Raw genomic sequence first — 50,924 nt, 5'->3', positions numbered from 1 at the left:
TCCTCTTTACTTTTGTTTATTCGGGGGCACTCTTGTTATTGTAAATTAAATTAAATATTTTGGCTTACTGTATTTAAGTATGTATAAATTTATTTAGCTTTTACGCTATAAAAATTATTCACGTATAACTCTATAAATATTGTTTTATAAGAAAATAGAATATTTTACTTAATATTTCTTTTATTTTCTTATTATATTCAAATAACCATAATTTCGTTTTAAATGAAGATTTTAGACTTTTAAACTCATTTTGAATATGAATTGTGTGTTTTGTACTTGTATATTACGTTTTAGCCAGTTTTAAAATTTTTGAGAAAAATGACCAAAATACCCCTGTGAGACGAAAAATTAATATTTTATTTGTTTAAAGTTGGAAACAGCTTAAAATCTTTTAGAACACTACATTTGACAATGGTTGCTCACAAGGGAACAGAGAAACTGATAGTAAAGCCTTGCGGGGTTTCGGGTTGACATTCCGGGCAATAAGTGTCTATCGGGACACCGCGGCGGTTGTCATGGGCTCGAGGGGAGTATCGGGTCGTGACACAAATCATACTCCAATAAGTCAAATGGGGTCAAAAAATCTTTTTTAAAATTTCCATTTTGTCCTCAGGTGACAAATGACCATCTTACCCCTAGATAGTGAAAATTCTGATTTGACTCCAAATTGATCCTCAAACTCCGAATTACCATTTTACGTCATCCATGGACTGTGAAACTCTTAATCTCACTTTAAAATTCCTATTTGATCTAGTTCGAGGATTAAATCAACTTTGTTGTACCTCTAGGTACAATACCGACTTTTGTAAATTTTTCAGGACTCTTCTAACATGAAATCATGCTATCATCACATGTATGTAATGACTAGTATTTTATAAGGTCGGGCTTTACAAGCAGACTTTGGAAATATTTTGGATATAGTTTACTTGCATTAATTTGAAAATATATTTGATAAATACTTTTCTGTTTAAGCTTGTTCCCCCTCCCTATATCTGCTAACGGAGTTATTTATAACTCACACATGTAAAATACGTTTGTTATTTCAAATTAATAGATTGTTTGGCTCACTATCTTTTGGGAGGCTCTACTTCAATCAGGTTTTAGTAAGTGTTTGATAAAGCATCCAATAGGTGTCAAACCCTTTTGCTTTGAGATGTACTCCACTAGTCTGGTCATGCTTTATTTGTTATGAATTTTGAACATGTTTTACATTTTGTAAATTAATGTTATACTTTGAGATTTTGCCACGAGGTGGCTTATACTTTGGATATTTGAAACTATTTTGCCTCCTCATTTTGAGCACAGGATGGTGCAAACTAACATATTTTGATATTTGATATATTTATATATTACATATGTTTCCATAGTGATGCGTCCCATAATGTATTTTGAGTAATTGGATTTGTTTGTTTTTTAAGCTTGCTTGAGTCGAATGGGTTTTTCCCGTTAGACCCTTGCGCGGGTCATGGACCTCGAGTTTGGGTTATGACATTTAGATGTTTAGATTTTAATGTGACTAAAATATTTTATATTTTGGGTAAAATAAACAAAGGGAGGAAGAATGAAGAAAGAAGAATAAAATATTGAAAACATATGACACTTTTTATCATTATATTTTTTTATCTTTTTTATTTATCCTATTTTTCCTTAAATACTTTCTTTGAAAATTTTATAATTTAATATAATTTGAAAAAAAGTAATCAAATATAAAAATTTCTTAATTTATATTTTTAAAAGGTTAAATTATGCAATTAATCCCTATACTTTTCAAAATGTATAGATTTAATCTATGTACAATAATTTGTGTAAATTTGATTTTTGAACTTTGTCAATTTGTTAATTAGTCCCTAACTTTAATATCGTTAAATTTAACCATTAAGTGGCACCCGAGCATTTGACTTATTGGTTGGTGCATTATCCCCCTACTTAAAGAGCAAGATCCGAATCCCCTATCCCCCAATTAAAAAAAAATTAACCATTAAGTGTGTTGATATGGTATTTTGACCAAATTAACATGACACTTCTTGTTGACATAATGTTGACTATATGAAATAGTGTTGGCTATGTGCTGACATGACAATTGTTGATGTTGATGCTGATGAGATACCTACTAACGTGGCAAAAATGCTCACATGAAAAATACTAATGTCATGACCTGGTACTCTCTTCGAACCCGTGACAACTGCCGCGGTGTCCCGGTAGACATACATTACTCGAAATGTCAACCGAAATCTCGCAAGGCTCTAGCATCAATTCTCCGCCTCCCCTGTGAGTAGCAGTTACTAAATATCATATTTTAAAGGAATATAGACTATTTTCAAGTCAAAGACAATTAAAAAGTAATTTCTACAGCATAGGGGTATTTTTGTCATTTTACTCGAAAATTTCGAAACCTGCTAAAAATATAATATATAAATGAAAAATATACATTTCATATCTAAAAATAAATTTCGGTATCTAAATCATCCATTTAAAGTGAAATTATAGCTAATCAAACTAAATAAACATATTGAATAAAATATTTCATTTTTATATAAAACAATATTTATAAAATTCTACGTAAACAGTTAATGAAAAGTAATAACAAAATAAATTCGTATATAAAATAGCACATTGCGCCAAGGTATACAAAAATATTCTACAATGACATGTGAACCCCAAAATAACAAAAATAAACACGACTGTAAACCCACGATTTCTAAGAGTGTAAATTCAAAAGTAAACCCTCGACAAAATCAACGGTCTACAGATTGCCTTGAGCCTGAAATGGGTGAAAGAAGGGTGGTGAGTTTTTATAAACCCAGTGAGTAAGTAAAGATCATCTATAACATCTAAAACCGAGTAAATGGAGACAATTAAAACATCTCATCATAATATAATTCATAACATTAAAACTCATTTCAACCCATATAAAACAGTTACATTTCATTAAAAAATCAACAAGGCTTATGACTCTCTTAAAAACTTGGCTTGTGCCAAAACTCGTACTCGGTGACATCTTGCGCAGGGCATCCAACCGAGTCCGCCAAGGTTGTTAAAATAACATATACACATAAAACATGTTTTTACGTTTAAAAACACAATCGTTCCTTGGCGTTGGCTGAGTTTCACCCTCTCATACTAAGGTAAAATATAACGGGGTTTACGGTGCCCCTCTAATAAGCCGGTCCACGAAAACTCGCCCACTGCAGTAAGCTAATCAATTACCCCACCAAATCAATAAAAATTTCGACAATATGACATGGCTAATATGTTATTACCCAGCCTATCGAGGTAAAACAAAACAGTTCATATATTCCACATAAACACAAATCCAGCCATTCATGTCATCACATTGTCATAAGCTATCAATTCAAACCATATATTAATTTCAAATCCCGTTATGCCGAAACATTCATTACAAAGCAGGGTCGGCATAACGAACAATAGCCAATATATATATATAATACAAGTATATAGTCTCCACTTACTCAATTTTCAAAACCAGCATTCAATTTCAAAACAATTTATGAGCCTTATTTCATTTAACCAACACTTCAGTTATAAAACATAATAGTTTACAACCTAAGTTCATTATTCTTTAAAATCATAAAAACGAGTATAAACTACTTTAGATAGTTAAGATGATAGTTTGATTACTCACAATAACGGGAGTATTCCTACTCTTGGTCCTCGGATACGATATCCTTACCCTTACCAGAGGGTTCACCACCTATACCTAATACACAATAAGTAATTCAATACATTTGTGCCAAACTGTTATAAAACTATTCCAAGCTATATATGAATGCATGAAATTGAATGAGAAATGTTCGAATAATCACTTAAAGATGGTGTTTTACATAGGTTCAATTGTTATTGGACTGAAGTGGTATTCGACCTAACTTGCACTATACACTGTTTAATTAGCCAAAACATTCGATTCAATTCCAAATAGATTCATTGCACTTTCGATATTCCAAATACACCCAAAGTACCTCAATGAACTTGATTATAACTTAAATGATCACATCCGAAACTCATTCAGATTCTGAACTAACGTGCTAATCAGTGTCAACACAGTCTAATAAGTCCATATATATCATTAGAAATCAAATTCAAGTCCATTTACCATGATTTTCTCGTTATCGTTTAAGTCGTTTACTAAAGGCACTATACTTTTCGATAACCATTGTCGATATCCGACACCATAAATCATCGAATACAAGCTAAATAATATGAAATATAACAAAATTCATCATCAATATATCCCCTATTAAATTCGGCCAAGGAGGGTTTAGTGAAGGACATGTGGTTTTCTTGCTTGTTTTTCATATTGAATATCACAAAACAACTAAAAACACCTAGATAGCATGAAATCTAACAAAAACCATCATCAAAACCTGCCCCCCTTGATTCGGCCAACATGACTTCCTTCATGAAAATTTGGGTTTCAACCATAGAAAATGAAAAAGAAAGCATGGGAAAGGTAAATCCTAAGCCAAAATCGTGAAATCTTACCTTAGATCGCGTCATTTTTCGGTAACCGATGAATTTCTCTTGAATTTTCTTCCTCAATGGTTGTTTCTATTATTTGCCCCCTTTTCTTTGACTTGCATGGCAATGAAAGAAGAATTGAGAAAGGTTTATGCTAGTTCATAAAGAAAATTATAAAAGAATTAAAACTTGACATGTGTCGACGTGTGATTGGTTCATGATTAAAACTTAACTATTAAGCATTATCTTACCACCACATATAATACATTAATTATCCAAAGTATAAAAATGATAATAGGTGAAATTCATGGGCTTGACAAGTGTCATGGTGGTGTAAAATTTCAAAAATTCTAATTATGTCTTCATGGACACGTGAAATGACCGTTTTGCCCATATGCTTGAAAAAATGTCGAAATTGAAATTTTTCACTCCAAATCAATTCTCAAATTCAAATTATACTCCAAATAGTCAAACTTGATCAACAATCTCGTCCAACATTCCAATTTTTGCCCTCGAGTGGTAAAATAACCATTTTGCCCCTACATTATAAAAATTTCCGATTGAATTCCAAATTAATTATCGAACTCCGAATCACCATTTTAAGACATTCTAAGGTTCAATAACTCTCAAATACATCCTAAAGTCTCTCTTTGGACTAGTTGGAGGTTTTAATCTACTTAATTGTACCACTAGGTACGATACCGACTTTTAACGATTTTTCGAGACATTCAAATATGCAGACATACTATCAAGTACATGAATGACATGGAAAGTATATAATAGAGCTGGGCTTGACAACTAACATGGCAAAAAATTAACAAAAACACCTTAACCCTAAATTGAATGAGATTGACATAAAAATTAAGAGGAAAAGAGCAAAAAAAAAAATCAATAAATAGTATAGTGAGCTTTCCAACGCCATCTGAGAAGTATGCTACTCAACATCTTTCTTCTGCTTAAAGGACCCAAATACAACAGAAAAATCTAGAAGCATCAAGCTGTAGTGATAAAGGCAGGGACCCTTCTGAAGGATTGCCAATCTTGGGCATTTATTTTGAGTAGGCTTCTTTACTTCCTCTACTTTATAATAAGCTTTGCTGCCAAACTTCTAATGTAGAATAGCCTTAGGTGTAAGAGTTGGCTTTTTTAGCGTGTGTGCCAATGATCCTCCAGTTTCCATGCAAACTCCAGGTGTTTGAATAAATTAACTAGGAAAAAGAAAACGTTCAACAAAATACTAATTTATCTCATATGTAAATAAAATGCCAAGAAGAAATCAATTAAAGTTGCAATTCACCAATGACACAATTTGTGCAAGCAAAGAGCTAAACATGAAATTGACACGCTACAAGAATAACAAACTAACTGCAAATTAATGTTTTTATATTTGATTCGAATCCAAAAAGATTCATATAGAAGCCTAAGAAAACTTGCACTTCAATTATTTTATTGAAACAATAAAAGTGAAATTTGAGGGAAATATTAAGCAAATGAGACACTCATAATATTATTGAAGTGATAATCAAAGGGAGTAAATATGGTACCTCCGGAGCTAAAGTGGCGTCTGTATACGTATTGGAGGGAATTTCTATTTCACTTTTGGGCTCCTTTTCCATCAATATGAGTTACTTCGGTAGAGAGTTTGAGCTTTTTGTTTGGGTAATTCAAGCAATGGGGAGAGACTGAAAAGATGGGTTATGTCACATCAGTATTTATGTCACATTAATATTAATGTGATTATATCGCATCAATACATAGTTAATAATACATGAATAAAAAATATCACATTAATTTAATCAAAACATTACATTAACATATTTAACAGTTAAATTTAATAATATTAAAATTATAATTAAAAATAAAAAATTAATAAAATAGAGGGACTCAATTTATATAAACTTTTATATAAAAACTAAATTTATATTTTTTTTAGAATACAAAGATTAATTTTTATATATATTTTTAAAATACACAGATCAATTGCATAATTTAATCTTTTTAAAATAACAAAAATAATTATGTAGTAATGCATCTAAAAAATATAATTATTTTAAAAAATAAATTATACTAATCATCGTATAAATTTATTCAACAGAATTTAATCTCAAGCGGATAATCAACTAATATTAAGAAAAAAAATCTCATGTATAGACCCTTCATGATCTAACAGTTGTTTTTAAAGAGATATTTTAGATTTTTCACATCTCTCTTCCTTTTGTTTTCTCTTCTTGGGTCTTATCGCCACTCGGTCACTTTTTTATTGTGCTTGACTAGGTATTTGTAAGGTTATCTCTTGTGATGTTTTATCTCCGCTTCTGGTTGAGATATTGTAGGAGAGATGTCAAATGTTTTATCTATTACAGTGAAAATTGATACTTTAATTGATTACATGTTAATTTCAAGATCAAGCCACATTTCACATCATTACTCTCAAATGAGGTATCGGGTACAAAAAATACAAAAATAGAAACTAAAAATACGAAAAATATAAAAAAAGTAATGACTGAAAAGAAAATGGAAAAAGGTAATCAACTCGAAAACAACCCGTTCTCCAAGCATCAAGCACACAAGAAGAGGAAAAGACAAAAAGAAAAATCAGTAAAAGAAAATATGGTTTTTTTTCCATTTTGAATCGTTGAAGGGTTCGATTTCTTTTCTAGATCTAGGGAAATCAAGTCATTTACCAAAAACTTTCTCTAATTAAAAGGACGAGTGGCTCGAAAGGAGTCACGAGATGTATTTTGGGCAAAACTCGGCAACGATGAATGGCAGTCGGTGATAGTCCGACGCCAGGATCTAGGCACGAAAAGGGGAGGGAAACCTAGAGAGAAGACGGGGAAAAAGAAAAAAAAAAAACTTAAAAAAAAATATTTTGGTTATTTCATAGACCAATGAACGACATCGTTTTGAGGGTTACTTTGGAGCATTAAAATGATGACATCTTATAAGGCGGGAAGAAGGGCGGTTCCAGTCAACCTGACCCGTGTCTCTGCACCACTCAAGCCCACGAGTATGGGGTCTTCTTTGATTTGTGTTTTCAAACTCATTAAAGTGCGTATTCTTTTACCCAATTTTTCCTTTTTTTTTTTTGAGTTCTTTAATTTAATTTTTTTCCATTTATGTATTTAATTTCTTTCTTTCATATAGATCCAAATTTGAAAAAAAAAATGTCTTTTAAAAATTCTATGAATAATAAGAATAAATGACAATAATTTTTTTTTATTTTCATTATTTATTTATTTGTTTGTTTTTGTACATAAAAATTTTTAGAAACAATAAAAATTATAAAATTGAATTATTATTATTATAAACCTTTTAAAAGATAATTATAAAAACAAAAACATGTTTAATCATTAACTACTGTTTATAGAGTGTTCTAGGCTTAAAAGAGTTTAATTTGGGTTGTAAAGAGTATTAATTGTTGCTGCTTGCTGTCCAGGTAGTTGGTTGTTCACTATTTGACATAGTTTTGATTTTATACTTTTTCCATCCAAGTAGCTCAATAGACGATTCGAGAGAGGATTTATCTCTCTAGATATTTACATGCCAACAGTGATGTAGTTGCTTTTGCTTAATTTTTTTTGTTAATTAATTTTTATATTTTCTCTCATTCAATTTTTGATATATTTTGTATTGAAAACTAATTTTGTACATTTGGATACCTTCCCTTGTTTCATTTTTTTATTTTTTCCTTATTATTAACAAACAAAGATGTATTCTTCAATCTACAAAAATCATGATATTAAACATAAAACAGATGTTATTGTGTTTAAATTATTACAAATAATTTTATTTTTGTTGGTTGAATAAAAATTTTTTTTTATAAAAAAATAATTTTATTTTAAAAAAAATTTGCGTACCCGATTACGTAGCACGCACGGATCCTTTTCTAATTGTTGTTAGAATGATTTTAGGGAGCAAGAAATCAACGAAGAAGCAACAAAAAATGAGAGGCAGAAATGAGGATCCATCTGGAATATTTTCCCATTTGCCAATACCCACAGCCCAGACAATGTTCGTTGTTCGAAGCTTTCCACGTTTCAATCCGTCGTGTTTACTCCCCTAAGTACAGATTCTGGCAGACGTCGTGAAACACAACAACATTTTTCAACATTTACGTCCGTCGCTATTGCCACCCTCCTTTTCTCCAAATATTTACAATTTAAGGACTCTTCCGTGGCACTCGCTTTCTCAAGTTTTTCTACAGAGGATCCCCCAAATGCCATTACTTTAATGGGAATTTAGACTTTTTTATTTATTTGGGTTATTTCGAACCAAGAAAAATGGCAAAGGTGTAAATAATGAACAAGAGGAGGGCATTCAAAAAGTAGGTGTCAGTTTAACAGGCATCCCGTCGCCCTCGCTTCATTCAACAAAAACTCTTCATTTTGGTGTGTTTCTGTCTCTCTCTCTCTTTCTTTCGACTCTCTCGAACAGAAACTCTCAACAAAGCTTTTCCCTTTCTCTCTCTGCCTTTTTTTTAGTCTTTTTTGGATATTTGGGAGAATACAATTTGCCAAACCAATCTCCAATAACCAAATCAAAGAAAGCTCGTTTCCTTTTTCTTTTGTTTGTTAAGAGAACAACGAGATAAAAGAAATGGCTCTCAAGTTGAATCCAATGATCTTGCCTTCAGCTCGCAAGCTACCTGGTCATTCCAATACTTTTAGATCTCTCAGGGTCTCCATGGCATCTACTCTCCATTCCACTCCTAAGTCAGTATATATTTTTCCCTTTTTAAATCATGGGGAATTCTGCTTTTTATTTTACCAAACATGGATTTTTTTTTTTTAACATTTGGATTGTTTCTATTCAATGCTGAAATGAACTTAAAATTTCTGGATTTTTTTTTCTGATCTCGTGCATTTTTTGTCTTCCGATTGTGGTCTTGTGCATTGGGATTTTTGTCTCTTTTTGGGAATCCATGGAGGTTTTTTTTTTTTTTTTGGGTATTGATTCGGGGTTGGCAGGATACCCTTTTTCTTGAATTTTATTGAATTTCAGTTCAGTTTTCTGTTTCGGATGTTATGTTTGCATGTTACTAAAAACAAGCTTCTTGGGACATAATTCATGTGATTTCATTTTCTTAAACTTTCTCAGCTTTTTTATTTAATGTGTCTGTTTTTGCTCTTGATGCATGCATGTCTTTTTTTTTTTTCTTATTTTTTATTTTTATTATATAATCTTTTCTATTTTCTTGCATCATTTAGCTCCATCCAATATTTTTGTTGGGGTCACTTGGCTTCTATGATATTTTATTTCTTACTTCTTATGATAATGATCAAATTATTATTATTATCTTAATAATTTTGTTGATTTTGCAAATTGGATGTGGTCCTTCCTGATTGTCCTTTTCAGTTACCAGGACATGTATGCATTATTTAATTGTTTTGTTTCCCATTTGTTGAGAGTTAGGTCATATTATTATTTATATGTTAACTTATTCCCTTGGAACTAGGTGCTGTTGGGTGACTGGTTTCAATTCCTATTGGTATCATTCAATTCATTGTTTAGGGTGTGCTTGTTTCTTTCCTATTTGGTTGGAATTGGGAAGCCGTTTGATTCTTTTTCTTAAACAACAACCTTGTATTTGAGGTTAAAAAAAAAAAAAAAACCTTGTATCTGAGGTTTTCCCTTATAAACTCTCTTTTGATAAGTATATCATTAAATTATTATGTGAGCGATCCCTTGGCCAAACAACTGGGAAACAAGAAAAGGATAGATTAATGAATGAATTGTGCACTTAAAGAGTTAAGAAGTCTCCTCTTATTTTATCCTTTACGAGCTGCCATTCTCTTAATTGAAGAGTGGTCCATTATAGCACTGCCTATCATCCTGTATTTCACCAACTCATGATTTTTCCATTACGCGACTTATTTGATCTTTTTAGTTTTCATTAATGAGACAGATATGGTCATTTGCAATTCCTCACAACTTCCTTTCTTCTCTTTGCTTATAGCATCATGGTTTTTCCTGCTTGTATTCACAGTGAGTGGTTGCCATAATTTTTTCATATTTATGGCAAATGTTTCCTTTCTTTTTGGCTTTATAAGATTTGAATATGGTTCCAATAGTTGAAGCAGCAATTCTACTTATTCTTTTTAGGTTTCATGTTTTTCCTGTCTCAATATTTGTAGTGAAATCTTTGATTTTCTCCTCTTCGCATAACACAACTATAAACAATTTTCCTTCAAACTTATTACTATGATAAATTAAAATTAAAAGAAGCTGTCCGAGTTTCCTTATATACCTTTCTGATGTTACACTGAGTTAGAAACCTGTTACTTCCAAGGCTATGATGTTAATTCATAAGGTATTGCATTCATATTCTCTGATTCTCTCACATTATCTCTAGTACACATACATTATTTCTTTATAAGCTCTCAGCCGAACCTAAAATTGCCATGTTATCAGTGCTCCGTAACTTCATAAATGAATACTGACATTAAAATGCCATCATAGCACAGTGTGCATAGAAAGGACCAGAATACTGCAAAATAAGCAGTTTGGACTATTACAAGAGAAGTATATTTTAAGAGATTTGAGATTTGCGTCAACTTAGACTATACGCAGCCAAATGCTACATGATCCAGATCAACCAATTTGTTGCAGAGTTGAATGTGTCGGAATATTTTCCGACCTCCAATCTTGTTAAACCAAAAGTTTTAAAAATAAGTCATTGCTAGAATACCTTCTTTTAATTTTTCATTCTCTTTGAGTTTCCTATTGCTTTGTTATTTTAAGAACAAAGAAAGAGGAAACAGAGAAGAAGGAAGCTCTATTGAATTTTTCTGCATTTTGTCATTTATATGTGCAATTACTGCTATGAATTTGAAGACATTAAGTCCTACCAGTGCCCATAAAAATTGTTACTGTAACAGCACATAAAAGTTTATGTTGCTAAGTCCATTCCTCCCTTTATCTCTTGGTTACAGAGAGGTCAACAATCTAAAGAAGCCATACTGCCCTCCACGAGAGGTACATGTTCAAGTTACGCATTCCATGCCACCAGAAAAGATAGAGTTGTTCAAGACCTTGAATGATTGGGCTGAGAAGAACATTTTAGTGCTCCTGAAGCCAGTTGAGAGTAGTTGGCAACCAAGTGACTTTTTGCCACTACCTGAATCAGAAGGATTCTATGATCAAGTCAAGGAATTGAGGGAAAGGTGCAAAGAGCTTCCTGATGATTATTTTGTTGTGTTGGTTGGAGATATGATCACAGAAGAAGCTCTTCCAACTTACCAGACAATGCTAAATACTCTGGATGGCGTTAGAGATGAAACTGGTGCTAGCCTTACTCCTTGGGCTATCTGGACCAGGGCCTGGACTGCTGAGGAAAATAGGCATGGTGATCTTCTCAACAGGTATCTGTACCTCTCTGGACGAGTGGACATGAAGCAGATTGAGAAGACAATTCAGTATCTGATAGGATCAGGAATGGTAAGATCATCATTCTCCTTTATTTTCTTGCATTGTTTTGGCAAAATTTTGATTATTTCTTGCCCGTCTTAGAGTTTGGTTACTCCATATACACAGGAAAAATAGAAAATATTATGCATGCAAAAGGAAAGCCCTTTTCTCCATCTGGAGCTATCCCAGTAACTTCCTTTAAGAGAACTTTGATAAAAAATGGACACTAATATCCTGATGACATTGGACATTACCAAGCAATATCTTGTTTTGGCCATAAATTTTCTGCAAAAGAAGCTTCTGCCTAGATTTCATTCGTAATAAGTTTCTCAATTTCTTATTACTGATAATATTTATTTATGTCAGCTGGACTCATTTTATTATTGGAATATCATGAAAATATGTTGGTGTTTTATGGTCCATACTCTTGGAATACTAGTGTGGAATGACCTATTTTATTGTCTGTATATTTTTGTAATAGTCTAAACTATGAGCAAGTATAATGGTTTCATGATTGGTGTAAGCTAAGGAAACTTTAATTGAGCTCTTTTTGCATGGGCAATTTGATCTTTTAGATGAACCTATGCATCAGGTCAGCAACCATAATGGACTCTGTGTGAAGTTGATGCCTTAATGCTACTTTCATTAACTTTGTCAATGTTAATTTATTGATGGTTTTGAAATTGTTTGTTCTAACAGTCAACCTTCTTCTTACATTAATTTCTTTCCTTTCTGGTTTATTGCTAGGATCCTAAAACAGAAAACAACCCCTACCTGGGTTTTATCTATACGTCATTTCAAGAGAGAGCAACATTCATTTCCCATGGAAACACAGCAAGGTTAGCTAAGGAACATGGGGACTTGAAACTGGCTCAGATATGTGGTATAATTGCTTCAGATGAGAAACGCCATGAAACTGCCTACACTAAAATTGTGGAGAAGCTCTTTGAGATTGATCCTGATGGGACTGTATTGGCCTTAGCTGACATGATGAAGAAAAAAATCTCAATGCCAGCCCACCTAATGTTTGATGGCCGGGATGATAACCTATTCGAGCACTACTCAGCTGTTGCTCAGCGGATTGGAGTATATACTGCTAAGGATTATGCTGATATATTGGAATTTCTTGTGGGAAGATGGAATGTAGAGAAGCTGACAGGTCTTTCTGCTGAGGGATGTAGTGCGCAAGAGTTTGTGTGTGGACTACCTGCAAGGATTCGAAGGTTGGAGGAGAGAGCTCAGGCAAGGGCTAAGCAAACATCCACTGTTCCTTTCAGTTGGATTTTTGAGAGGAAATTGATTGTTTAATTGTATTGCCTCTAGACTGCTACATACTACTGTTGGCAAGACTGTTCTGTGCTATCATCGTTTCAGTGGAACCTTGTGCGTGAGGAGATGGTTGCAGTAGGTCAACAGAAAGAGGACAAGTGTAGTTTGAGTGTGTTATGTCACTTTGCCCCATCTACTAGGTAACTAGACAGGGTTGTTATTTTGCTCTAAAACGTGCTCGGTAAGCGTTTCCTGTCTCGTCAAAATAGAATGTTGATGTAAGCTAAACATACATTCTACCCATGAATGTCAGTGAGTTGGGTTTTTTTTTTTTTTTCTTAAAAAAAAATCAAATAATGAATGTTGTTAACTTCAGGGTTGTAAAAAAAGTGCAATGGTTTTAAGATTGAGGCAAATTGAAACTATCTTGGCATTCCACCCTTTTACCATTTTCATTTAAGCATGTGAATTCATTTATTCGATTTATATCTTCTTAATTCAATCATTGAAGATTAGGTTTTGTTCACAATTTTCTTTCGTTATTTTGCTTAATAGATTAGGTTCTGTTCACAAATTGAACGATGTGCAATGTCGTTTTCCATTTATTCACAAGCTGACTAATTAATTGAGAATAAAGAACCTAATTTTGTTGAAAAACAAATTTACTAGGGAAAACTGTCATTTAAATTTCTTAAAAAGAAGTAGCTATGTATGAATTCTGCTAAAAATAAAAATAAATAGATAGCAGCTTTGGAAAATAAAGATATAAGTAGCATAAGATGATTTCAATAGCTAATCAATATCATTAGCATTTTCATTCCATGTCCTCCATTGATTAGGACCATTAATACAAAAATATTAAGAATCGAAAGACAAATATATATATATATATATATATATATATATATATATATAGAGAGAGAGAGAGAGAGCGAGAGAGAGAGAGAGATAAGCACATGAATTGAAACAACGAAGAAACCCCAAAACAAGACCTCCCATAAAATGAATAGATAAGCAAAAACAAATTTCAGCAGCACAGCAGGCACTAATTACCATGCCATCATCAATATAGAATTTAAACTTGGAAAGGCCATGGCCAGTCCTTCAAATCCTCATCCTGTTGCACTTTTGCACTCATCTTCATAGCTGTAGAATTTCCATTAACATCACCTTCCACATATGCATAGTACTTCAAGAAGAAAGCAAGTGTTAAAACCACCCACTCCAAGCAAAAGATGAGCGCACAAAGCCCACCAGCCAGCTTCAAGATCACTGCCCCATCATCTTCCCTCACGTAAGACTTCAAATTACCAAGAAAATCACTTGTCCTGGTGAAGATCAAAACTGACACTGATCCTTGAAATATTGCTGTCAACACGGTCGCCACCATGTGGGCTGCATACCATCTGTTAGTCCCCGAAGAGGCGGCGGTGCAGCCGGACACTGCCCCTGCTATGGTTAAGACGTGAAGGAGAATCAAGAAGAAGCCAAAGAGAGAAGGGAATAAGCGAAGAGAAAGTGTGAGGAAAATGCAGCTAGAGGCTGCACCAAGGAGGATGTAGTTGCAGAAGAGGAAGAACTTGTGTGTGTGGTAGTGGGATCGAGTGATTGTGGTTTGAGGAATGGTGTTTAAGTGGATACCCATTCGCACTTGGGGGGGAGTTTGCTGAAATTTTGATGGATTTGCTAATAATTTTCCGACTTTGAGAGATGGAATGATTGATTTTGTGAGGGGATAATTTGTCTGCAGATATAAAGAGTGGAAAATGTGGAGAGTAAAGGTCTATAACGGATGATTTGACAACAAGAACAATTCTGTGACCGTTGGGAGGACCCATTATAAACAAAAAAAAACGGCTAGTTTGCTTTGGGTTCTATCTAAATTAAAGCCAACGCTTTTTTTAATTTTGGCTTTTCTATATATATATAATATCCCTGAAACACCAATACAACAAACTCATTCGATAAATATGGTAAATCAATAAATAAATTCAGATGATTCTGATGATCAGCAGATTAACAAAATGATTTGAAAAAAACCTAAAAAATTTTATTACCCAAAAGTCACAGCACTTGATTTAAATATAGAAGAAAAACCAATGTTTCAAAAAAAAAATATAATGCTAATACAATTTATGAATGGAACATTGATGGAATGTCTTAATACAACATCTTCAATACGCTCCAACAAATGACAATGGTGTCCAATATATATAAAACTCAAAACCAAACAGGTCAAATTACAAATCATTCTATAGCAAACTTTTTAGTTTGTTGGATTTACTGGACAACTGAAAAGTTAGTAGGATAATTATCTTACCACAAATCAACAACAAGAAATATTAAAAGCCATAAAAAAAAGACAATGAAGGCAATAACATCCTGGATGAACAAGGAAGAGAAATTCAAGACGCTGTTGCAACTCTCATCTGTTTAATATCAAAATATTTTAAAAGAGATCTTTCTCGTCGCAAAGACAAAAATTCAAAATTATTATCAAATTTGAAATATATATATAAAAAAACAGACTTTAAGTAGTACAAAGATATTTTTATGACAAGAGTAATGCAAAGATTTGATAACCAACAACCTTTTTGGAAAGAAAAATTGCTAACAGGACTTCCCACAGTATTAGGAAAAAAAGTTAAAAATCAAATAAGAGAAATTTATAAGGAAATAATTCTTTATGAAAATCTTACATATGGTGAACTCATAAGTTTCACTCAGAAAGAATGCTTAAAAATATGTCAAGATTTAAAACTTCAAAGATAATTGAAAAGAGAAAGAAATTTTTATGCAAAAGAACTAGGATCATTCTGCCAACAATTTGACATTAGGCATGAACCCTTTTCTTCAAAAGCTTGTTACTCTACAAAACCAAAACAAAGAAAACGGAAGAAAAATCTACCAGAATATTATCATAAACCAAAATACAAGAAGCATAGAAAAACAAAACAAAACCAAAAGAAACCTGCAAAAATAGACAAGACAATAAAATGCTTTAGATGTGGAAAAACTGGCCACATTTCAAAATACTGTAAAATTAAAAGAAGAATTAGTCAACTCTAATTAGATAAAGAAACCAAACAAAAAATTAACGAAATACTCATAGGATCTACATCTGATAGTGAAACATCTATAAATAGTGAATCTTCAAAAGAATTACACATAGATGAAATACAAACTACATCTCAATCTCCAATAGAAGATGAGACTTTGATTAATGTCTTAACCAAAGACCAAGAATTCATGATTGAAATTATTGATAAAAATCAAGACTCAACATTAAAAAAAGAATATCTTGAAAAACTAAAAAATTCAATAAAGGAAAAAACTGACAGACCTATAATGACAAATCAAGAAAATATGTACAACATTAAAAATATCATTTTCAATAAATATGAAAACTTTAAACCAAAACAAATAACAAAAGAAGAACTACACATAGAAATAAAAAACATAAGAAAAGAAATATCTGCACTCAAAAAAGAACAACTAAAAATAAAACACCAAGTTGAATGCTTAACAAATTCAGAAAATCAAATAGAATAGTCCTCCTCATACACAAATTCAGAACAATAAAAATCACAAGAATACATGATGATTCTGTCAAGTCTGACCTTATAAAGTACTTGCCATGTCCTTCATGTGATTGACAATATGCTTGCATACTTAGAAAGCCCTAAAAAATCGTCAAAAGTCGATATTGTAACAAATGGTACTATTAAGTTGAATTAAGCCTCGAACTAGTCTAAATAGAGATCTTAAGATGAAATTTAGAATTTTAAAACCCCAGAATGACTTAAAATGATGATTTGGAGTTCGAGGGTTGAATTGGAGTCAATTTGGAATTTTCATGTTCTAGGGGTAAAATGGTAATTTTGTCACTCAAGGACAAAATGGGAATTTTTAGAAACGATTTTGATCACATTTGACTCATTGGAGTATGATTTGAGTTTGAGAGGTGAAAAATTTAAATTCTGACATTTTTGGAGTCCTAGGGGTAAAACGGTAATTTTACGAGTTTACGGGGGCAAAGTTAGAATTTTGGAATTTTACACCACCTAACACTTGTCATGCCCATAGATTTCAGCCATTAACATTTTACATTGTGGATAATTGAAACATTTTATGTGGTGGAGAGAGATTGCTTAATGGATAAGTATTGTATATGGACCAATGGAAACATGTCATGTGTCAAGCTTGGATTATTCTAGAATTTTCTTGTAAAATCTATTTAAAACTCTCTTAGTCTCACCCATATGGCCGACCAAAGCATGAAGTGAAGAGGAAAGGAAAGAATACAAACCCTAGGTTGGAGAATTGAAGAAAAAGTGTGGGATTTCAAGGGATTAAGCTAATAAAGGTAAAATTTTATGATTTTATCTTGTGATTTACACTACCCATGCTTTTTTTTTTCATTTTTCATGCTTAGAACTCATGTTTGCATGATGAACCCATGCTGGCCGAATTTGAGAGGAGAGGTTTTGAGCATTGACTTTGTTAGATTTTAAGCTAATTAAGTGTTTTTGGTTGTTTGGTAATGGAAAGTATGAAAATCTAGCAAGGAATCACTTTGTTCTTCACAAACCCACAGGAGGCCGAATTTTTTAGGGAGGATATTGAGGCTGAAATTGATGATATTTCATGATATATTGGTGGTATTTAATGATTGGTGAGGCTAGAAATTTAATGGGAAATTTTGGCATGAAAATTCGAATTTTTACCTAATGTATAGACATGTGCGATTTATGGTTCGGACTAATAAATTGAATCATATTCACAGTCATTGAGGTATTTTAAGTATAATTGGAGTGTAGAAAGTGAAAGAAATCGATTTGAAGTTAAATTAGAGGTTTTAGCCAATTACACCGAGAATAGTGCGAATTAGGTCGAATACCGTATTTAAACGGCTATTCAGACATTTTGCATCACATTTAGTGCATTCATATAGATTTATAGAGCCTGAAATAGTTTATGATAAATTGACACAATTTATTGAAATTCATGTCACGTATGATATATAGGTGGTGAGCCCTCTAACAAGGGTAAAGAGATTGTGCTGGAAGATCGAGAATAAGAGTATATCGAACTCCTAGTACTGTGAGTAACCTTACTATCGTCTTAATTATCTAAAGTATGTTTTATCCGATTTTGTGAATTTTATGGAAAATGAATTAAATGATTAATTTTTCGATTTTATAAACAAAATGTGATTTAATGAAATGATTTCATAAAATTGTTTTAAGATTGAATGATGGTTTGAAAATAAAGTAATTGGAGACTGTTTTCATGTGTTGTAAATTCATGGTTTGAATCGAATGGCTTATGACAATATTTGCATGAATGGCTGAATTGGTATTTGTGTTGAACTATATATGAACTGTGTATTTAGACTTGAAAGGCTGTGAATTACAATAATTGCCATATCATGTTATTGAATTTTATTAATTGGTGGGATAATTATTAGCTTACTGCAGTGGGTGGGTTTCGTGGACCAGTCTATTAGAGGGGCATGGTAACCTCGTTATATTCTTACCTCAGTATGAGAGGCGCAGGTGGATAACTCTTGAGGTTAACACTTTTAGAGTTCACTTCATGTCAAACCACCACGTGAGGGGGAACTCAGCCAACGCCAATGAACAACTATGTTTTCAAAATAAAAACATAATTTATGCGTACATGACTTTTTAACAGCCTTGGCGGACTTAATTGGGATAGCCCTCGATCAAGGTATCCTTGATAACTGGGTATGAGAATGATTTTGGCACGAGCCAAAGTTTTAAGAAATTCATAAGCCATGTTAATTACTCGATTTATATGAATTGATTTTATTTGGTTGAAACAAGTTGAAAGATGATGAATTTCAGTATGTTAAACTGTTTTATCTATCTCTATTTACTCGACTTTAGATGGTTTAGATGGTATCTATTTACTCACCGAGATTTTATAATCTCACCACCCTCATTTTCAACCATTTCAGGCCCAAGGTAGTCTGTGGATAGCAGATATCGTCAAGGATTATAGTTGGCTTTACTACTCTAAAAACTGTAGGTTTACTACCTTTGCGCACTTTTGTTCCTTGTGGGCCCACGAGTCACTGTAAAGTAAATTTCATATCCCGGTTATTTGTATTATAGTACGTATGAATTTATTTAGCTTTTACATTACAAAAATTATTGACCGATGACTCTATAAATATTGTTTTACAAGAAATTAGAATATTTTACTGAATATTTTTATTTTATTTAAATAGTTGCAATATCATTTTTAATAAATGTTTTAGACACCCAAATTTATTTTAAATCATGAAATATGTGTTTTCCACTCATCTACTACATCTTTAGTTGGGTTCGAAAAATTTTAAGAAAAAATGACGAAAATGCCCTTGTGAGATGAAAATTATTTTCCACCGTTTTGAAAGGGAAAGAACTTAAAATTCTTTAAAAATGAGGTTTGGCGATGATTACTCATAGAGGAGATGAAAAAAAATGGTACTAAAGCCTTGCGGGGTTCCGGTTGGCACTTCGGGTAACGATTGTCTACCGGGACGTCGCGGCAGTTATCACGGGCTCAAGGGGAGTACCGGGTCGTGAAGATTCTTACAGAGCTATCAATACAAAGATATCTAATAAAAATACATCTTTTAATCAATGATGAATTTCGAAAACCCCCTAAAACAAATTACTATTTCAGCACTTGAAAAATCAAAGGGAAAAGAGATTGTCTTACACAAACCAAAATCTCTCCAAATTACTTTTCCTACATCCCAGACAGAGTTTTCCTCCCATAAGAGTTCAACCCAATACTATCCCAAAAAATCCTTCTAGAAAGTTTTACTTGTAGAAAACGGATTTCATGAGAAATTTCCAAATATCACAATTAGAAAAGCCTTTCAGGGGTGGCATTACAAACTATGGGATTTCCAAAAACCCTAACAATATTATGAAAGTATTCTGATTCAAACTAGATCCGTTTGTTTCAAACACTATATCGAAAAAAATGATCCCAATCTTATTACCCATTCTACAGCCCTAATCCTAAAAGTCCTTAGACCCATTGACTGGGGAGAAAACCTAAACCAACTTCAAAAATTTTCAGCCAAATTCACAACAACCATAGACCATTGTCCTGTTTTTAATTATTGGGATTATTAACAAGCCTGGTTCAATACCTTTCTCTTCAACAATAAACACACCAGATATTCCTGATTAGTATTTATCAAATTTGGAAACCAATACAAATTTCCATTATGGTTCACACTTTGGTGGAATAGGTTTGGTCCATTAAGGGAAATACTCCTTCCAAAATTTGACGATTTATATAAAAAATTCTCCCAAAATTTTCAACCTGAGCTTGATTAGGACAAATTACATTTTCAATTCATTTTTTCTCAAAATTAATTATCTCTTAGATTACATCATGGGATTATGCATATGATGTTGATCCCCAAAATGGAGCACCTGTGGTTATTCGTACATTCAAAACCAAGTGGTGGGACAAGTTTGATGACAGGAAATATGATCATCAGTTCCTTAATAACTGGTTCAACAAAAATCCAAAATTCTGCAAGATGGGTAAATTATCTCAAGAAACGGTAAGATTTCTTCAAGCTAAATCAAATGCAAGTGCACTGCTTGCCCAAGCAAAAAATAAGACAGAATACAAGAGGATCATGGTGGAAATGCTCAACTCTCTTGATTCTGATGAAGAACAGGAACAAGAAGAAGACTCAACAACTTCAAAAGAAACCACTAATTTATCTTGAGATGAAGAATACATTCCCTCAAAAAAAAAAATTAAAAAAAGACAAGACAGCCTTTGCATGCTTTCGACAAAGGGAATTAAAGCAGAAGAAAAAAGACGAATCAGTCTTTCAAAAATAAAGAAGACAAGACAGCCTTTGCATGCTTTCGACAAAAGGAATTAAAACAGAAGAAAAGAGACGAATCAGTCTTTCAATCACTAATAATTCAGAAGCAAATGAAATGCAAATGAAATCAAATAAAATGAAATGTAAGTGAAATGTAAATACAAATGTAAGATGTTGCCTATAAAAGGCCTAGAAGGTTAAGGAAAAGGCAGGCCTCTCAAATTATAAAATTTTTTTTCCTGTAAAATCTTCTTCAAGATCAATAACATTTCTGGAAATTTTTCTGCTTTACTTTTCTCTTCTTTTGAATATTTTCTTCTAGTAATACCGGTGATCCTCAAGTAATATTGGTATCAGAGCTAGTCGAAAAAAGGGTACTTCTTTAAAATCGATTGTTTTGTAACACTGATATTTATTTTTTGAGTTCTGGTTTTAATTGCTTTGCTTGTACTATGTCAATTTCTGCTGAGTCCTAAGGATGAAAGTCTGGACCATGGGTTAGGCAATTAAGACACCTCTCTTTCCTGTAGGCAGAAAAAGATATTGTTTCAAAGCAGTAGAGACCCTTCTTTGTAAGATAATAAAGTGATGGTTACAAAATGCTTCCTTTTTTAAGATCTACCTCTTGCTTTAGTTCGGCTTCTAACCAAGCCCAATCAATCAATGAAGAAAATATTCAATATGAAAATATAACACAAGAAATAGACAATTGAGAAATTTCTAGAGTCCCTCAAAATCAGATATATAAATCCTCAACATTTCATAGCTTGCACCTAAATTCTGTTTATGGATATTTAATAAAAATTAAAGAAAAAGGGATACCCATCCAAAACCAATATGAAAACATCCACCTTTTCGATCAAGAAATAATTGAGAAACTTAAAAATAAAAAATATGATTATATTCATTTTGGATTAGTACAAGTAGGATCTAAACCTCTTACCAAAGAAGGACTGGATACTTCTATCCTCATAGCCCTAAGGGACAAAATACATCTTCATTTTAATGATTCTTTATTAGGGACAATAGAAACAAGTCTATGTAGAGGACCAATACATTTCAATTGTTTCTCAAATTTCATGGTACCATTAAAAGATAGAAACATCTTAAATTTTCTAACACTCCAAATTCAAACACATAATTATAAAATGATGCCAGGGTTAGAACCATTAACCTTGGTATATAGATTATATTACAAGGCTATGTACTCTATCATCGATACTAAGGCTTGTTGGCTTATTAGTTTTTGATGATAATAAAACATTCTCATTCATTTGTATCTAATAATTCTACTTGAGTGTGCAGGACAAGAATTGCATACTAATGATAAATAAATAATTCCATGGGACATATCAAAGAGGTATATGAATAGGAAGCCACAACTAATCAACAATTTAGAAGCTCCTTAGTTGAATAATGAAGGGTTAGTCAGTTAAAATTCGAATTAGAAGTTGGCGGGCACAAGAGTATTGAGAAACAGAAAAGACTTAGTCGACCAAGAAATAGGTTAGTCGACTAAGAGTCTACTGCTAGAAATATGGACTTCAAGACAAAACTAACTTAATTGACAAAGAAGGAAGTTAGTAGACTAAATGCTCACTGCCAGAAGTAGAGAATAGAAGATAGAAACAACTTAGTCGACTAAGAGCATTCTGCTAGAAAATTTGAATTGTGCACTAGAAGACAGATTAACGGCCAGAACTGTAACAAAAACTGTTTCCAACAGTCAAAAATTGCCTAACACCTATCAGAGCTGATTTTCCAAGTATTTAAGAGGCTTCCAATGGCTAGAAATGTAATTAAAGCTTCCAAGAATAAAAAGAGCTCAAAAAACCAGCAAAAACTCTCTGCATTCTTCTGCACTTCACGCCTATCCTTGTAAAAGATTCAAGCACTTTACTTTGTACCACTTAAATCAAGCAAGTGATCATAGGTACACCTTTATTTCTCTTTTCTTTGTATACTTAGAGTGTGCAAGACACTATAAGGGGGTTGATTCAAGCTAGGATTGCTTGATTGAGCATAGGTTCTAACTTAGCCTTGAAAGGTTAGGTGTTGGGTTTTAATTGATCCTGGTAAAAACTATTGTGAAAAGTTTTGGCTAAGCCTAGTAAAAGCCATTGTAAAGCTTGGTGAAAGCTTGTGAATTTCACCTTTTATAGTGGATTGATTTGGAAAATCCTTGGTGGAATAATCAAGGTAGTGGATGTAGGTCTTGGATCGAACCACTATAAATTCTGGTGTATTATTTACTCTGTCTTTGTTTTTATTTTTACTCCTTAAATTATTCCCTCATCTTGCATAGAACAAGTCTTTATTGATCTTAAACTTGTCTTCAACTTAGAGCCAATTTGAGTATGAGCCAAAAAGTGCTATTCACCCCCCCTCTAGCACATTCATTAGGGACCAACAAGGCTTTAATTCATAGCCCAATAGGAGAAATTCTCTTAATCTAGACAAACATGTCTAGATCCCATACAACCATACCCAGGACCATTCAATGGCATGAAGTATAACTTCCAAATAGATAGAAACTCGAAAAAGTCACAACTGTATCAAAGAAGGAATAATTCCAACAAAATATTATGATAAAACATTAGAAGGACTAAAACTACCAACGGTGGTAAACTCAAAATTACATATAAAGTTCCTAATGCAGAAGTATGCAATCAAGGAATCAAATTTAAAACTCTTTTTCTAATGGTTAAAAACATAACCCAAGATGTCATTCTAGGTACCCTATTCATATCATTACTAAAACCATATAAAGTTACAAATCAGGCAATTACTACAAAAATACTAAAAACTAAAATAATCTTTCCCTTCATAGAAAAACCAAAGATCAAATATATTAACTTACTAAAATCTTTGTCAATACACATAAACCAACTCAATTCCTTAATCAATCATAAACAAAGACAAATTGCTTATTTAAAAGAAGAAGTTTCTTTTAAAAGGATAAATGAACAATTAACTAATAAAGAAATCCAACAACGAATTGGACAAATTAAGAATGAAATAGAAAAAATAATTTGTTTTGATATCCCCAATGCTTTTTGAGATAGGAAAAGACATGAGGTAGAATAACCTTATCAAAAAGATTTTAATGAAAATCAAATACCTACAAAAGCGCGACCAATCCAAATGAATAAAGAAATGGAAGAATTTTATAAAAAAGAATCCAAGATTTATTAAAGAAAAACCTTATAAGAAAAAGTAGTTCACCTCGGAGCTGTTATGCTTTTTATGTCATAAAGAATGCAGAATTAGAAAGAGGGACACCAAGATTTGTAATTAATTACAAACCATTAAATAAAGCATTACAATGGATTAGATACCCGATCCCAAATAAAAAAGATGTTTTGCAAAAACTATGCAATGCAAATACTTTTTCAAAATTTGACATGAAATCTGGATTTTGGCAAATCCAATTAAAAGAAAGTGAGAGATGTAAAACAACATTCACTATACCATTTGGACAGTATGAATGGAGTGTTATGCCTTTTGGTCTGAAAAATGCACCATTAGAATTCCAAAAGATAATGAATGAAATATTCAACCCATATTCCCAATTTACTATTGTTTACATTGATGATGTTTTAGTATTCTCAGAAAGTCTAGAAAAACACTTCAAACATCTACAAATCTTTATTAATATTATCAAAAGAAATGGACTAGTAGTCTTTAGATCCAAAATCAGTTTATTCTAGACAAAACTGTATCAATTCATTTTTATATATATAAAAGTCATTAAGCTATATTAAGCTAAAGAATGGTGTAGAAAACATTTCTATTCCAACAAAAAAAAAGAGAAAATTATTTCAAGACCTATAAAGATAAGAAAAACCAAATCTTACAAGAATATTACAATTTCATGAAAAAACATTAAATCTTAATAAAATTCTTCGAATGGTTTGAGGAATGCTATTTAAAACCAATAAACGCTACAGAAAATATAACCAAATGGCAAACTACCAAAGGGGAAGTTGAATCTCAACATCTTCCTTTGGTAGAAGTTCAATATTCACATAAAAATGCGGGAATAAAGGGTAACTCCATTACGAATGAGATCTTCTAATCTAGGAGAAATTGTTTCATCAGGAGACATAAAATGATAGTTGAGCAAAACAATTATACAAATCTAAATCTCCATACTATTTCAAAACAATTAAAAAATCTAGAAACCTTAATAGAAAATCAACCTAAATCTATACAAAATTTACCAATAAACATAAAAAATGCCAAAGCTAAAGAACCAATTTTCAAACCTTTTGAAGTTTCCAAAAAATTCCATCAAGAACAACAAAATCAATTCCTAAGGGAAATTTAAAATCGAATTGATGCTTTAGAAAGCAAAAATTCAAGAATAGTAATCCCTGATACACCAATACAACAAACTCATTCGATAAATATGGTAAATCAACAAACAAATTCAGATGATTCTGATGATCAGTAGATTAACAAAATGATTTGGAAAGAACCTAAAAAATTTTTTTACCCAAAAGTCACAGCACCTGATTTAAATATAGAAGAAAAACCAATGTTTAAAAAAAAATACAATGCTAATACAATTTATGAATGGAACATTGATGGAATGTCTGAATACAACATCCTCAGTACACTCCAACAAATGACAATGGTGTCCAAAGTATATAAAACTCAAAACCAAACAGGTCAAATTACAGATCATTCTATAGCAAACCTTTTAGTTGCTGGATTTACTGGACAACTGAAAGGTTGGTAGGATAATTATCTTACGACAAATCAACAGCAAGAAATATGAAAGGCCATAAAAAAAAAAAGACAATGAAGGCAATAGCATCCTGGATGAACAAGGAAGAGAAATTCAAGACGCTATTGCAACTCTCATCTTTTCAATATCAAAACATTTCATAGGAGATCCTTCTCATCTCAAAGATAGAAATTCAGAATTATTATCAAATTTGAAATGTAAAAAACTAGCAGACTTTAAGTGGTACAAAGATATCTTTATGACAAGAGGAATGCAGAGATTTGATAACTAACAACCTTTTTGGAAAGAAATATTTCTAGTAGGGTTTCCCACATTGTTAGGAGAGAAAGTTAGAAATCCAATAAGATAAATTTACAAAGGAATAATTCTTTATGAAAATCTTACATATGGTGAACTCATAAGTTTCACTCAGAAAGAAGGCTTAAAAATATGTCAAGATTTAAAACTTCAAAGACAATTGAAAAGAAAAAGAAATCTTTATGCAAAAGAACTAAGATCATTTTGCCAACAATTTGACATTAGTCATGAACCCTTTTCTTCAAAAACTTGTTGCTCTGCAAAACCAAAACAAAGAAAACATAAGAAAAATCTACTTGAATATTATCATAAACCAAAATACAAGAAGCATAGAAAAACAAAACAAAACCAAAAGGAACCTGCAAAAATAGACAAGACAATAAAATGCTTTAGATGTGGAAAAACTAACCACATTTCAAGATACTGTAAAATTAAAAGAAAAATTATTCAACTCCAATTAGGTGAAGAAACTGAACAAAAAATTAACGAAATACTCATAAGATCTACATCTAATAGTGAAACATCTACAGATAGTGAATCCTCAAAAGAATTACACATAGATGAAATACAAACTACATTTCAATCTTCAACAAAAGATGAGAATTTGATCAATGTCTTAACCAAAGACCAAGAATTCATGATTGAAATCATTGATAAAATTCAAGACTCAACATGAAAAAAAGAATATCTTGGAAAACTAAAAAATTCAATAAAGGAAAAAACTGACAAACCTATAATGACAAATCAAGAAAATATGTACAACATTAAAATATCATTTTCGATACATATGAAAACTTTAAACCAAAACAAATAACAAAAAAAGAACTACACAGAAATAAAAAAACATAAGAAAAGAAATATCTGAACTTAAAAAAGAATAACTAAAAATAAAACACCCAGTTGAACACTTAACAAATTCAGAAAATCAAATAGAACAGTCCTCCTCAAACATAGATTCAGAACAACAAAAATCACAAGAATACATGATGATTCTCACAGAGGTATCAGTACAAAGATATCTAATCAAAATACATCTTTTAACCAATGATGAATTTCAAACAAAAATGATTGCACTTTTTGACACAAGTGCATATCAAAACTGTATCAAAGAAGGAATAATTCGAACAAAATATTATGATAAAACATCAAAAGGACTGAAAACTGCTAATGGTGGTAAACTCAAAATTAAATATAAAGTTCCTGATGCAGAAGTATGCAATCATGGAATCAAATTTAAAACTCCTTTTCTAATGGTTAAAAACATAACCCAAGATGTCATTCTAGGTACCCCATGTTAGGATGAGCCCTGCAGTCAATTGGGATTGGTTAAAGCTTGATTCCAATAATGTAACAGTGTCATTCATGTTGAATGATTAGAGGTTTTCCTTCATCAATAAGACATCAATTATTATGAGTTATAAGTTTAATTGGATGAAGTCCATGAGATTAATATGCCTTGCAAGGAAACTGTAATGGGTTGGAGTTATGAGATTCCTATGCATCAAAGCACAATCTCAAAATGTTCTTGGTCAATGTATGATTGAGACTAGACATCAATGATGCTTAGAGATTAGTATATTCTATATTCCTTACTTTGAAAGTAAGCAATCGATCACATAGATTGAAGTATAGAGATACTTGGAACTAGAATATAGGTGCTTGCCTAGGAGAGCAAGTTCACTGAACATGACCCGCCATGAGAAGTGCATTTGGTAATACACTCTAGTGTCTATGTAGCACTTCTCATGTGTCAGTTGTGTAAATACTCCCTAGACTTGAGACACCAAGTTGTCTTATGTATGGAGTGCTATGCTTTGATTTCATCCCTACAAGTGCCTAACCAAGGATGCCAAAACAGGATGCTTTTGGGGATAGTATGAAGCATGTGAAGGCAAAAGAGTGGTGAAGATAGGAATCACCACTTTAAGTGTTTTAGAGGACATATCCTATCAGTTCTTGGTTAACATTAGCTTATTGAAGTCCTTGGCCAAGGTGACATGGAGATTATGAAAAAGGTTTCATACCTTTCTATAAAGCTAATGCTATAATTGCAGGAACAAATATGGAGGTTAATAAGAGTAGACACTGTACCAAGCTCTTATCATCTCCGGGATATATGATGAAAGAATGAATTACATTGATAGATTGCACACTGAAAGGTTATCAAAGAACCCTTTGACTCTCCTAACAATTGGGTGGCCATGATGCATTGCTAGATGCCAATCTTGGTCTATGGAATTGATTATAAATTAATTGATTGAAATTTATATTAATCAATTAAGTCATTAATCAATTCTATTGCCAACATGTTGGGAACCTAATGGGTCACACACAATGATTGCATTTGAATTAAATTGGGAGAGTGATGATTTAAGTTAGACTTAAATCATATGCTAGGTAATTAACTTCTATAAACTTAATTAAAAGATTTTAATTAAGTTTTAGACATAATTATAAATAGTTATAATTATAAGGCCTTGATTACAAAATATAAAGGAAATTAATTTTGATTTTAATTTTCAAGAACTTAATTAAAAGAGTTTAATTAAGTAATAGGCCCAATATTATAATGTGTTATAATATTGAGGGCTTAATTGCAAAATTGAAATTATTTTAACCTAACTATATAAGTCACCTTTTAACTATTTTCCATATGAGAGTTTTTCACAATTGAAGAAACCTAGTTTTTGTCAGAAAAAGAAAAAAATGTTTTCTTTTTTTGCCACCATTCCTTTTGTGTGAAAGAGAAAATTGCTTATGAAGCAATTTTCGAGAGAGGTTCGGCTAAGATTGTGAAAAAGAAGAAAAGGACAATTGTTGTCCTCTTTTCCAGCACAAAGTATAATTAAAACTCCCTTCTTTGTTGAAGGTTCAAGTGTAATCGTGTGTACTACCATTGGAGGCCAAGCGCTTGATTGGCTAGGGTTTTTGCTCCTTGTGGTGTTCACAGGATTACTTTGGGAAGTGCCATTGTGATTACGAAATTACTTGGTAAGGTAACTTTTTGAATAATAATTTATTTTGTGCTTTTATGTGTTAAATATCACCAAGGTGATCCATGGGTGGAGGCATGTTTTTGTTGTTTAGTTATAAAGTTTTAATTTTCTTTCCACTGCATACTTTGAGCATGCCGTCCATAGCTAAACCCATCACCCCATTCATATCATTACTAAAACCATATAAAGTTACAAATCAGGCAATTACTACCAAAATACTAAAAACTAAAATAATCTTTCCCTTCATAGAAAAACCAAAGATAAAAAATATTAACTTACTAAAATATTTGTCAATACACACAAACCAACTCAATTCCTTAATCAATCATAAACAAAGACAAATTGCTTATTTAAAAGAAGAAGTTTCTTTTGAAAGGATAAATGAACAATTAACTAATAAAGAAATCCAACAACAAATTGGACAAATTAAGAATGAAATAAAAAAAACAATTTGTTCTGATATCCCCAATGTTTTTTGGGATAGGAAAAGACATGAGGTAGAATTACCTTATCAAAAAGATTTTAATAAAAATCAAATACCTACAAAAGCACGACCAATCCAAATGAATAAAGAAATGGAAGAATTTTGTAAAAAAGAAATCCAAGATTTATTAAAGAAGAACCTTATAAGAAAAATAGTTCACCTTGGAGCTGTTCTACTTTTTATATCATAAAGAATGCAAACTTAGGAAAAAGGACACCAAGATTAGTAATTAATTACAAACCATTAAATAAAGCACTGCAATGGATCAGATACCCGATCCCAAATAAAAAAGATCTTTTGCAAAAACTACGCAATGCAAATATTTTTTCAAAATTTGACATCAAATCTGGATTTTGGCAAATCCAAATCAAAGAAAGTGAGAGATGTAAAACAGCATTCACTGTTCCATTTGGACAGTATGAATGGAATGTTATGCCTTTTGGTCTGAAAATTGCACCATCATAATTCCAAAAGATAATAAATGAAATATTCAACCCATATATCCAATTTACTATTGTTTACATTGATGATTTCTTAGTATTCTCAGAAAGTCTAGAAAAACACTTCAAACATCTTAAAATCTTTATTAATATTATCAAAAGAAATGGACTAGTAGTCTCTAGATCCAAAATCAATTTATTCCAGACAAAAATCAGGTTTCTAGGTCATTATATAACTCAAGGGACCATAACACCAATAGAAAGATCCATAAAATTTACAGAAAATTTTCTTGACAAAATTTTAGACAAAACCCAACTCCAAAGGTTTTTAAGAAGCCTCAATTATGTCATTGATTTTTATCCAGGTCTTAGCAAAATATGCAAACCTTTGCATGAAAGAGTTAAAAAGAACCTTATTCCTTGGACCACCATCCATACTGATTTGGTCAGACAAATTAAAATGCATATCAAAGAACTCCCTTGTTTGCATTTAGCAAACCCAAATGCTTTTAAAATAGTAGAAACAGATGCCTTTGAAATAGGATATGGTGGCATCCTTAAACAAGTAAAAAATAATAAGGAACAAATAGTACAGTTTGCCTCTAGACATTGGACCCTGCTCAGCAAAATTATAGTACTATCAAAAAAGAAATTTTATCAATAGTTCGATGCATTTCAAAATTCCAAAGTAATTTACTTAATCAAAAATTTCTTTTGCGAATTAATTGCAAGTCTTCTAAAGAAGTTTTACAAAAAGATGTTCAAACTATTGCATCAAAACAAATTTTTTCTAAATGGCAAGCTATATTAGGCATATTTGACTTTGATATAGAATATATCAAAGGAGAATCAAATTCTTTACCAATTTTTCGTACTAGAGAATTTTTACAGGGTAAAACATGCCTCGAAAATTAAGAGATTAGAAAAAGAAAGGAAAAGAAAAACAAGAGAAAGGAGACAATTCCCCTAAAAATACTACCAAAAAAGAAATCAAATCATTGTACGGAATTTGTACCCAAGAAGAACAAGAAAGTCCTTCTAGGACACAAGATATTTATCAAGATGCTCAAGATCCGAATGAATTAGATTCACAAATAAAAAGATGTATAGAATCTCTTTCCCAATCCCCAGAAGTAGCATTAGCATTAGCTTCTCAAACAGGGATGGAAAACAACCTCAAACAAATTACTATTTTAGCACTTGAAAAATCAAAGGGAAAATAGATTGTCTTACACAAACCAAACCTCTCCAAATTACTTTTCCTACATCCCAGACAGAGTCTTCCTCCCATAAGAGTTCAACCCAATGCTATCCCAAAAAATCTTTCCATAAAGTTTTACTTGTAGAAGAAGGATTTCATGAGAGATTTCCAAATATCACAATTAGAAAAGCCTTTCAGGGGTGGCACTACAAACCATGGGATTTCCAAAAACCCCAATAATATTATGAAAATGTCCTGATTCAAACAAGATTCATTTGTTTGAAACACTATATCGAAAAAAATGATCCCAATCTTATTACCCATTCTACAGCCCAAATCCTAAAAGTCCTTAGACCCATTGACTGGGGAGAAAACATAAACCAACTTAAAAAATTTTCATCCAAATTCACAACCATAGACCATTGTCCTGTTTTTAATTATTGGGATTATCAACAAGCCTGGTTCAATACCTTTCTCTTAAATAACAAACACACCAAACATTCCTGGTTAGTATTTAATTATGTATATCTAAATTTAGGCTATTAGCTTATAAATAGGTTCTTTACTTCTTAGTAAATACACACTCTCGAATAAGATCTTCTTATTTTATTAATACTTTTCTTTCATACTTGTTCTTTTAAGTTATATTTTACAACATGTTATTAGCACGATTCTCTAATTTTTAAGTTTTGGTATGTTAGTACAATAAGCTCACTGTGAAGATTTTCAAGAGGGTGAATTGGAATATTTTGAAATTTCTTCCCAAATTTAAAAATTTTCTTAAACTAAGTCTTTTTTGTGGAGTGAAGAAGTTAAGAACACAAATAAATTTGAGAAGAATAAAAAGGAAAACAACATAAGAATTTTTATAGAGGTTCAGCCTCTTTGTCTACATCCTCTCCTTAGATTTACTAAGGAGTTCAAAATTTACTACTGAAATAAAGTTCAATACAATGTCTTTTATGGATCAAGCACAACCTTACAATACAATGCTTTTTATGGATCAAGTACAACCACCTTACCTTTTACTTTAGTTAAGGTATAACCACTCAAACTACCTTTTAACTTGGTTAAGGTATAACCACTCAAAATATTACAATAAATGAAGAGAGAAGAGCTAATGTACCTCTTAAAGGCTGAATAGCTAGATAGGTACAATGTTTGGTGAGAAGGAAGATAGAGAATTAAAGCACAATAAATGTTACAATTGAAGACTTGTACAAATGTGAGAAGTAAATGAGACTAATGAATGTTAAGAGTAGTAATCTTCTCTTTAAATTGTGTTTTGAAGTCTTCCAACATTTATAAATGTGGTGAGAGCTTGTATTTATAGTTATTGAAGCTTCTAAGGTGGTTGAAGGTGCATTTAATGCGAAATTGGCCGTTTAGCACTCTGCTCCAAGATTCAATTGTCACAGCCCAAAACCCAAGCCATGACCGACGCATGGGCCCATAGGCACAGCCCGCTAAGCCCAAGCAAGCCTCTTTATGAAATCTTGTTCATCATTTCATTACGTCACCATCCCTAAACCACAAATCTTGATTCTCAACTATCCAAATTTCAGTAACGTACATGGCAGCTAAATATTTATATTTGTATTAACCCAAAATATTGTCATTCATTCATTGCCATCTCATAATGGCGTCATCAATCCAAATATACATCTATTGTTTGCAACCTAAATCTTAACGATTTACATCGAGTATATATATATATATATGTATATATACATATATATATACATACAAAAGACTTCTGATGACCAGCGGAGTGACCTTGGGTAAGGGTATGGCTACTGAATGCTAAAATACCTACCAAAGGGTGAATACACTTGAATGCCTCAATTTAGGTCCCAACTGCCTCTGAGTCTAAAAATATGAAGTTTAAAAGAGTGAGTATAAACCCAGTGAGTGAACAGTAGAAGGGAACAAGCAAACGATAAGAAAAATTTTGGAAAACATGATGCACCTGTAGTAAAAACAATGCAATTTAGTTTAAATTCTTGTTAAAACCCCTTATTTCAAACTTTGAGTATTTAATCCTTTAGTGTTGAAGGATCCATGATCAACCATGAAGTTGGAAAGGGTGAGAACTATAGCAGAATCCAAGAAAGACGAGCATAACAGCATAACAGAGGGTTTCTCGTTGCAGCGAAATTCGGAAAAAGAAATTTTTTGAACCTCCCGAGAGTTTCTTGCTTCATTCTCGCTGCAGCGAAATTTTGAACACAGATTAAGTGAACCGCCTCGAGACTTTTTTGCTGCAGCAAGATTCATTTTCGCTGTAGCAAGAATCAGGGCTGATGAAATTAAGGGGGGGTTTTGCTGCATTGAAAATCCGTTTTGTTGCAACGAAAATCAATTTAAAATTAGTTAACAATTTCCAACACTTGACAATCAATACAATCACATCTGATATCCTTATCCTTTCTATAGCACATATAAACAGTTTTATAGCATGTATGATCATCTCTATAGCATATATGCATAAGCATACATACACCCACCGGTCACCAGCTCATGTGCACTCCCACATCGCACATAGCTGTAATCATCCTGTGCACTCCCACACCGCACAACAAACATATATACAACCACCGGTCATCAACTCATGTGCACTCCCACACCACACATAGCTGAAATCACATTAGGTCATCACTGGCATGTGCCCTCCCACACCTCACACACTCGGTTATAATTACAACACAATATTACTTATCAATACATATCATATATCTATATATATGTATCAACATAACATAGATGCACACGGATTCATCACAGTCATATTCCACAACACAAAAATGTTTCCTCAAGGGCTTGTTCCCATGCATATTTTAGAGAAAAGATCAATCAAATATTTCAAGTGAATCAATTATGCTTGTATGCACTTATCCCCAAAACATTTTAATACAAGTTCACTCACCATTTTTTTTGATGCTCTGATCGACTCTAACTGCCTTTAATGCTTTGGATGGAGATGTGGGGCTTCGTTGGAACCTATCATACACAATAGCATCACACCAACCCAAATTAGCGTTAATAAAATTCTAAAAGCCATTTCCTAAATCAGGTTCTACTAGTTATTCTTAACTAGCTTCCAATTACCATTAAATGGCTATTTATTTACTCTACTCTAATCACACTAAAAAAATATATAAACAACCTCAACAATAAAACACTCAAAATCTAATTATAACCATTACCAACAACTTTAAAATCAACCCTAATTCATTACTCACCTTGGTGGATTTTTGTGAGACCTCAACCTCTATAGACTTGTAACTAAGTATAGATGTAATAATACGAGCCAGGGGTAGTTTCGTCATTTTCTCTAATAAGCATCCAGAAGAAAGTTTTATGATATTTTACGATCTAAATGGGTATAAGACTGCATAAATGATGTGTGCTGATGAAAACACAAAGAAAATTAGAAGTTTCAATAATTTTCATAACAGGGGCAAAATGGTCATTTTTCACCTCGAGTTAAAATTTTAAGTTTTTATGAACTCGAATATGTCTAGACCACTATGGATCTTGTCCCAGTGTTAAAAGAGTAAAAAGATTGCATAAAAGATTGGAGGAGAATAAGTTAATTGGTGGAAGGGCATTTTCATAATTTTATGAGAATGGATAAATTTGGCCTATAAATATCTTGAAATTTCCAGCACCTTCTTGAATTTCTACCAGTTGGTCTTCTTTTTCCCTTCTCCTCTCTCACGTTTCTTCAATTCCTCCATGGGAGTTTTCTTCAAGCTTCCATAACTTTTTCTCTTTAGCTCTAATTTTCATGCTTTTGGTGTACTCTTCCATAAACCCTTATGCTCTTTCATCCTCTCACTTTAAAACCCTTAAAAAATCTGGTTTTCATACTTTCTCTCACTCGCTGGGCGTTCTAGAAAGAGAAATAGAGAATTACCCCATTGATTAGGAAGCAATTAGAAGAGAACTTGACTACAAAGGAGCCCTAAGGTAAGTGATGAACTAAGCTTGATTTTAGCTGCAAAAATGGCTAGTAATTGGGNGAGCTGTTTTATTGTTGAGTATGTTCATTACTTTTAGTGATTAAGATAGTGAACATAGATGGCCATTTAATGTGGCAATTGAAAACTAGCTAAGAGATAGCTTTTAGGGTTCATAGTGTGTAATTGACCTATTGCTTATGCTAATGTGATCCTAGGTTCTAAGGAAGCCCCATCATCTCATTTAGACAATTAGAGGAGTTGGAGTCATCTAAAGGCTCTATAATCAATTGGTGAGTGGACTGCCTATCAAAATTATTTTGGGAATATGACTGTTTTGAACAAAGTGTTTGAATGATTTTATACAACTTTTCTCAAAAATGAATGCCTTGAGAACAAGCTCTTGAGAAATGGTTTATGTTATGATATGTGGTTCTTATGAATTTCTATGTGGCTGCATTATGTTGATATACATTTATGCTTGAATATAATGTTGTGTAATTATATTGACTTGGCTATGTGCGAGTAAGGAGTGCACATAAGCCGAGGATGATCTGGTTATGTGAGAGTAGGGAGTGCGCATAACCCGGTGATGACCCAATCATGTGAGAGTAGGGAGTGCGCATGAGCTGGTGATGCTAATGATGGGATGGTGTGCATGATGGTGATGGGTATATGTATATGTATACATACGTAAACATGTGTGTTATAATAAATTTATGAGTCATGTATATGGATGTAATATATGTGAAATTCAGTATGTTAAACTTTGGGAAGTTGTTATGTATTTTTTATTGGTTTTGAACATTTCAAGCAGGGTGGTTTTCTTTAGGAGAAAGGGAAATTTTCGTTTAGTGCCCTGTATTTCGCTGCAGTGAGAAACTCTCGGGTTTGAGAACCTTCACCAGAACTGGTTCTCACTACAGCGAGAATGTATTTCGCTGCAGTGAGATAGTCACTGTAGCTTCTCGCTGCGGCGAAAAGGAATCTCGCTGCAGCGAGAAATTCTCTGTTTGATCAGTTGAATTTCGCTGTAGTGAGAAAGAATCCCGCTGCAGCGAGAAACCTTCTGTTTCTGGGTTACAATTTCGCTGCAGCGAGAAAGAATCTCGCTGCAGCGAAAAACCTTCTATTTTGGTCTCCTATCTTGTCCAATTGTTACTCTATCTTTCACTTATTTGCTACCATATCAGAGCATAGACTTCCAACATTAAGGATTAAATGAGTTAAGTTTAAAATGGGGAGGTTTAATGAGAAACCCTCGGCCAGTTGAGAAACCCTCGTTCGACTAATAACTAAATCCCAATGTCGCTACAACGAAAATTCATTCTCGCTGCAGCGAAGATTCGTTGTCGTATTTGACTTACTTGTGTAATATTGAAGCTTTCATTCTTCAAATGGTTCGTTATGTATGGGTTAATGGTTTTCAAATGATTAATCATTTAAGGCTTGATGAGGGGTTTTTAATAAGAATAGAAACAAATTGCATTGTTTTGAAAAAGAATGCATCATGATTTCATTAAAGATTCCTTATGGTATGCTTGTTCCCTTTCTTGTTCACTCACTGGGTTTGTACTCACCGTTTTTAACTTCATGTTTTCAGATCACGAGGCAGCCGATAACTAAGACGAGGTGTCCTTGTAGACTTATATCCATCTTTGGTAGGTGTCTTGGCATTCGGTAGCTGTACATTCTTCTAAGTCCCTCCGCTAGAAATCGAGTCTTCTTTTTAAGATGTATAGACAAACTTGATGTAAATTAGTAAGATACATGCTATAGACAATGTATGTATATTTTAAATGAGTAATGCCAATACGAGTTGTAAATGTATATTACTATTTTGGTTTAAAGTTATAATTTGTGACTTAGCAATATTTGATGGAATGATGAGTAAGATAAATCGATAGGCTTGCTTGGGCTTAATAGACTACGTTTATTGGGCCTTTGCGCCGGTCATGGCCAGAAATTTGGGTTATGACAATTTTGTAATTTGAATTCCTTTCTAAGAGTTTTCAAGCTATTATGGAATATCTCTCTCTCTTTAAAATGTCCAGCTAGTGAGAGAGTGTATTGAGGAAAGACTTGTGAGACCCCAACCTCTATCGGCTTGTAACTAAGCATAGATGTAATAACACGAGCTAGGGGTAGTTTCGTCATTTTTTCTAATAGCTCCCAGAAGAAAGTTTTATGATATTTTAAGGTCTAAATAGGCATAAGACCACATAAATGATGTGTAATGATGAAAACACGAAAAAAACTAGAAATGACAATAATTTTCACAATAGGGGCAAAATGGTCATTTTTCACCTCGGGTCAAAATTTTTTAAGTTTCGCAAACCCGAGCATGTTTAGACCATTATGGACCTTGTCCTAGTGTCAAAAGAGTAAAAAGATTTCATATAGGGGTGGAGAAGGACAAGCTAACTTACTAAGGGCATTTTCGTAATTTCTAAGGGAGTGGATAAGCTTGGGCTATAAATATCTTCTCCTTCCAGCAGCTTCTTGAATTTCCTGCAGCTTCTTCTTTTTCTTCTCTTCCCATCTCACGTTGCTTCCATCCTCCATGGAAGCTTAATATAGAGCTTGCATAATTTTCTCTCTCTAGTTCTAGTTTTCATACCTTTGTGCCTTTTTGACTAGAACCCTTGTATTCTTTCACTCTCACTTTAAAACCCTTGAAAAATCCTACTTCCATACTTTCTCTCACTAGCTAAGTGTTTAGAGAGAGAAAGAGAAAGAAAGCCCTATAATAAGCTTGGAAGTTGTTGGAAAGAATTTCAAAGTTACAAAGCTATCAAGGTGAGTAGTAAATTAGAATTGAGTTTTAAGTGTTGATAATGTTTAGTGATTGATTTGTGAGTTTATTGTTGAGATTGTGTATTGACTCTAATGTAATTAGGTAGTGAACATAGATAGCCATTAAAATGGCAATTGAAAGCTAGTTAAGAGATAACTTTTAGGGTTTATAATGTGTGAATTAACATAATATTGATGCTAATATGATTCTAGGTTCTAACGAAGCCCCATTACCCCAATTGGATCATTAAGGGAATTAGAGTCAGCTAAAGGCTCAATAATATACCGGTGAGTGAATTGCATTTTTAATTCGTTTTGGGGAATGTGATTGTTTGTACAAAGCGTTTGAATGATTTTATACAACTTTCTTAAAATTGAGTGCCTTGGGAACAAGCTTTTGAGAAATGGGTTATGTTGTGATATGTGTCTATTATGGATTCCAATACTGCTACATTATGTTGATATATGTATATACGTACGAATATATTGTTGTGTAATTATATGGACATAGCTATGTGCGAGTAAGGAGTGCGCATAAGCTGATGATGACCTAGTTATGTGCGAGTAGGGAGTACGCATAAACTGGTGATGACCCAACCATGTGCGAGTAGGGAGTGCACATGAGCTGGTGATGATGGGATGGTGTGCATGATGATGATGGGTATATGTATATATATACATACGTAAACATGTGTGTTATAAGAAATTTATGAGTAATGGTATATGGTTGTAATGTATGTGAAATTCGGTATGTTAAACTTTGGGAAGTTGTTATGTGTTTCTTATTGGTTTTGGACATTTTAGCAGGGTGGTTTTCTTTAGGAGGAAAGGAAATTTTTCATTGGTGCCCTGTATCTCGTGCAGCGAGAATCATTCTCGCTGTAGTGAGAAACTCTCGAATTTTTGGAGGGTGGCTGGCCGAAAACTCGCTGCAATGAGAAAGTTTCTATCTTGGGGCAAAAATTTGATTCATTTTCACTGCAGCGAAAAACTTTCTGTTTTGTCTCACATCTTGATCAATTGTTGCCCTATTTTCCACTTCTTTGATACCATAGTTGAGCATGGACTTCCAACATTAAGGAAAAAATGAATTAAGTTTAAAAATGAGGAAGTTTGGTGATAAACCCTCGGCTAGTTAAGAAACCCTCGGCTAGATGATAATTTAAGTCAAGTGTCGCTGTAGCAAAAATTCATAGCTGCAACAAGAATGCCTTTCCACTGCAGTGAGGACCCGTCGTTTATTTGACTTGATTCGCATGAATGCTATTAAAGTTTTCACTCTCCAAAACCTTTGTTGAGCATGGACTCTTTTCAACAAGTGATTTTTCTCATGTGGGGTTTACATGAGGCGTTTAATAAGAACTCAAACAAATTGCATTGTTTTGAAAAATGAATGCATGATGATTTCGTTAAACATTCCTTATGGTATGCTTGTTCCCTTCTTGTTCACTCACTGGGTTTATACCCACCGTTTTCAACTTCATGTTTTCAGATCACGAGGCAGTTGGTAACTAGGTCGAGGTGCCCTTGTAGGCTCGGCTATTGGTAGGTGTCTCGTCATTCAGAAGTTGTACATTCGTTGAGTTTCTCCGCTGGACATCGAGTCTCCTTTTGATATGTAATAGACAAACTTAGTGTAAATTATTAGAATACATGTTGTAGACAATGTATGTATATTTTAAATGAGTAATGCCAATACGAGTTGGCAATGTCTATCACTATTTTGATTCAAAGTTATGAAATGTGACTTAGCAATATTTGATGGAATGATGAGTACGATAGATAGATAGGCTTGCTTAGGCTTAGTGAACTACGTCCATTGGGCCCTTGCGCCGGTCATGGCTCGAAATTTGGGTTGTGACAAGACTTTTGAGGATTCTTGAGGTGTAGAAGTAAAAGAGTATGAAAAACCCTATGACAAGGTGTATAAAAGCATGAGAAATGGAGTTAATTCTGGGAAAGTTATATAGGTTTTAAGAGAGGCTTCCATGGAAGTTGAAAAACGTGAAATGGAGAGAAGGGATGGGAAGAAGAAGAAAAAGAAGCTACTGGAAATTAGATATTTATGCTTAAAGTTGATTAAAATTCCATTTATTTACAAAAATGCCATTTAATAGTTGACTTTGCCTTCTTTCTTTCCCTTGGTTCAACTTTTTGCTCCTTTGATATTGAGACAAAGTCCATAATAGTCTAGAAGTACTAGAGTTCATGAAAACTTAGAAATTTAGACCCAATATGCAAAATGAACATTTTGCCCCTACTGTGAAAATTGTCATTATTTCTATTTTCTTCATTTATTTCATTATTATATACATCATTCATTTATTTCTTAGGCCTATTTAGACCTTAATAATGTTAGAAAAACCCACTTCTAGAAGCTCACCCAAAAAATGATGAAACTACCCTTAATCCACGTCATCGTGTCTACCTCCGCTACACGTCTATGAAAGTCGAGGTTTCACATCAATGGTCACTATCTATTACTAAATTTTATGATTTATTGGTAGATGATCCTTTATATTTTTGAATATCACTCTCATCTATTGATATATAGCCTTTATCTATCGATAGATGCAAGTTAGGGGGTCTTACAGGAGCTCTCAGGTTGCTAGTATCTATCGATAAATTTTGTGATCTATTAATAGATGGCATTGGTCATTGAAACCCAGATGCCAAGATGAGCAACTATTGATAGATGTAGAACATCTATCAATAGATAGAAGGCATAATCCTTTTTTCAAAGGGATTTTGAGTTGGTTTTTGATTTAAAACACTTTGCCTTTCCATTTTAAAACATTTCAAAGACTTTTTGAACTTTTTGATCATGTGAAAAACAATTTTGATAACTTTTTTTGTCATTTCAAAATTTAGAATCAAATTGAAAAGATAAATCTAACAATCTCCTTATCTTTGATATGACAAAACAATGAGCAAAATTTGTTTCTGTTTCTTTAAAATGCTCCCCCTGATTTTATGCATTAAATGTTGAGAAGGGATGTGTTTTGAAAAAGAAATATAAGTGCTCCCCCTTAATTTTTGCATTTAAAATTTAAAATTCCACTTTGAAAATTGCAACTCTTGTTAAATAAAATGAGGAACAAATTTTGACGCCTCTATTCTCCCCTTTTTTGTTATATTAAAAAGATTGTGAGCAATGAAATGGAATCAATTGAAGCATATTTGTCAAGTTTTTAAATTGTGAATTAAGCTATGAAAAATGCACAATGTGATGAGTAAGATCAAAAAACAAATATAGATTATATCAATGAGAAAAAGAAACGAAACAGTCAACATGAAGTTTACTCATAGAAACCAAGCAAGCTAATTACACCAAATATAAACCAAATGTCTAAAACATGAAAATAAACAGCTAAATACAACTGAAATAGCTAGATACAACTAAAACAATCAAAATTACATGATGCATGATGAAGAGATGCTCATGTAGCCATCCAACCAAGGCATCAAAAAATCAAGGCAAAGAGATGTCTCCCCTGAACACTCAAGACGATGGTGGAAACCGAGAGCGAAACTCATCCTCCAAGTTTTATTGGTGTTGCAAGATCTCATAGTTTTACACCTCTAAAACATTCATACGAGTGGTCAATCTAAAGTCCATGGTTTCCATATACGAGAGAAGTTTGGTGAAGGCCCACTCAATATTGAGTGTGGTGGACATAAGATAGTTAGAACTAGGAGAACTAGGTTGAGCACTAGATGGACAACTAAAATATGCACTTGGTTCACCCTCATTCCTTTCATCACCCTCGTCATTTAAGACTAAATCATCAACTAACTCCTTCCTCACACAAATGTTGTTTTTGAACTTAAAACCTAGCTTGTTTGTTGGTTCCATTAGTTTTTAATGATAATAAAACATTCTCATTTATTTGTGTCTAATACCTTTACTTGAGTGTGCAGAAAATTAATATATAAAATTAATTTATTGACTCTTCAAAGAGTATTTTTGAAAGAAAAAAAAGGGATAAAATCAGCAAGATGTAACTGAATAACAAGGAGAAGCTTATTGGTGAAACAAGGAAGAACATTAGTTGACCAAGTTTCAAATTGGAGAGATGGCGGGTTGAAGAGTTTGAGAAACAGAATCAACTTAGTTGATTAAGACAGTCGACTAACTGCTTTCTGCCAAGATCTGCAAACCAAAAACAGAATCAACTTAGTCGACCAAGTCAGTCGACTAAGAGCTCTCTATTTGCAATTTGAACCAGAGCACTATAAGACAAATTAACGGCTAGAACTCATCCTCAACTGTTTCCAACGGCCATAAATTGTCAAACTGCCATCAGAGTTGCATGTCCAAGTATAAAATGGTCTTCCAACAATGAGAAATGAGTTTTTGAGAAGCCTTGAATGAGATTTGAGCTATAGAAAGTAAAAAAAACCAGAAAAGCTTCATTGCACTTGTTTGCACTTAAACGCCTACTCTTTGCAATTGTATTTAGCACTCAATCTTGTACCACTCAGATCAACCAGTGATCATAGGTACCTTCTTTTTCTACTTCTCTTGTATTCTTAGAGTGAGGGAGTCACTCTAAGGGGTTGTTCAAGCTTGGGATAGCTTGATTGTTGAAGGTTGTGGTTGAGCCTTGGAAAACCACTTTGGGTTTTAGTTTAGCCTGTGCAAAACTAGTGTAAAAGGTTGTGGCTGAGCCTAGTAAAAGCCATTGTAAAGCTTGGTGAAAGCTTGTGAATTTCACCGGTCTATAGTGGATTTGTGGGAAAATCCTTGGTTGGATAATCAAGGTAGTGGATGTAGGTCTTGGATCGAACCACTCTAAATTGTTGTGCATCTTATACTCTGTTTTTATTTTTTTAAGTTCTGGAAATTAGTTTCCAATATTGTTGAGACCCAAATTGTGCTATTCACCCCCCTTTAGCACATATTATAGGGACTAACAATTGGTATCAAAGCTAGTTCCCTATTTTTAAGGCTTAACATCCTTTGGGATGATCCAAATGGCTCAACAAAAAACCATAGTTGCTGAGGGACAATCAACAAACAGACCACCTCTGTTTGATGGCTCTAATTACCCTTATTGGAGCACTAGAATGTCAATTTATATTAAGGTTATAGATTATGAAATGTGGGACGTCATAACTAATGGACCCTTTATGCCCTCAACCGTGAATGTAGTGACAAATGAGTTGATGCCCAAGCCAAGGTCTGAATGGTCTGAGGCTGAAAATAAGAAAGTTCAAATAAACTTTAAGGCCATCAACACAATACATTGTGCCGTGACCCCCACTGAATTTAACAAAGGCTCAAGCTGTACAACAGCTAAACAAGTATGGGAGAAACTTAGGTTAATCCATGAAGGGACTTCCCAAGTCAAGGAGTCCAAAATTGTCTCTTAACACATAGTTATGAAATGTTCAAAATGGAGCATGGTGAAGACATCACCAACATGTTTGATAGGTTTACAAACATCACAAATAAATTGAGTCAGCTAGGCAAGCCTATCCCTAAACATGAATTAGTTAAGAGACTGCTTAGAAGCCTACCAAAATCATGGAAACTAAAAGTGACTGCCATTAGAAAGCTTAAAGATCTGAACATCATCACTCTCGATGAGATTTGTGGTTCTCTTCTTACTCATGAGTTGGAGCTTAAGGAAGAAGAAGAAGAAGAAGAAGACCGAAGGGAAGCAAAGGAAAAGAAAAATAGCATTGCGCTTAAAGCCAGCATCTTTGAAAAAGAGCTGGAAGAGCTTTCCTGTGATGATGATGAAGAATTAGCTCTAGTTGCAAGAAAATTTAGAAAGCTAATGAGCAGAAGAAATTGAAGGCTAACTAGAAGAGGTTTCAGGAAAGACCAAGATGCTTCATGGAAAATAAGGAACAAAAATGACTCCAACAAAAAGGAGGAGATGATCTGTTATGAATGCAAGAAACCTAGTCACTTGAAGTTGGAGTGTCCATTGAGGAAAGATGAAACTCCCAAGAAAAATAAGAAATCCAAGAAAGCAACGGTGGCTGTTGCATGGTCGGACAGTGACACATCAAGCTCTGAAACTGATGATGAAAAATCTTATGAAAGAGCAAATATCTATTTAATGGCACAAGAGGATGAAACAGAGGTACCCTCATCCCCCTGCATTAATTCTTATGATGGTTTACAAGATGAGTATGAGTTCCTTTATGATGAATTTGAAAAGCTTTTTTCAAAATACAAATCATTAAAGAAAAAGGCTGCATTTGTTGAAAATGATTTGGAACAAATTAAACAAGAATTTACTTCTATTTTTGAGCAAATAAATATTTTGCAAATTGAGTTAGAACACTCAAAAACTGACTTTGAGGTTTTAAAAGAAGAGCTGAAAAACAAGTTTGAAGCTTTGCAAATAACTCTTGATGAAAATACAGCTCTTAAATATTTGAAAAATGAATCTTCAAAAAAAGATACATACCATAACAAAAATTCAGCTAAAGCATTACCTAAATGTTATAATTGTGGTAAACATGATCATTTATCATATGACTATTTTAAGAAAAGAAGAGTGTAAAAAGTTAAGAGAATCTAGGTTCCTAAGGGATCTTTTGTTGCCACTAACATTCAAGGACCCATCAAAGTATGGGTACCTATAAAGAAAAACTGAAATTCTGTTTTGTAGGTTGAGTTGAACTTAAAGGAGATATGTTCAAAAGCTCAAGTCAAGAAGAAACAGCCTTGGTACTTGGACAATGGCTGTTCACGGCACATGACAAGACATGGAATGTTGTTTGCTCAGCTGGATAAGAGAAATGGAGGAATCATATCCTTTAGAGATGATTCAAAAGGAAGAATCCATGGTATAGGTACAGTTGGTAAGAATTCCCAATCTCAAATTAGTCATGTGTTGCTGGTTAAAAGCTTAAAGCATAATTTACTAAGTATTAGTCAATTATGTGATAAAAGATTTAAAGTGTGCTTTGATTCAACTAAGTGTGAAGTGATTGATATGAGTACAAACAAAATCTCATTTATAGGAAATAGATTGAAGAATATGTATGTAATCCTTCTTGAAGATCTTGAAGTAAATAGTGAAATATGTCTTATTGCAAATGCTGAAAATGATAGTTGGCTATGGCATAGGAGATTAGGACATGTGAGCATGCATACTATGTCAAAATTAATTAAGAAAAATCTTGTTGCTAGACTGCCTGAGTTAAAATTTGAAAATGATAGGATATGTCACTTGCCAACTAGGAAAACAAGTTAGGACATCCTTCAAGTCTAAGAAGATTGTGTCAACATCTAGACCTCTTGAATTGCTTCATATTGATCTATTTGGTCCAATAAGCACAACTAGCTTAGGAGGAAAATCTTATGACTTTGTAATAGTTGATGACTATTCTAGATATACTTGGGTGTATTTTCTTGTTCATAAGAATAATGCTCTTCAAGCATTCTTAAGTCATTGTAAGAAAGTCGAAAATGAAAAAGGACTAGCCATAGTTAGCATAAGGAGTAATCATGAAGAAGAATTTAAAAATGATGAGTTTGAAAAATTTTGCAATGAAAAGGGGTTGAATCACAATTTTTCTACACCTAGAACACCCTAGCAAAATGGAGTTGTAGAGAGGAAAAATCGAACCTTGAAGGAAATTGCTAGGACCATGCTATGTGAGAACAACCTATCTAAATATCTTTGGGCTAAGGTAGTAAATACAATAGTTTATATTCTTAATAAAGTCTCAATAAGACCCTTGATTTCAAAGACTCCATATGAACTTTATAAAGGTAGGAAACCAAATATTTCTCACCTTAGGAGTTTTGGCTATAAATGCTTTGTATTGAACAATGGAAAATAGCCCCTAGGGAAGTTTGATGTAAAGAGTGATGAAGTAATATTTTTAGGATATGCATTAAACTCAAAGGCCTATAGAATTTTTAACAAAAGGACCTTGACCGTTGAAGAATCAATTCATGTAGTTTTTGATGAGTCAAATGCATTGCAAAAAGAAGTTCATGATGATGATGATGATGTAGAAGTCCTAGAAAAACAAATGGAAAAAATGAGCTTAGAAAACAAAAAAAATAATGAAGCAAGCTCACCTAGAAGAAAAGATGAAACTCCACCTCTTGAAAATCTGCAAATAGCAGAAAATCAGCATGATGATCTACCAAGGAGTTGGAGATTTGTGAGAGATCACCCACAAGACCAAATAATTGGTGAGATTTCTTAAGGAGTTAAAACTAGGAAAGCAACTAGAGAAACTTGTGAGTTTTCAGCTTTTATATCTCAAATTGAACCTAAAAACTTTGAAGAAGCTGAAAAAGAGGAAAGTTGGATAATGGCCACGCAAGAAGAACTTGATCAATTCACAAGGAGTCATGTATGGTCATTGATACCTAGACCTTCAAATCACCCTATTGTTGGTACAAAATGGGTATTTAGAAATAAGGTAGATAAACAAGGAAATGTAGCTAGAAATAAAGCTAAGTTGGTAGCAAAAGGATACAACCAAGAAGAAGGAATAGATTATGATGAAACTTTTGCTCCAGTTGCTAGGATTGAAGTTATAAGGTTGTTGCTAGCTTTTGCATGTTTCATGAAGTTTAAATTGTTCCAAATGGATGTCAAAAGTGCATTCTTAAATGGATTAATTCAAGAGGAAGTATATGTAGAACAACCACCTAGTTTTGAAGACTTTGAAAAATCTGATCATGTTTTCAAACTTCATAAAGCCTTGTATGGATTGAAACAAGCTCCTAGAGCTTGACATGAGAGGCTTTCAAAATTTCTAGTTAAAAAAGGGTATGATAGAGGCAGCATCGATAAATCATCGTTCATTAGGAGATATCTAAATGATTTAATTGATGTGCAATTATATGTGGATGACATTGTATTTGGTGCAACTAATGAGGCTTTATGCAAGAACTTTGCTAAGGAAATGCAAGGTGAATTTGAAATGAGCATGATGGGAGAGTTGAAGTACTTCCTTGGTCTTCAAATCAAACAAAGTGAGGAAGGAATCTTCATCAACCAAAAAGATACACTCATGATATGCTCAAGAAATTTGATATGCTGAGCTGAAATCAATTTCTACACCAATGAGTCCATCCACCAAACTCGACTTAGATGAAAAAGGTAAGAATGTAGATCAAAAGCTCTATAGAGGTATGATCGGCTCTATTTTCTACTTAATAGCAAGTAGACCAGATATTCAGTTTAGTGTGTGCTTGTGTGCTAGATTTCAGTCAACCTAAAGAATCACACCTAACAGCTGTTAAGAGAATTTTAGATACCTCATAGACACTTTAGAACTAGGAATATGGTACTCTAGAGACTTAACTCTTAGCTTAGTTGAATATTCACATGTTGACTTTGCTAGCAACAGAACTGATAGGAAAAACACTAGTGGAATATGCTAATTTTTAGGAAGGATGCTTGTGTCTTGGTCCAGCAAAAAGCAAAACTCAGTGGCACTGTCTACAACAGAGGCTGAATATGTATCATTAGGTAGTTGTTGTGCACAAATCCTTTAGATCAAGCAACAATTAAAAGAAAATGGAATAACTATGCATAATATACCAATATACTGTGATAACACAAGTGCAATCAATATATCAAAAAATCTTGTGCAGCACTCTAGGACAAAGCACATTGAAGTTAGACACCATTTTATAAGAGACCATGTGGTGAAAAATGATATTAAGATAGAATTTGTGAATACGTTACATCAATTAGCAGACATTTTTACCAAACCTATGAGTGAAGATAGATTCTGTGAGATTAGAAAAAATTTAGGGATGATTAGTGTGAAGGAATTATAAGAAAACCTTTGGCTCTCACATAGAAAACAGAATGCTTTCAGTCGACTAAGGACTTCTTAGTCAACTAAGAGTGGTCTGACAGCCTTAAATAATAAGACTCAGTGAGTTTTAGAGAAAGAAGAGTAAAATGTGGTAAAAATTTGGGTTTACGGGGTGCAAAAAGAATGAAGAAAAACTGTCAAAGGTAAATAACCAAACTTTAGAGGGAAGTTTGAAATTATAAAGAAATAAAATAGGGCAATACTTAAAGGAAGGTGAGCGGTTTTTTTTTGGCAATAACTACTGACTATCTCTCCTCCTTTCTCCCCTAAAACCCGTTGCTCTAAAAATAAAAACCTAAATCTCCCTGTTTGCCTCTGAAACTGACTCAAACCCTCAGAAATTTCTGCAACCAACATGGCTAGAACATCTCAAAGTAAAGAGATATCAGAGAAGAAGAAAGGGAAAAGGCCAATAGAGGAAGGAACAAGAACAGAAAGTTTGAAGAAGAAACTGAAAATCATGCCTGGTTCATTGAAAGATATATTCGAGAAACTAAGAGAAAAAATGCAAAAAACTGGCAAGAAAAAAAATACAAAGCCTTCACTCCACAAAGGTACCAGTTCTTCTTCTTCAAAATTTAAGAATAAGTTGCATGAGTATAGATTCAAAAACATCGAGAATGCACCAATCTCTTGTGGAAAGCTTATTGATTGGAAGAGTTTTGAGCAAAATGTCAAAATCCAGACCAGTTTATCTGAGTACTTTGATGAACTAAAACTAAAAGGTTACAGAACCTTTAAGAATAGGTCTTATAGTCCAAGTCTGGTTAAAGAGTTTTATTTTGGAATTGCTTTGAAAAGAAAGGAATGAATAGATTCTGATGATTATATAGAAGATGGTTTGAATGTTTATCTGAATGGAAAAGAGTTTATTGTGACTGTTGAGGATTTAGGGAACCTGCTGAAAATAGAGTATGAAGAAGGTGAATTTGAACTGCCTGAAAAATATGATCCATCCTCATTGTGGGAGATCATCACTGGAAGGAAAAAAAATATTCTTCAAAAAGTAATTCTGGTTTGATAACTAGCCCTCAGATCAGAATTCTACATTATTTCATAGCAGCAAATATACAAGGTAGAAGTGGAAGCCTTAGCTACATCAGCCTTTAAGACCTTTGGTTGATGGAGCATGCTTTTAATGGAGTGTCTCTGAATTTGGGAAGATTTATGATTGAGAAAATGAGAAGTGCCTACAGACTTGATAAGGTAAATTTGCTGTATGAAAATGTGATTACATCCCTCATACAGAAGAAGGGAATATGGGCAAAGAGGTATGATATGGACTTGGTAAAAACCAAAGATCAAGCTATTCGGTGTGACAACTTGGTTAAAATGGGGTATGTGCTTGATGGAGAAAAGTTCATTAAAACCTTTAAAATTGGCCCAAAAAAATAACACAGTCTGCCTGCTCAACCTGAAGAAGCTCCCTTCAGATTTTCAAATGAAGTGATTTTTAATATGCTTATGAGGATTGATAGTAAGTTGACTGACCAAGGAGTAAAGGTACAAAAAATGGAAAATAAAATCACTGAGTTAGAAAACAAACTGAAGGAGAAGGAAAAAATGCCATTTGAACCTGTGGCTGCAGACAATTCTGCCATATCTAGCACTGCACTTGCACAACAAGGTGCTAAAAGTTTAGCTAAGTCAGCAGAAAAATTTACTCCTTATGTTGGAAGTTCTGGCATTCAGACTGAAGGTTCCACACACAAATCTGTCAGTCTTGCTTTGCAGACTGAGAACTCTCCCCAAGGGGTTGATCAACCAGCCAAGACATCTTCCCCTGAACCTCAAAGCAAAAATGATTCATAGACAAAAAAACACCAGGCTTCTCCTCCAAATTTAGAGGAAGTTTTCATCATGGATATCTTTCACCAAATGGTTAAGGAGGGACAAACTGAAAAAGACACTGTCAGGACAGAAACTCAAAAGGATGGTGAAGGTGTAGGAAAAGGAAAGAAATCTGCATTAGCTACCAAAGTAAAGACAAAAGCAAGGAAAACCAAAGCCACTACAGCACCACCAACTGAGGCAAAACTACCAACCAAAGGTAGGAAGACTATGGCAACCAAGACAGCTTTTTTCAAGAGAAGAAAGTCTTCCAGGTTGGCAGAGAAATCCAGACCAGTTTCAGCCTCCTTTCTAATCCCTGTCTCAGACAAGTCCTCACCAGAACCTTCCCCAAGATAATCATCACCTCTTCGAGAGCCCTCTCCTTTTCCTCTCAACCCTTTCTACAGCACTGAATCCTCACCCTCTAACACATAAGATGAATAGAAGCCCTTCCCTTTGATGTTGATAAAAAGGGGGAGTAGAATGGGTGTAGGAGTAGAATAGGTGCAAGAACCAGAAAATAAACTTTAAAAAAATGTTAGGGTAGAGGAACCAGGAAGAAACCTAGGAAAGGAAAAAAGGCAGAATCAGGGGTGAATGAACTTAGAAAAATAGGAGATAGGAAGCAAAACTAATCTAGGGGTAGTTTCGAAATACTTGTTGATTAACTGTTATTTGTACCATGGTGGCACTCAAACACTCAGTTTTAATCCTGTTATTTATGTGGTTATGTAAAACCCGACCCTATAAATACATGTCATAACATACATGCACTGAGTAGCATGTTATTATGCTAGGAAAGTCCCTAGGAATAGACAAAACTCGGTATTGTACCTAACGGTACACTTGAATTGATTTAACCTCGAACTAGTTCAAATAAGAATCGTAGGATGAAATTTAACATTTTATAGTCAAGGAATAACTAAAATGATTGTTCGGAGTTCGAGGGTTCATTTGGGAAAAAATTGAAAATTTTGATGTTCAAGGGCAAAATCGTAAATTTTCCACTCGTGGATAAAATTTGAGATTTTGAGAGAATTTAGATCACATTTGACAAATTGGAGAATGGTATGAGTATAAGGGATGAAAAATATGTCTATGGGCAATTTTTCAGTTTTTGGGGCAAAAATGTAATTTTTGACTTTTATGAGGGCAAAAGCGTAAATTTAAAAAATTACTCCACCAAGACTTTGGATAAGTTTGAGAATTTTATCTAAGCTATGGATATGTGGGACAAGTGTATGGTGAAAATTTAGAAACAAATGGATGAAATTTTAAAAACGGACCAATGGGAAAGTGACACATGGTATTTTTT

At 33.2% G+C, this 50,924-nt stretch overlaps 2 protein-coding genes and 2 long non-coding RNA genes across 5 annotated transcripts; 2 read left to right on the top strand and 2 right to left on the bottom strand.

The window, feature by feature from the left end:
- On the bottom strand, positions 2,075-4,591 carry LOC108662165. Of its 2 annotated transcripts, none has more exons than XR_001927953.1 (3): positions 4,501-4,591; positions 3,644-3,718; positions 2,075-2,266 (listed from the first exon to the last, which is right to left on the bottom strand). It is a non-coding gene; the product is annotated as an uncharacterized LOC108662165 (long non-coding RNA). The 2 variants fall into 2 exon arrangements; XR_001927952.1 differs by lacking the exon at positions 2,075-2,266 and adding an exon at positions 2,536-2,761.
- On the top strand, positions 8,852-13,593 carry LOC18598496 (stearoyl-[acyl-carrier-protein] 9-desaturase, chloroplastic). The gene is made up of 3 exons (XM_018121944.1): positions 8,852-9,191; positions 11,412-11,916; positions 12,634-13,593. The coding sequence occupies exons 1-3, from the start codon at positions 9,076-9,078 to the stop codon at positions 13,192-13,194; spliced, it is 1,182 nt and encodes a 393-aa protein (XP_017977433.1). The 5' UTR covers positions 8,852-9,075; the 3' UTR covers positions 13,195-13,593.
- LOC18598495 lies at positions 13,936-14,941 on the bottom strand. Its single transcript, XM_018121170.1, has 2 exons — positions 14,094-14,941; positions 13,936-14,043 (listed from the first exon to the last, which is right to left on the bottom strand). The coding sequence occupies exon 1, from the start codon at positions 14,798-14,800 to the stop codon at positions 14,231-14,233; it is 570 nt and encodes a 189-aa protein (XP_017976659.1). The 5' UTR covers positions 14,801-14,941; the 3' UTR covers positions 13,936-14,043; positions 14,094-14,230.
- Positions 18,220-19,197, top strand: LOC108662160. The gene is made up of 2 exons (XR_001927946.1): positions 18,220-18,258; positions 19,139-19,197. It is a non-coding gene; the product is annotated as an uncharacterized LOC108662160 (long non-coding RNA).

The sequence above is a fragment of the Theobroma cacao genome, chromosome 5 (genome assembly GCF_000208745.1).
Source record: "Theobroma cacao cultivar B97-61/B2 chromosome 5, Criollo_cocoa_genome_V2, whole genome shotgun sequence".
NCBI lineage: Eukaryota > Viridiplantae > Streptophyta > Magnoliopsida > Malvales > Malvaceae > Theobroma > Theobroma cacao.
This window is presented reverse-complemented; position numbering and strand designations above follow the sequence as displayed.

Excerpts from the sequence above, each read along its gene's own strand:
- LOC18598496 (XM_018121944.1), top strand. The coding sequence starts at position 9,076 with ATGGCTCTCAAGTTGAATCCAATGATCTTGCCTTCAGCTCGCAAGCTA. Across the intron at positions 9,192-11,411 it reads ACTCTCCATTCCACTCCTAA|AGAGGTCAACAATCTAAAGA; the intron begins GTCAGTATATAT and ends TCTTGGTTACAG. Across the intron at positions 11,917-12,633 it reads ATCTGATAGGATCAGGAATG|GATCCTAAAACAGAAAACAA; the intron begins GTAAGATCATCA and ends GTTTATTGCTAG.
- LOC18598495 (XM_018121170.1), bottom strand. The coding sequence starts at position 14,800 with ATGGGTATCCACTTAAACACCATTCCTCAAACCACAATCACTCGATCC.